The 72,089-nt window shown below is 44.7% G+C and overlaps 1 long non-coding RNA gene across 1 annotated transcript; it reads left to right on the top strand.

Moving 5' to 3' along the window:
- The first annotated feature begins 29,608 nt into the window (after window positions 1-29,608).
- On the top strand, window positions 29,609-34,311 carry LOC142559659 (uncharacterized). The gene is made up of 3 exons (XR_012823189.1): window positions 29,609-29,693; window positions 31,955-33,165; window positions 34,230-34,311. It is a non-coding gene; the product is annotated as an uncharacterized LOC142559659 (long non-coding RNA).
- The last annotated feature ends 37,778 nt before the right edge of the window (window positions 34,312-72,089 follow it).

Below are 72,089 nucleotides of genomic sequence, written 5' to 3'. Positions count from 1 at the left end.
ATGTCCCGTCCTTGTTCTGAACCTACACTACCGGTGACGCACATGGGCTTATAGAAGATTCAATTATGTTCTTGGCAAGAATTTTGTTAACCTCAGTTTTGATTACCGGCCGCTCCGATAGAGATACTCAATATCGTATACCTTGACTTTGAGCAGCATCACCAGTATAACAACGGTGCTTGACAGCAAGCAGCTGGCGTGAGGGACAATTGTCAAAGGCGAAAACATCCCTGTAGGAAAACAAAACACCCTAAAGGTCCCCGGCTTGTGCCAGTATGCCCATCGCAATCATTTTCTCTCAGTACAAGATGTACAATCAGTACAAGAGGCACACTTAAGAGACCTGGTAGGCTCAGACGAAATGTCGGCTGAGAAAGGCGCCACGTGATGGTAATCTGAGGGATCAAGCTGGCCGAAGCAAATTCCGTGTGACAAATTTGACTTTTTAGACCAAATTTTACGACAGGAATGCAAACGCCGTTGGCCGTGATAGTCTGAACTGTGTGAGGTACGGTGACCAGGTAGTTCAGTGGAATGTCTGGCAGATGACTGTCGAGATACTCCACATCAGGAACACACGGAGAAGTCGGCACTTCGACATATGATAAGTATTTGGGCAGTCATCGAACAAAGCTAGTGGGGCTTAAGCGGATGGGCATTGCACCACGAGTATCCGAAAGAATAGTGCTAGGCTCAGAGAGTTGCGGGAGCAGTCAGTAAAAGCCGAATACGAAGAAAGGAAAGCAAGACAGAGAATGAGGTCGTGTGGACCATGGAAAATCCTGCTAAAAAGGACAGCACTGTGGCGGCCGGCGATGCATGCGTAGTCTGTACGCATACCGATGACAGGAACAGTACTGCCATCAGCAACGCGGACGACGCGTGTTGTTGCAGGAGTAAGGATTTTTAATTCGTTGTCCGGAGGCGGCACTCATGTTGGAGAAGTGAGCATCTTTGTAGATCAGCGCAGTGTTTACAGTGCCTTCGACATCAAATTCAAAAAGGTTCTGGTTCATGTACAAAGTAAGAAATCTATTGTAGGACCAGATCGACATCGCATCTTCACTTCTTGAAGATGCATTTGCTAGTTTTCTGGGCGGATGTGGGGACAAATGGACGGCGACAAAGGGGCGGGGTCGAAGGAGACTGATGACGTCGGGATGACGCCGATCGGCCACCGTGATGATTCGGAGCAGAGACGTCAGAAGCAGTACGATTCTGGCAGGATGCATCGGGAGTATCAGGTGCAGAGTTACAGAAATTGGCTCTGTTCTATGTCGGACACGTAGTTAGAAAATAGTTGCAGCATCGACGAGCGATGTGGCCAATGCAGCAGCGGTGGAAGCAGATGGGCCTGTTGTCATAGATGCGCCATTGAGACGAATTGCGGGATTTGGTGGTAAAAGAGTGTCGGCGACGAGGAGGGCCATGAGTGAAGTACTGCATGAAGGGTACGTAGGTCGATGAGCACGTGGAGATAATACCCATGTTTTTTTCATTCTTGTCAGATAGGCCGCCTATTCGGCGGCCTAAAGCTCATGGCGAAAGACGCGAGCTACGTTGTCACGTGGGATTGGCTGGAAGGGATGTTCCTCACCAGTCGACGTGACAGCGTTACTTGGCAGGCACACGATGTGTGGCGTGATGTGTCGGTTCTTAGCTTGTTGGATGCGGAGACATTCTTTGATGATGGCGTCAGTAGTAGAACTTTGGCGGAAACCAGTAAGTTGGAGACGTGGTCTGCGATACCCTTCAATATGTTGGCCATTTTGTTCCAGACGTCTTTTCGTTAGCTTTGCGGTAAAAAGCTGACACGTCTTATATATTTATTTAAAATACTTTACAGGCCCCTTTAATGGCATTGGGTAAGCAGGGACACAAAGTAAGTGTTTCAACAGGATTACACAATGTAAATATAAATACAGGTGGTCACAAGATAAGTAAACAAAGTTCAAAAATATGTTTGTCTAGGCTAAGCTTTAGACAGCGTAAACACAGTAATATACTCATAGACACAAAAATTACAAAAATTCAAGTGGGAAAAACATGAAAGGAAAGCAGGTCAATAACTTCCTTATGCTATGTTTCTACAGGAAGCTTTGCAATTCTTCGTGAAAGGCATCACGATTTGTTAAGCACGCAACGTTATCAGGAATACTCTTCCATACGGTTATCGCACGTGGCAGTGCTGATGTGTTAAATGACAGTGTATCGCTGAATATGCGCTTGAAACTATGGCTATTGTTTAGGTGACATGACGCGTGCGCTGCCACTTCAAGCGGCAACACATGAGGTCGATTACCATGAACGTATCTGTGGAAAAGGCAAAGAAGACTTACAGGGCGACGAGTTTCGAGTGGCTGGAGCGAGATATCTGCTTTAATCTTAGTTACTCTGAAAGTTATGTCGTAGTTACTTGTGATGAAGCGCGATGCTCTGTTTTGAATTGATTCTAGTATATCAAATAAATAATGTTGATGTGGTGACTCTACTGATGCCGCAAATTCTAACTGTGGGCGAACAAATGTCTCATATGCTAATTTGCGAACTGTAGCAGGGGATTTACGCAAGTTCCGTCGAAGGTAACCCAGAGTTTTTGATGCTCTTGCGAAGATAGCTGTTATGTGAGTACTCCAGGAAAGATAATTTGTAAGTTCAATGCCAAGGTACTTGTAGGACGATGTCGGAGGTACGGCGGAGTTATTTAGGACGTAAGAAAAGCGAGAGTTTGATTGTTTTCGTGAGAAGGACATAACTTTACATTTGTCTGAGTTCAGGGTCATCTGCCATGTACTGCACCAGGAACTGATAAGGTTAAGGTCGTTCTGTAATACTAAATGGTCCTAGATGTTTTTATCGTATGGTATAAAATGGAGTCGTCTGCGAAAAGCCTTATGTGCGATGATATGTTTTGTGGATGGTCAATAATGAAAATTAGGAAAAGAAGAAGACCAAGGACACTGCCTTTCGTTACGCCAGAAGTAGCGTCAGAAATGAGCGACGAGCGGTTATTAACAACAGTGAACTGTTGCCGCAAGGAGAGAATGTTTCGGAACCAAGATAAAGTTAATGAATCCAGTTGAAGCGCGGATATTTTTAAAATGAGGCGACAATGGGCGACACGATCGAATGCTTTCGAAAAATCTAAGAATACACAGTCAGTCTATTGTTTGGTATTCATGCTGGAATCTTATTCTGTTGTAAATTCGAGCAACTCAGTTTCACAAGATAAGCCTTTTCTGAATCCCGGCTGCTTAAAATAAAAAAAAGTCATTTAATTATAAATGGCAGTAGATATGTGATGATAGGATATCTTCCAGTAGTTTACAGCAGATGCATGGTAATGAGATGGTACGGTAATTTCATGGAGAGTATTTGTTATCCCCTTTGAATACAGGAATAACATTTGCAATTTTCCAGTCCGGGGGTAGTTCGCCAGATGATAAGGATTTCCTAAAAATATGACACAAAATTTGGTTTGAGATTGTAACGGTATTTTTTAGTATTTTTGAGTTGATATTGTCGATACCGGAAGATGTGGATAATTTCAGATTATTTATTAAAGACGAAATGCCATCTTCTGTGATATCTATTGGTTCCATAAAAGGATAATCAAAGTCGGGAACTATGGTAACAGTGGAACCGTCTTGTGTAAAAACAGATGTAAAAAAATTGGTAAACGCTACTGGACAATCAGCGTCAGACAAAGGGCTTTCGCCGTCATCATGTAGCACAATATTCCGAACAGTGTTACCCGGTGATATGACTTGTCAGAATTATCTGGGTTTATTGATTAAAAGAGATGGCAGATCACGTGAGAAATATTTGTCTTTGGCTGGGCATAGCTCCTTGAAGTAAAAGTTTAGAAAATCACTGTATGCTGTCCAAGATGAGGCTTGATTGTCCCTTCTGGCCGCCCGATACTGACGCTTCTTCTTGTTTCTTAATGTTCGAAGGTGCTTAGTAAACCAAGGATTAGATCTGTCATTTGCTGTAATGATTTTTGGCACGTAATTTTCTACCAGAGCTGTTAATTTTTGCTTGAAAAATTCCAAGCTGTATTTACCGATATTGGATTAAAGAAAGGCAGAAACTTTTCACAAAGAAAGATAGCCAATTCAGCATTAATATCTTTAAAGTCGGCTATGTTGTAATGTCTAATACTTTCACTCTGAGCCCGATAGAAAGTTTGTGGAATAATAATGTCTAAATGAAGAATTTTGTGATCGCTCAAGTCATCAATGTAAGCAATAGGCCCGGCGGTATCAGGTGCGGTATTGAATACTAAATTAGGATGTTGGGGCCACGGGTGTGTTGATCGACTGTCTGGGTTAGGTTGTAATCTAGTGTTAAGCTAATAAATTCAGCAGAGGAGCGGCATGACGATGACAGATTTGGCCGATGAACAAGTTCAAGAAATGTACAAGAAATACGGCTCTGTGGTGCTCTGAACACGCGTCACAAGGGCCTCTTTCGCATTGACTGCGCGGCCAAATGGGTAAGTTAACAGTTTGCTTAGTTAAATTCGGGAATGTCCAAGGATGTTTATTTGTTTTCGCGCGCTCTCTATCACACGCGTAGGGTGCCACTGAGTTAAAAAACGACGTTAGTGAGCATGATGTTTGGATGAAATCTCTTATTAGTGGTAGCGCGTTATTAAAGCATTATCCACTTTTCGGCGTCAAAGTCGGAAGAGAGACCTTTGTCGTGAGCGTGGGAAAGCGTCAGGACTGGATAATTGTAACCAGCCGTAGCCGATGCTGACGGAGTCTCGTCTGTGGGGGGCATGGTAACGCGCTCGATGCAGCGACAGTTGCGGAGCTCCGTGGAGATAACAGGAATCGCAAACCTCCAACAAAATATTATGTCTGGACAGACACAGACAAAGGAAGCAATTAATATATATTTACTAGAGCAGTGCAGCCAGAGACAGAGATGGAAACCAGCTCGTGTGAAGCCCAGATGCCTGTCTTACTTTGCCCCATGTCTAGTAAGCGCCCGCTGCATAGCTACAATGTTTACTTGCGATACCTGGTGTATGCACTCGTGCATTTCATCTTGTGTCTGAAACCCTTTGGGCGCAACATGTCTAATCAGCAAATTTCAGCCATTGCTTGCGTTCTTTGATTTGCGCGATAAGAGCAACCTCTCACCGTGAACACCGTGATCTTCTCAAGAACAAAACGTGCTCTATGCTGCAAACAACATCGTTGCGATATCATCGTAGCCTCTTGTGCCCTGTGAAACAGGTGCGCAGTCGCTACCATTGCCAAAGTAATAGTCTCGAAAAGCCTGTAACAGGTTCCCAAGTGCGAAGATTGCGCGATATCTCAGTGGTTAGCGTTTACACATCCCAAATGTGTATTTGAGTTCTAGAGTGCCCTTAGGGTTATTTCGGCGTATAGATTAGCGGGTTACCGGCATCGTGCACTGAACTGGGGCAAGGTCACTGGAGTTTGCATGTACCACGCGACCAATTTCTCTTTGCATCTGAACTGCCAACTGTCTAATCGCCGTGATGTGATCGTAACCAAGCGGACGCTCAGGTGAAGCGATCAGTAGCATTCGGGCCCCGTGCCAACGCTTGACATAAATGTATTTTGTGTAGTTTAGGGCTTAGAAACACTTTTGCATTTAAAAAGGCAAGAAGAAATTGTCGGAGACCGTGCTTTCGCGTACGGCCAGAGCCAAAAAGTAAGATAGAAACACTTTTGGATAGCGTTAAGCCCCTCGTGTCACAGGAAATCCGGTGTCGGCGTAGTTGCATTTGTCCTTAGAGAAAAATCATTCTAAATATTTTTACGTATACTTCCTTTATGACATGCGCTACATGCTGGTTATATAACCATTCTATTCTATCACTAACGTTGCTCATACCTTGTTTTACGCTCTAGACAAAGTTATAATCCGGAATATTGAGAATGGCATCCCACAAAGAAATGTAATGCAACAAAATACCGACAACGCATGCCTTTTATGTAAAAACTTCTAAGACCTAATATTAAAAGTAAAAAGCAATAAAATTGTTTCATTCTCCTGGCGTGGCTGTTCTATTTTTCCGGGATCTGCCTACGCAACAAAGTCGCTCTTCTACCAAAAAGCCCGCCTTTGTGGCCAGCATTCGCCGCCAGCGTTTCCGGTAAACGTTGCGCTTGCATAGGTTGCCGTTGCCGGGAAGCGTGAGGAGCAGTCATGTATCTGTGAGTGCTATCGCTTTCCACTCTTAAAGGTGAAGCTAAAAGGTCCTCCAAGCCTTGGTATACAAATTAACCAAACTTTCCGTTTTGCTAAGCACTTTTTGAAAAGCGACCGTAGTACCAAACGGAAGCAAAGAAACGACAGCGAGGTATATGCTTCCACCGTAGTGAAATATCAAAAATTCACAGCTGTGATCGCCAACTAGGCTGATTTCAGAAGCTGAAATTCATGTGGAAGGTGAGGCACTAAGGCCACCAATAGGTAAGCATTTCCAAGTAACAAAGGAGTCAATAAAAAACAAAGGCATGGATACGAACTCTAGAGATCAGATTAGATGAGCTATAATTCAAGAGTTGAGGCGTTAGGGAGTTGTTCGCTTCCTCAAACAATCTTGGTAGTCCGTCAGAAAATGCCAATCTTAGGACCTACAATAAAAAAGGTTGCGAAGAAAAGCATAGACAGCAGTTTTTAGGTGCCGTTGTAGCGTCGTTTACCGGATTACTTTTTGATGAGGACATCTTTATGTCGAACAAGCGAGGCGTTGCGCGAATCACCGTATCCGCGAACACTCAAATAAGGCGATAAAGTTAGCCATTGGTCATTGCGATGCGTTGAATGTGCCTGTGAACCATCTTTCTTCTTTAATATTGCGTCATGTTGCCAAACTTATGACGAGCGCACACGGAATAATCTCTGAAGCCTTCAACATTCAGTTGAGTCAGTTTGTGTGCTTGAACTTTCCTTGCGATTTTACTCCTTCCGAAGGAAATATCATTACTATCGGAGTGTTTACATCCTTGTTTTCCTTCTACGCATGCTGCCATTCCGTGTTCCCGTGTTTTTCTTGCGAAGTGGTATAGCTATATGTGCTCTTCAAACAATGACCACTTCGTGTTTAGCCAGGGTGGTTGTCTATCCTTACCTCACGTGCTGTTGTTTAGCGCCCTTTTTTTGTCAACTCTACGTCTGCTGCGCGAATCGTCCACAGTGGAGAGCTACACGTACTATTGAAGACCTCTACATCCTGGTGGACGATAAGGTGGTCGACCTTCGTGAGGTATTCCAGACCCGCGGGGCAGCCTGGGATTGCCGGAACGGCCTGCGGCGGCAATTTCCCCGTCGGCATTTGAACTCGGGTTGTTTGCTGTTTGGCCATCCCGGTGCTCGGCGGCGGCACCTTGGGTGTCCTTGTCTGCGATGGTCCTGCTGCTGCTGGGTGTGCCGGGGCTGCTCCTGGCGTTGCTCGCCGTGTTACGGCCCTTGCGCCATCGCGCGTGTGACGCCTCTATCTTTCCAAGAAAGCCCGTGAGCGGGTGAGCACCTTCGGCAGCTCCTTCGCAGACTTGTCAGCCGGAACCTGCCTGTGGTGTAAAAGTGCGCCGCGAGGAGAAGACGTCGAGAAGCTACATGCCTACCCTAACCAGTGGTAATTTACGAGGTCATGAGAGTAGGTGTCTATGAGCGAGAAAGAGAGAAAGAAGTGCTCTCGCTTTAACATAATACAATATGTTTATTTAAATTCATAGGAAAGTTGGATGCAGTGGCAAAAACACCCTGAAAAGGCCGCGCGAGGCCGACACACACTACAGAGGCTTGGCATTGTCGCACGAGAACATACAAACAAAAACAGCGTGAAAGCACATTCAGGCAAAAAAAAAAATAGAACGTTGACAAAGCAAACACAAGATAACAAAGTTGACATTGTTTAGCCATAGACACTTTGGTTAAGATTCCATGTATAATATATGCGGAAGAGCATTGCGCAACATTTGATAACCATAATTTGAACAGGTCTCAGGTACAAACCATTTGAAGCTTCTTCGTGTAGAGTGCTTAGGCTGTTTGCGTTTGAATGAGGGCAGCTGTAAGATGAAACAGGTATTTTTCATAGCAGTTGCTTCATACTGTGTGAGGAGTAAAGTCTCGTACAACTGGTCAAGGGTGTAATACCAAATAGCCTAAAGATCGGATCAAGGTGTTCTAGCCGCGCAACCTTCACAATATTTCCAACAGTTATTGTTGAAAGAGATGCCAACACTTGATATTGGAAAGTATGGGGAACGCAAGACTAAAAAAGGAATGATTACCAACAGAAAGAAACAGTGTATTATACAACATTTGCTTAAAGGGCCCCTCACTAGGTCTGCGCGTTTGAGCTGACGATGCGGGAAAACGATCGTGTTTGCAAAGTATTAGAACGCTACGTGCCACGGAGAGATCTGAAATTTCAAAGTTAACGTTCTTCGCCCTTCTCCTCGTGGACGCCGTGCTCCACGATGGTGAGTGACGTACACGTGCTAGTGCACCCATGTACACGGGTTTGTGAAGTGACGTCGCTCATTGTCACACGTGACTTCGAGAATTATTCACGGCAATATATGTTATTTGTGTTATACGCTGCTTGAGTACAAACTAAAGCTTACACAAATAATAAAACACACAAACCGATTGGCTGCGTGTTTTGGCTTTACTTCGCCCCGCAGCTTCCGTTTCCTCTGTTTACACGTCGTGCGGTCGCGCGCCCAGACACTGCACTATGTCATTTTCTACCGTGTTCGAGTGCGCCATCATGCCCTTTGATACGCTTGTGCCTGCCGCCGATTTCTTGTAGCGCTGCCTTATACCACTAGTCAGCTGTCCTTGTGCACAGCGCGCAAAATAGTGCGTGGCGTGAAACGAGACAATCGCAACCGCTCGCACGCTGCGCCTGCATTCGCCGACGCATTTTGAAAGCGGGAATGCGTCGCGCCGCAAAAAATGAGGAGAAAATAGGAATGAAGGCGACGCCTGTGACGTATGCGTTACGCGAACCTCGAACTCCGGCATCTGAAAACGCAGGGAAGGAATTTCGCTTGCAGACGCTAGACGTGCCAGTGGAGCGAGCGTCAGTGTCTGCGGTAAAGCTCGCCTACTAAAATACTGGGTTTGCCGCACTGAAATATTCTCTCTCAGGTACTATTGAGCCAATATGAAAAAAAAATTGCGGCAGAAATATGAAAAAAATTGCGGCAGAATGCTCCCTAGAGCCTATAGACACTTCCAGCGTATAGCCAATGTTTGCTGCGTGGTGAGTGGCCCTTTAATACGCTTCGGCCTGAGTATTTCAGTGGACACAAAATAGCGATTTTTCATTGTCCACCCCTATTTAGACGTGATCATTCCATAATAAATTTTCATTGAAGATGACTCCTCGACTTCTCGACTGATGAAATTGTTTGGATGAGTGACGTACCCATCCTTAATGTGGCGGCACGTAAGGTAGCTTATTGCGAGGCCTGAGAAGCACGGCTGTGGTTTCTTCAGTGATTATTTTTAAACAATTGTAACTACACCACTTTTTACCTGTTGTACTCTTGAACTTATGTAAGGCTTATTTATTTGAAGGAACTTTCCTTGAAAACAAAGATGCTCGAGCATTGCTGATATGATTTTGTGATAGATGCGGTCAAACGCTCTTGGAAAGTCAATCAATATACCAAGAGAGACAAGTCTCCGCTCAATGGACGCTACCATAAGGTGTTCTATTGACAGCGGTAAATTTGTTGGCTCAGTATTTTTAGATTTACTGAAGCATTTCAAACTCTTAATCATACGATTTCATTTACCAAATTAGAATGTTTAGGTATAGCAGGACACGCTTTAACGTTTCTAAAAAATTACTTGCGTGACCGTGGGCAAACAGTCTGTGTAGGGGGCGCTTATTCAGAGTAGAAAGTTATTAATCAAGTGGTACCACAGTGCTCAATACAGGGACCTTTGTTGTTTTGCATTTACATTAATGACTTACCTGCTATTCTTATTCTTTTTAATCCAATAAATACTATATGCTGATGTTACCCCTATTTTCCATGTCAGATAAGTCTAACAACCTTACTCTTCAAACTGAACGTTGAACTAGCGAAAGTTGTAGAAGGGTGTCAGTTAAATCATTTGATTTTATTCACACTCCAAATTCTGTTAATGATATTTAAAACAAATAGAAGGATGGTGCCACGCATCCTCCTGGTAACTCTAGACAGAAACCCTATTCCTGAAGTGGACCGTGTGTCGTTCGTTGGCATAATATTAGGTCCTAACTTCAAGTTTACTAATCACATTGCCTTAGCCAAACAAAAAAAAACTGCTCTCGGCATAAGAACTCTCATTAAATCAATAGCATTTTTTTGCAGAACACACGCTATAATCTTTATACAATGTGTTCATTCGCAGTCATATCGCCTATGGTATTGCTTCCTGGGGAAACACATGTAATTCGTAATTCTCATCTATTCAACAGATACAGAACCAGGCGATTTGCCTAATCAACAACAGTTCCTTTTACTCGACTGCTATCCTGCTACTCCAGGCTCACTTATACTACCGGTACTGGCTTGCTCAAGTAACATTCAAGTGTATTTTTCTTTCTTTTTTCAAAATGCTTAAGAAACAGCTTCCTTACAAATTAGTGTTCTAGAAGTTACTAGTACCAACAACACTAGGCTTGCGCATAATTTCAACTATTTACTACCTAAACGCAACACCAACTATGGAACACCTCGTTCTCACGAACACCACACCTCGTTCTCAGCATTAAAAATATGGAATGATCTGCCACGTTCACTTAAACTAACGTCATATTTAATGTACTAAAACATTAATTACCATGAATAAATTTTTTAAAAATTTTTACCAATATTGTCAGGCGCTGTAACATGTTCTTATTGTGTATAATTATGCTGTTTGATATACGTACGTTTATTTCTCTTATCAATGTGTTATATTACGCGCGTTCATTTGTTTTCCTTGTGCTTTCTAGTTTCGGTGCTATAACCCATGTTTTGCATACGTTTTATTTTATTTTTAGAACCTCGGGTCCCGTTGCGGTCATTGACTTTGGGACCCTCATCTGCATACCATTTGTTACGTACACATTGTTATTTATTGGAGAATAAACTTAAACTAAAACTGAAAGCGCATCACTGTTCGCGTAGAAATGCGTGACGTTTAATTTGTACTTCCGCTTTATTTCTGCAAATGCAGACAACAGGAGCATAAGCGTATTAGAAGCACCAGCTGTGGCTCCCTTACCCATATTTGCCCACTTCAACATTGTATTATATTGACACTATAAACACTATGCACCAACACAATATATTTATATGTATGCACTGGACAAATTTCATAATGTTTTTCAAAGAGGCGGAGGCAGCGATTAACAATCACTTTTAAAGGTATGGATAGCCAATGACTAGAGAATGAATGCGTTGCTGTACATTCACCTCGCTTCCAATTGCCTTGCGTGCATTTTTGACCCTCAGAATACCTGTACACTTCCGGGACCTCATCGGCAGGTTCTTATCAACGGCGTCTGAAATTCACGTGAATGATATGTGTATCAGTATTGTTCTCTTTCATGAAAGCAAAGTTAGCGGCTCATGAAAAAAATACATTTCGATTGATTTTTACCATTTATTAGGATGGAAACATCTTCATTTCGATGCGGAAGTCATAAATATATACAGGATCTCCCACTGAACTATCATGCACCAAGATTTTAAAAAAGAGCAAAGCGTTATTCGACGAAAATCTAGTGCATATTGTTTCCAGTACAGTGGAGTAGCTGACAGTTCAGTATTTCGTTACTGAGATTTCATTAGCTCATTGCAAGTAATTACGTAACAAGAGACCCCATAGAAATGCGAAAGCACCCATGTACTTCAATTTAGGTGCAGGGTAAAGAACCCCAGGTGGTCCAAATTTTTGGAGTCCCTCACTACAGCGTGCCCCATAATCAGATAGTGGTTTTGGCAGGTAAAACCTCATAATTTACCTTTTTTAACTCGAGACGCACAGTCGTAATTATCAGTGTCAATAAGGCATTTGTACGCACAGCCAAGGGACATCTAACTGTGGTATTTTCAGCAAAGTACTAATTTTTTACGACTGATAAATAAACCCTCCGAAATGTGAAGAATACCACGTGACTAAGCTCCCACCCGAATCATAGAGCAGCGCCCTCAAACATGCTCCCATTTAGTTAGCTAGGACAAAATCTAGAAAATATAGAAAAACATCGTGATCGAGCTGGTGCTTTATCTGCCGCTCCGCGGCTAAGTGATACGTCCCGTTTGGTGTTAGTTGGAAAGAAGCCGTGATAGCTGTTGTCTTAGCGTAGATAAAGTGCACAGATATCTTTTTTTGCCACAAAACCTAATACCACAAAAGTGAATCGACAACGTCAGTGCCAAATGACTACATGTGCGTTTTCCTACATCCCAGTCTATCCCTAATACGTAGAAGGAAAACATGATCATTGCCTCGGGAGGTGCAAATGCCAACAAGAGGAAGGCCGCAAATATTTATCAGTCGCGGAAGTATGGCGGTAGACCTAACGCATCAACCATCATCAGAAATTATGAAAACCTGAGAAAAACCCGCAGCTTCAAGAAACAGCTGCGGAAGACTCCATCTTTGAGTCTTAGCCTACGCACGGATGTTCTACCAATTGTGGCCTCAAACCCTCATGCTAGCGTGCGGGACGTGACCATCCAGGTATTAATAAGTCATCAGTGTGGAGGATAATAAATGATATCCTTTCATCCATACCACCACAACCAGAACCAATACTTTGTACTGGTTATGATTCACCTACACTTCTCGAATCGGGTCCTCACAAAAGCCAATGCGTCACCGGACGTTTTGCGCAACAGCATGTGCACAGACAAGGCCCATTTTCTGAGAAACGCCCAGGTAAATTTGCATAACGCACACTATTGAAGTGATCCAATCCACAGTGGGCAAAACAAGATTTGCACCAGTACCAGTGATCAGTCAATGTGTGGTGTGTAGTTCACGCCGGCGCTATAATCGGCCCCATCTTCTTAAATCACACACTGAAAACTGGACATTGTTAGTGGATGAAATCCTTGAGGGAGTGGATGAGGAGTTTGTCAGCGAAGTCGAGCTGTCACGTCCTCCACTTCTGTGGCATCAGCAAGATGGTGCACCCGCACTCAGCAGCAGCCGAGCAGAAAACATGCTGGATGCGACTTTTGAGGCGCAATACATTGGAAGGCATGGGCTTGTAAATCGGCCGGCTAAGTCATCTGACCTATCTCCACTGGATTTCGTTCTTTCGTGCTTACATAATCAAGAAGGACGTCGGATAAGATCAAGGAAGGATAACGTATGCCTGGCGAAGAATTAGTGTCGGCCATCAAGGAAGCAACTGAAGATGTGATAAAGAGCACTCAGTACTGTAATTAGTACTCAGTACTCAGTAATTAGACTATGCCTCCACAGATGCTACACCGTTAGCTGTTACTCACATGCTTTCCAATCGCGGTGCTCAATTCGCCTCGGGTCAGCGTTGTGATGCACACTGCAACCGCTTTATCCGCCACCTGTGCGGAACTTTTCCTGCACTGACTGCCAGATTACGTCGACAACTGCGACTATATAAACTTGAAAACGATGAGCTTCACTGCTACATTTGCGACACCGACACACACTGCTCGATACCCTTTCTTCCACGTTCGCTGGGCGCACAAGTTCTTGAAGCTTTTCACGTCTACCTATCTTGTGGCCACTTCGATTTCCTAAAAAGATAAACCGGGTTAGAAGCCGTTTCTGTTCGCCACGCATGTCCAACTTTCTGGCCAAGCGCGTCGCCCCTTGCGTCCAATGTAAACGGCGGAAGCGACCGACTTCGCCTCCTGCTGGCCTTTTAGAGCCCATCCCATGTTCTGAGAGACCTCTTGCCATCGTCGAGATAGACCTGGTCGGGCGTCTGCCCATACCACCAGCTGGTCATCGAAAGCTCGTCACAGCGGTCGACCATCTCATATGGTGCGCAGACACTGCTGTAGTTCAGGCCTGAGACAAGGCCTCATTCTTTCTGGACGTCATTGTGCTGCGTCATGGTGCACCTCGTGTTTTCTTGAGCAATCGCAGCAAGACTTTCATGTCAACTATTATGAAAAAAGTACTCAGAGCTCGTCGCATAGTTCATAAGACGACACACACATACCAGCCTAAAACAAGTGGCTTAACAGAGTGATTTCATAGCATACTAAGGAATATTGTATCAATGTATATGGGGCTAAAGCACAACTACGACAATATCTTGCCTCTTGTGACGCTTGCTCACAGCACTGCAATTCATTTACCTCGTTTACGGCCGTTCGCCGACATTCACCATCAACACTGCTTTCTTAAATGCACCACCTGATAGCAGAGCCACTAGGTCCGAGCAGTTCGTCTTGAAGCGTCACGAATGTCGCCAGCGTGCTCCCTTCAACTCTGAAGTCAGTCAGCTAGATCGCATCCAACGCTACATCTCTCGTCGAGGCACCCCCTATCATCCTGGAGAGGAAGTGCTTCTTTGGACGCCTGTTTATACACCAGCATTGTGTGAAAGATTTTATTCATGCTTCCTTGGACCCTACATTACTGCTGAACAAACATGTCCAGTGAACTATCGTGTTTCTGCCATTGATGTTTCTTCTGACCGTTGTTACCATCCTTCGGAGATCGTTCACATTTCGCACCTTAGATGATCCGCTCGCCGTTCCCTTCCTGGCTAATTCGCGGTCTGGTTGGCGGCTTGCACCAGCGAGACAATTAGTGATAGCATTATTCATTTGCTTCATCTTCTCGTTTCAACATACTCATCATCACCGTTTTTGGCCTGTGCCGGGAGGCTCTCGCACGAGAGAATAAATAAGAGTCTTGTGACGTAAACGTTGTCTATAAGTGTAATGAGCTACATATCGTAATAAAGGCATTGGAAACATCATTTGGATAATTTCTGTTGCGCACAATATTGCAGTCGTCATTGGTAAGTGTTGCCCAAAAGTAATTCAAAGTGTCTTTAATAATGCACCGATGCTCTAGAGTAGGATGTATGTATTGTTTCTGAGAGTTTATAGACTCAAAAATAAAGTATATGGGAAGATGGTCACTTATGTGGGCGATTATTACTCTTGATATAGCACGATCTGCTTGGGAGCTGGTAAGAAAGGAACCGATTGCCGTCGCTGCCTTTATTCGCGTGGGTCATTTATGACAGAAATGAAACATTGCAATATGGGCTCAATTTCTGATTTATTCGTAGAATATGAAAGACAATCAACCTTGATGTCACCACCTAAAACTAGATAAAGGTTGTTTTCCGTGATCCATTGCAGATATTTGTCATGCAAGCAACCAAAGTTGGAAAACTTTATTTGAGGAGGTCGATAGATCACAGACGTTTCAACAACTGTGTAAGAAAGGCATTTCAAAGTCATCATGAGTTGGAGGAAAATCAGTGAAAAGGCAGCATGTAAAAGTTTTTCTGTCGCTATTTTAACACCCCCGACTTGTTTATCAGGGTGATTTTACGTGTTGTATTTTGGTAACCGAAATAGATCACAGCTTTTGGTAACACGTTTCAGTGACCATAATTACGTTAAAACGTAAGTCAAGCTTGAAAAAAAGATAGTTGAGTATAACTCTTGTTATTGTTAGGTGGCGTCGCCGGACCTATCATCATCTCGTCTAAACGATGTTTGAAGATAGAACGTTTAATAAAGTCATAAGAGGTATATTGCGCGAACAATAGGAGTGTAGGCATAAACAATCACACTGCAGCGTTCCACACAAAGTGCTGTTGATGAGAGGTTCGGAAGCGCAACCTAACGATAACACTCCACATTTATTGAGTTATTCTGCACGCTCTTTACCTTCTCCAACCATGGTGTCTTTTAAAGGCACTGACAAGCGACTTTTAAGGACCCAGTGTTTTATGGCGCAGCAAAAAGCTCACCCTTGGTATTATTTACACCTACAGTGATTGCTTCTAAACGCTCATGTATAGTTTGCAGGAAGAGCTTTTCGGTATGAGCAGCCTCTAAAGTAGATTCCTTCCTCCGGCAACGCTGAGAAGTGGGATCAATGCAGATAGTCCGCCTCGTAAATTGTGGAAGCCGACCATTGTTCTACTTTTACAGGAGTGAGTGCAACTGTGGTGAATCAACTGTATTTTGACCTTTTAAACCAATTTAGAAAAATAAAAGGCTGGTGCAATAAGCTTGCAATGTTCTACGGACCTTTCTGATATGTTTAAAGCGTTTTTGTTCAAGTAAACGCGTACGACATGGCTGGCTGGCACCCGTCATCATTGTCTGTCGATAGTCGAGCCAAACTACCTCAATAAATACGAAGTTGAAGGCAATGCTACTTTCCTACTCATTACAAACAAAAGGGCTAACTGCACATTGTAAATTAGAAAAAGCTTATAATACAAAAAAGGACCCTGCAATTCAGTGCTAATATATAGACAAGGAACTGCGTATGCTAGTAAGTCACACGATAGGTCACTTATGCAGCTTAATTTTCTTTTGCTCCCGTGAAGCGCCAAAGGTTATTTTTTGCAACATTTAGTGAATAACCAACATATAAATTCACGTTTAATGAGAAAAACAAGGTTCGTTCTGGCCAACACAATAGATGTTACAACTATTGCGCAAGCACGTCTTATACCGTGAACGTCGACAGCCGCTGGGCAGAAACGCGGCACGATCGAACGCATCTAGAGTTGCATATGGCCTTCATATTTGCTAACGAGCCTCGCTGCTTTCACAGTTCTGCAAACGACTTGCCAGATGGAGTATAGTTCGTTGCCGCCGCCAAACACTGGTCCATACTTACAATAAGAATTTGGCTGAAGCGTGGGCTTGAGAACAATTAGAAAAATGAGAAGAAAATGGTGGGAGCAGTAATAATAAATGAGTAAATAATCGCGGAGTAAAACACGCGCGCAGCACGGGACGCTTTCACAGAAAAGAAAAAGTCAATGTTTGATAATCTAATCAAAGTTAAACAAAAAAGAAAGCAGCATTATATGAAGATTGAATAAATCGTACTCAGCTTTTGCATGACAATTGAACAAAGCAACAAAGTAAGTATCGAAATACCTCAGCAGTCCTTTTTGGTGAGAGACGAAGCACTACATGGCAGGGTAAACACTCAAGGGTTTTACTGAAGCCTAAAGTCGAGGTCATGATAGAAAGAATAATTGTTGAACTGATCGCAAGAGACGGCATTAATGAGACGCTGAAATTTTGGCTCGCGTTTGCAGGCGCCTACACGATATTTATTATGCGCGGAGGAGTAATGCAGGAATATAAAGACCCTAGGTGAGAGAGTGCTGTAGAAGGATAAAAGGAAGTTACGCGTAAATTCTCCAGACCGCTGTACTTGGCTATTTTTATGTACCGAGATGTAAAAATTAACTTGTTCAGTCATTCTAACGTGTCTAAAGCATTTGGTAGAGCTTGTGAAAGAAGGTAAAGCCCTTAAAATAGGCACGTAAGTTTAAAGCTCCACGCTGACTAAAAAAAATCACGGTACTTAAAGTGATTCTTCGAGTTTCTTGTGCTTCACCATGATCAATACGCACTTTCGGCCTGAATGCCGAACGAGCTTGAACAATTGGATACGCAGGCTCGATGCGCATCGTGTCTCGGATGGACATCCAAGCTCTGCATCAGCGATACCGAGCTTCACTGGGGTGGCCGGTACAAAGCCATGTCATTAAATAAACGTCACTCACCCGAACAGCTCAGCAACGGGCCGCCTAGTACTGCAGCTGCTGGTCGAGGTGTGCGCCGGTCCGCCGCCGGCCGCATTCGGGGCGAGCTGCCGGTCCCGCTCAACGCGAGCGCGTTCCGTCGCGAGGTAGGATGATGATGACGGCAATGGCGATGATCCTTGACGAAGGAATCGGAGTTGGGAACACGCAGGTAGGTACAGGAACAAAACGGAAAGGCAGACAGAACAGGCCGATCCAAGACAAGCAGCAGTTGTAATGCCCACGAGCGTCTAGCAGTTAGGCTTTCTGCACTACGCGGATATAGGCCGTGTATGACAGAAACTTGTTAGATTGGCATGATACCTGTAGTGTGGGCAATGTTGATAAGCGTGTGGCATTCCCTAGCTTCTCAGTTTAATTTTCTTTAATTTTTTTGATGTACAGGTACTCATAAAATCGGTGATATCAGCTAATTACCATATGATTTGTGCTAAATGTTCGCCCTTAACGCTTATGGTATGTTGGTGGGCGTTCGTTTCATTCCACACAGTGTGGCCAATCCCCCTCGTGTGTACGTGCCATGATTTGAGGCAACAATAACTGATAGCAGCTCGGGAAGGAAGCGCGGAGGCCCCCGCGCTTGGCAGTTTCAATGCTATGGCACATACCCACAGCGAGGGATCAGCCCAGAGCCGCGAGCCAAAAATAAAACGAGGACAAATTAAAAAAATACCAGGCAACCTAGGTGTTTAGGAATTGAAACACAATATTTATAATACAGCACGATTGAAAATGAATGAACGAAAATTCGGCAGAGAAACTTAAGACCGCTTATGCATGGGAACGCGAAAGCGTTATAGTCGCTTTGCTGAAATGTTTCTCCCTGATATTTCCCACGCACAGTAAAGTTCCTTCGGCTGATACGGTGTGGGGGAGAATCGAGTTCGGCCCTCCGGGGTGCGAGACTCGAATGCTTCCCCGACGCCACGGGTGCTCCACGGTTCTGTTTTACTAAAGGTGTGCCTACTGCAACTGACACTCGTGACCTGGCGTCGAAAGTCCATCGCAGTAGTAAAAATGGCTGTGGCTTAGCTAAGGTTAAGCCCAGGATGCGAAGCATACTAGCCTTTATTTTAGTTGTTGAACCACTGTTTAGCCTGGTGAACTGCTGTTGCTTGGCTATATTTGGTTCGGCTAGACGAAGAAACAACTCATGCGTTACTCTGCTTCGCCTTCAAGAGTGGAACGCGACAGCGTTCCCGTCGACCCGCCAAGGGGTGTAAGACAATGGGCTACGGCGCAGCGACTACGCGCCCCGCATTGGACGCGGTGAGCGTCGAGCAACGCAGCGTTCGGCGCGGCAACGAAATGTGCGCCTGAGCAAGCGACGCACGCCTGAGCCTTAGAAACAGCTTGTTTCTAAGGCAACCCCGCATTCACTAGAGGCGCTTTTGTACCACTTTGAAGCATCGTACTCGTGGCTCAGTGGTAGCGTCTCCGCCTCACACTCCGGAGACCCTGGTTCGATTCCCACCCAGCCCATTTTGCAAGAGTTGAGCGAAAGCCACCTAGAAAAAATGGCTGTGGCTTAGCTAAGGTTAAGCCCAGGATGCGAAGCATACTACCCTTTATTTTAGCTGTTGAACCACTGTTTAGCATGGTGAACTGCTGTTGCTTGGCTTTATTTGGTTCGGCTAGACGAAGAAACAACTCATGCGTTACTCTGCTTCGCCTTCAAGAGTGGAACGCGACAGCGTTCCCGTCGACCCGCCAAGGGGTGTAAGACAATGGGCTACGGCGCAGCGACTACGCGCCCCGCATTGGACGCGGTGAGCGTCGAGCAACGCAGCGTTCGGCGCGGCAACGAAATGTGCGCCTGAGCAAGCGACGCACGCCTGAGCCTTAGAAACAGCTCGTTTCTAAGGCAACACCGCATTCACTAGAGGCGCTTTTGTACCGCTTTGAAGCATCGTACTCGTGGCTCAGTGGTAGCGTCTCCGTCTCACACTCCGGAGACCCTGGTTCGATTACCACCAAGCCCATCTTGCAAGAGTTGAGCCAAAGCCACCTAGAAACAAGCGCAGCTGCTTATATACCGCCGCGACGCCGCGAGCGACGGCGCGAGTTGGAGCCCCGTTTCTGCTCTGTCGTGACGTCATGGTGTCACGTGGTCAGCCTTGAAGGCGACGCCGCGAGCGACGGCTCGAGTTGGAGCCCCGTTTCTCCTCTGTCGTGACGTCACGGTGGCACGTGGTATTGAAGGCGACACCGCCGCGCCTGAGGAGCTGGGTTGAGCTCTAGTAATATGCTTCGCATAAAATCAGTCTGTGTAGCACGCCGCAACCTTCGCTTCTCATTCCAACGAGCAGCTCTGTCTCCAAGAGGCATCTCACCTCGTGAGTGTCTAGCAGAGGCAAGCGCAGCTGCTTATATACCGCCGCGACGCCGCGAGCGACGGCGCGAGTTGGAGCCCCGTTTCTCCTCTGTCGTGACGTCACGGTGTCACATGGTACTGAAGGCGACACCGCCGCGCCTGAGGAGCTGGGTTGAGCTCTCGTAATATGCTTCGCATAAAAACACCGATGAAATCCGAAGAGCAAGGGACGCGCGGGAGGCCACACGCTCGTTTTACGCCTTCATGACGTGGCGCCACCTCTTCGCCATGGACGGCGCCGTCACGTGCCCGTTGCACGCACTAGGCCACACCTTAGTCAATCAGATGGCTGCTATGGGACGCGTGCAACGACGCATACACTAGGCACGCATTTAGTTTGCCGCAAGCGTGGAGCCGCCGCGGCGTCTGGGAAGCGTTCTCGTCTCGCATCACGGAGGCCCGGACTCGGCGCCTACCAGACCGAAATGCGAGAAGCTTCAATTTCAAAGCGAAAAAATTGGAGGACGCTTAAGCTTCGCCTTCAAGAGTGGAACGCGACAGCGTTGCCGTCGACCCGCCAAGGGGTCTAAGACAATGGGTTACGGCGCAGCGACTGCGCGCCCTGCATCGGACGCGGTGAGCGTCGAGCAACGCAGCGTTCGGCGCGGCAACGAAATGTGCGCCTGAGCAAGCGACGCATGCCTGAGCCTTAGAAACAGCTCGTTTCTAAGGCAACGCCGCATTCACTAGAGGCGCTTTTGCACCGCTTTGAAGCATCGCATTGGCTGGCGAGGATTGAGCACCTCGACACATTAAAGGAATTTTAAACTTGACATGGCCAGCCACAATGTGACTGATCGCACAATATGCATGCGCACAAAGTTGAATGTGTGTTAGTGTATATTTATGTATCGCTTACCTTATTTCAAGAAACGATGCCCTTTGTGTTAGCTTGGTGAAACTTCCGGCAATAAAGAAAAAAAACTCGTGGCTCTGTGGTAGTGTCTCCGTCTCACACTCCGGAGACCCTGGTTCGATTCCCACCCAGCCCATCTTGCAAGTTGTTTTTTATTCATGAAGTGCCTGCTGGGATTTATCGCTCACGGCCAACGCCGCCGACACCGACGACACCGGCTTTTCTGCGACACGAGCTCCTTAACGCTGTCGCGTTAATAATTTGCTTTGTTCCCAGGAACATTGCTGACAAATTTGACGTCAATCGCAACATATTTTGGCGTATTTTTTTCCCCTTTGCGCCGTCAGCTATATTTTGTGACGTCGATCGGTAACGCCGCCATCATGACGCCGGATTTTCGCCTATTGAGGCCTATAATCCTTTCGCTTTAACTTAACTCGGAACTACGCCAAGAATGTGCTAGAGAAGATAAGGATCAATATCTATTTATAGCACCAGTATTTCTGTGTTGCCAGCGGCATTGTATATGGCGAGGCGAACCCTCCTGTAGCTGATGCCTAGAGCTGAAGCCCATATAAAAAGCATAACTGGAGAAGCGAAGTTGAGAGTATGACGGAAGCCCGTCTGGTCGGGATGATGCATACCTAAAACGAAGAGGTCTCAACACCGACCAAAATGGTTTAAAATAGTTATTTACGTTTCGGTTCCCCCGCGGGAGCCTTGTTCACAGTGAAAGAAGCGGCAGAGCTGGCGCGCCTTTTTATGTGTGCCTCAACACTTGACTAAGGCACCTGGCACTGGCATATTGCCGGTGCCAGTTGACTAAGGCACCGGCATATTGCCTTCGTTGCGATTAAGAGTGTGCGCCATGGTTTGGATGATTACGGACTCAAGATAAAGACGCGAATAATGATTTCGTTCCTTGGCAATCACGCGAGATTTCTCCCAGTTAATAGTATGTGATGTGGTTGCGCAGTGTTCCGCCAAGGCATTCGATGCAACCTGTCGTTTGTGGACGTCATTCATGTGCTGCTTAAGTCTTATCTTGAAGTTGCCGGTTTCACCGACGTGGACATACCGACAGTCCGCATCCGAAATGACACAAACCACGACTGGGAACTTGTCCTTTGCCAAAGGGTATTTCACATGCACGAGCTCCTGTTTAAGATTCCGGAAGCCTGCACGTCATATGACCGCAGGACGCGTGCAAGAGTTTCACTTATGCCGGGAACGTAGGGAATCGAAGCCGGTCTTTTGGGGGGTCCAGGCTAGGGGGGTACTGTGCGAGCCATCTGGCGTCCTACAGAGTCAACGAAGTACTCAGGGTATCAACAAGCCATTAATTCCCTCCGCTCAAGTGCGTTGTCCGCCATGCGATCTTCCGCTGTTGCGCACACGTTTGTCGCCCGACGAAGAGAGCCAACGACAGACCTTTTTTGCGAAGCAGGGTGCACCGATGGGTAGTTTAGGTAGCGGCCAGTATGAGTGTGCTTCCTAAACACCTTGAATAACAGGTTTGGCCCTTCTCGCTGCACAAGTGTGTCAAAGAACGGCAGTTGGCCTTCAGATTCCACTTCAACGGTGAACTTGATTGCTGCTTGTATATTCTTTAGGTGAACCGTGAAAGGGTCAAGGTTTTTTCGTTGCAAAATACTGAAATAGTCTTCGACATATGTGAGGAAGACTTTAGGTGCCGGTGTAAATGACGACAGCGCTTGAGATTCGATGGCCTCCATTGTTACGTTAGCTACTGTGACCGAAATCGACGCACCCATTGCTGCTCCGTGTACTTGCGATAAAATTTCTTCTGGAACGTGGTCTCAATTCCCCGACAATCCATGAAGACACAAAAAGAAATGATTGAGTGTCTCCGTTTTATTTCCGAAGTGACCGAGAGGGCACCGCGTAAGACCAGCCTTGTGCAAATAAAAGTTTAACTTCGGAATGCGGCATGCCCATCTCGCAAATGCAACAGCATATATTACTCTGATGGACACCAGTGAGCATCGCAGGGGGAACTGCAGCTGCTGCGCTTCGGAATTTGATAGTAGTGCTTGTTTCGTATAGATTGATCAAGGTGTATTTTGTTGAAGAGACGTACTGCGTAACTGGCAAAAGCGGAACTACTGGACCGCCCAAGGAAGCTTAAGCAAGCGAGTATGCTATTTCAACTTGATGTAACCGAAATTGGGAGACACATACCGTTCGCAGACACAGGACTCTTCACCGATCGCCAACTCAGGCCAGGGAGACAAGTCAGTGAGATCCAATAGATACCAGAGTGCGAGTGACTAGACGTGGTCTCGAAAACACACAGGGAACAAAACTTATCGTGACTGATGGGCAGAGCCGATCGCGAACAGACTTCGATAGACGCACTCGTCCCCAACAGTTTCGTGATGCATCAAAGTCGGCTGCATGCAGAACACAAAGTTACCATCAAGTGCGACTGCGTCGACCTGATTAGCCGTCGCGGTCATTCCCGCACAAGTGCGCTAGCCCACCGTGCCCTCGTTTTGACGTTTTCATGTCTTCGGCGCAGCTCCCTGCCCCGGTGCCCCGCATCGAAGAAGACACAACAATCCCCCCCCCCAAAAAAAAAGAAACAGGCCCGCGGCATGCATGCTTGGCGACAATGTGAATGAAAAATAAATAGGCGCTGATAAATGAAATGCAAGAAGGGCACATTAGTTAATATCTAAGGACATAAATGAAGTCAATCTCGCCATTAGCCAACTGAACTTAACTATGTAGAATTTCATAGAGGGAATGCATGTCCCTCGCAGACCCGGAGACTGCACCGTCATCTGCGTAGAAATGAACATGAGCCCCTGGGTGCACTTCAGAGCGCGTCAAAATAGTCATCAAAACAGGGGAGAAAATGTTTTTCCCTTGGGGGACTCCTCGCTGCTGCTTATAATTTGACGTTTAAACACCGTTTCTAAAGCAGGAAAAGTCCCGAGCTCTCGGGTATTCAGCAATCAAGTCATTAATGTTATTCAGGAATCTGTTACGTGTTATCGCATAAAGCATGATAGTGTAGTCAATACTATCAGATACCGTCGCATTGTGTCCGACATATTAAGGCATACTGCAGTTTTAGTCAAGCACGTAGAATACGGCTATGTGTATCTTATACCTACGTGAATACGTCGAATGGAGCAGCCAGAACAAAAACAACCTACATCACTGGATTTAGCCCGTTTTCTTTTTTCTTTAGGCGATTACAGGTTAGATTACTCCATTGCTATTTGGGATTCATTATAAAAACGAATATTGAAAAGATGGAAATGAGTGACAAAAATCAGTTCTCTCTATTTACAATCGTTATGACCGCACATCTGCAACAAACTTGCTAACGAGAGCTAACCTAAAACCTTTAGCCACGAAAAACCACCATTCACTTTTAAAATTTCAATATCAAATACTAACGCGACATGTTAAGTTTGTTGCATCTAGGTATTCTATACCTATACGACGTACATTAATAGCATTTTGCCGAGCGTAGGGTCGAAGCGTTCTGTGTGGCCATTGATTTGAGGGTGGTATGCCTGCGATGAACAATGTGATGATGCCTGCGAGTTCTGCGATGAACAATGTGGCACATAATTTCAGTTTGGGTCGCCGACCCACTTGGGACTCAGCCCTTCGCAAGTCATCATTTCAGCCATTCTAGTGACAAATTTCGCTATCCCCTTTCTGGCCGCCATTCGCGCACGTACTCTATCAGGACCTCACGTGAGCTCGTAATTGCTTTCTTGTCCAAGTTATGAGCGTGTGCGAGTGTGCTTCCCTGAATTTTGCTCCTATCTCGACGTGTTTTGTCATCAGTGTGTGCTCACGATTTGTTTCTCTAGACAAACAACGTTACTTAAACGATTCACACGTGCCTACACTAATGCGCACCCTCCTCCTAGGTTGTTTACAGTATAGTTGCGGGCAACTATCCTAAGTGGCGGGTACTTAAGATTGTGTCGTGTGGTCGTGACAACACAAATTAATTGACCAGATAGCTTGGAGTGATGGGGATTGTGTGGCAACAATAAGAGGTGAATTAATGATGGTAATTACGGAAGAAGACCTCGTGCCATTAACAAGGAAGAGCGTGAGAGCGAGGGCGAGGCTCGAACAGCAGCTCGCTGACCGGCGGTCGAGGCTGGGGCACTGGCGACCGGGTCTCGTGCTACCGTGCGGACCTGCGCTCAGGTCTCGCTCGTGGCTGGGCTTTCCTGCGCACCAGCGGCCTGTTGTTAAAAGGGCCTGCGGCAGTGCATCGTTCTGGGAACCGACACGTTCCAGGAGTGTCCGGCGAGCGGCTAGCCAGTTAGGGTAGGGGCCTGGTGCTCTATCGGCATGCTGTCTCCCCTGTCCCCACGTAGCGATGAGCGGCGGGGTGGTGCTCACCTGTAGGACGTCACTGTCTGCAGCAACCTGCCAGCTGTGCTGAAGATTCGGAATGCGCAGCGACGCAGCGGCACCGACAACCGTCCCGGGCACCGCAAGGACGGCGCACACTAGCGAGTCCTGCTGCATGAGTGCTAGGCGCATCACTATATAGACGGACAGACGTCGTCACAACTTTTGCTCTAGTCTACAGGCGTGTAAACCGTTGTGTACCGTGTTAACGTGCCTGTGTATTGTTTTGCTATATGTAAAAGGCTCCCGACTGCGGTGTCATTATTAGAAGGATGCTTAGCACAAAGGAAACAGCAAGATTTCTTCAATGTACATTGCATTTAGTTTTATAGAATTGAATTGACCATTGCATAAAACCTTTGCCTCAGGTTTATTCGAACAAGTGCATTAGATCTTCGTCATATGTCTCTGCCGATGCTGGATAGCTTAATTGGCTATTTCTGGGTGGCCATATTTTGTTCAGTTGGACACAAAGTTGAAATGATAACTGTGGTGCAATATAATACTAAAAAGGCATACATCACTGCTAGTACGAATCTCGAGTACATAATACACATACATGCGCATAATGAGATGCACATGAATGATAAATACATGTCAAGATGGAATGGAGCTGCGACCGTGTTACCCGCCATTTCTTGCAAAAAAGCGCAACCCAACACTGCAAGAAGACCACGCATGATCATGCCGCTTGCCGGGTCCATGGGGCATATAGAAACATACGTGAAACATATAAGTTTTTTCAACGTACCAGCTATGGACACTGTCGCATTCCGCAGCCTGCCACTGAACCATTGGAGTATGTTAAGCTTGTAGTTATAGGTGGACAACAGTTTTATTGCCTATATCTTAAAAATTTAATGCTGTATCCACAAATGTTTTACAATGCTTCGATTCTGAAATTTCCAAAGTTTAAAAGTTTTATACTATTGTTGTTCATAAAGAAAGCTGATACAAAACCCAAGAGATAAAGTCATTCTTTAATACTTCCTGCAAAACAATATGTAGTATGCTATTGAAATTCGAGGAGCTTTTCAACAGCTCGAAAAGGAATAAGTTTCCCCTGTTGTGAGAGCTAGCTTAAAGCAGTCAATTCACGCGGGCACAAAATTTGGCGAATACCATCCCTTCAGGAATACAATATTATATTGTACGTTGACGCTTTCCTTGCGCCTTCCTATTTTTTGTAGAATAATGTATGGAATTGCTCCTATCAATGTGATCTAACATTAGTCTAATACTGGCTAAGTGCAGGACTAGCTTAACATATTTGGAGACTTACTTTAATTATAGCAACGGAACCATAACGTATGTTGCAGTCGCATAGGTTCTTGGTCATCTGGGCTTTAAGCTTCACTTAAATATAATGTCCTAAAACAAGTCAAACGCATGTCAACGAGGTTGGCCGAGAGTTACGGTTGCATTCCAACTTTACTCCTGGCATTACGAATACAAAATTATAAGGATCGATCTTGTTATTAAATAAACAAATGTACTCCTAACCACGTATTTGAACTTTGCCACGGGGCTACACCACCTTCTTGATAGGGATTCACAATACACTAAAAATGCGAGGCACATGAGCAGAAAGTAGGCGGCGCCCATGTCTGTTAGAATTGTTTGATGATACGTACACAAGTGACTCAAGTTCCTAGAAAAAATTATTGTGTCGGCTTTTACGCCTGCCTAAATACTGAGAGTGAACTTGTACACATAATTGCAGCCCACGCACTCTCATATTGGAACCAGGCTGGCGCATATATGAAAGTTAGAAAGCGAATTTCAACGAATGACTACCTTCGAACAGCTGTTTAGGTCATTCAAGTGTCCTCACACTGACCTTCAGGAACTACCGTTGCGCACACGAAAACCAACTGAAACGTTGAAGCCCTCTTAATTTACAAAGCACGCGTATTATTTGCTCATATGGTCGATGATATTTTGAATCATGTTTTTTTTTATGCGCGAGAAATTATGCGGTGTATACCACAGAATATGGTAGCAAGCAACCTTGGGTGTCGCGCCAGCCGCTATGTTGAATGAGCATCGTGTGGAATAAATCCTCTAAAAATCGCATTGCAACGCCTGCAGATGCAGATTTTTTTTTTTTTTTTTGCTCCAATCGCAGGATTTGAAAAAGCCTTGACCCGTTTTTCAGCTTTTGCTACGCACCGGCGCGCCTTGTCGCGAGGACTGACACCTTTCGGTACTCTCTTTTTCCACAAACAATAGCTGACTGGAATAAACAAACTGAAGCGTGCCCCCAGCGTCCGTGAGCTGTATATCATTTGTGTATATAATCTTTTTATTGCGTGTATTAATAAAAGTTGCACTGTAATCAAGTTTAAATTTTTCTTAATCGTCTACCTTAAGACCAAACAATTTGTGTTAAATACTTGATAAACCCTTGATTCATCTTGTTCTTCTGTGTATACAATCTTTTGTATTTCGTTCACCCTGCTTGGACTTTTTGTCCGCTCTATTGTATAAATAAAAACATAGAAATATTAGAGAGAGAGAATCAAGAGTATGGAAACAAAATATAACCGTGCACTGTCTTGTAAATTTATAGAGGTGTTACATATGTGGAAAAAAATCAAACGAAATGTGAAGGTAATAACCTTACTTACTGAAAGCTCAACATTTGCCACTTTTCTTTTGTTAACACATAAATTATAACAAGACAAAGCCAGTGCGAGCGAAGCAAGTTTATCAGGAATGCCTGCAGAACGATTAGCCTTCCCCTCTAAGGGAGGCGTCCCCGTGACGCGGCCATGACTAGAATTAACAAACTGAAGCATACGCCCAGCGTCCGTGAGCTGTATACCATTTTTGTATATTGTAATGAAGAAGAAGAGCACAAAGACAAGGCCAGCCCGATCGTCTTTTCCATGCCTGGAGTGCAACCAGTGGGCAGCCGGATCGCCAGTGCTTAGCACATGTGTGAGCCGTTCGGGCAACTAGCTGTTCCTGCTTTGCGTCACCTGCCTTCTCGGTTACGAACAGACGCTACCATCTGAACTGTTCAATACACTCTAAAAACTAGGAAGGGTATCGCAGGAGTGAAGCGGCCGGTTCACTCTTCAAAGCGTCGTTTTACTCTCGCAAAATGTCGAGGAGAGTGAAATGCATTGTTCACTCTCTCACCAAGGAGAGAGTGAAATGTGCTTTTCACTCTCCCCTTTAGAGAGAGAGTAGAATGCCCGTTCTACTCTTGCGGCAATATTTATTTATTTATTTATTAGTTACCTGCATCGCCCCGTAGGGCATTACAGCAGGGAGGTTACAAACTTGAAGGAATACATCAACAAATTATTTCAGCGCGTGGTAAAAAGCATCATTTTCTGTAATACATACAATGGTCGATGGCAAACTGTTCCAATCTCGAACAGTTCTAACAAAAAAAGAATAACGGAAGGCGTCACCCCTACAAGAAAATTCCCTGACCTTCAAACAGTGGTCAAGTCGCCTAGATATATAGTGTGGTGCCTGGATATATTTTTCGCGGTTTATGCCTGTTTTAGAATAATAAATATCGTGGAAAAATTTTAATCTAATATGCCTTCTACGATCCTTCAGCTCTTGCCATTTAAGTTTAAGTTTGCTTTCTGTCATGCTAAGCTGCCGGCTATAATTACCAAGAACAAATCTAACTGCCCTATTCTGGATTTTTTCTAATTTGTTTATAAGCTCAGATGTGTGTGGGTCCCAACAAACACATCCATATTCAAGTATTGAGCGTACATGACTGAAGTAGAACTGCGTCTTCAAGTTACTCGGTAAATGACTAAAATTGCGCCGCAAGAATCCCAAAACTGATGCTGCCTTATTTCCAATATTTCCATGCTTGTTCTATCGTAAATCAGAAGTAAAAAATAGAGAACAAAACGCAGCGTAATCTTCTGCTTCAACTGTAGCTGGCTGGCCCCGAACATGGCAATGTATCATTCATGCACACTGAGCAAAGAACACATCGCTTTGCTTCTAAGAGAACCGGCCGCCGCAGTTCAAAGGAACGCGTAGTGAGCGCTCTACTTTTTCACTCGGAGTTGCTCCACCGCGCGCGCGCGCGCGCGCTCAAGATCGCGGAACAACACAGCAGCGGAGAAAGGCGATCCGTCCACCGAGCAACGAAGGCCAGTCAAGGGAGATCGTGTGTCAGCAGCCATCTCGCGTCGCCACGAAAACACGACAGTCGTTCGCCATGCCTTGGATATAACAACAAATCCTCCACGGTAAGTGAATTCTCACTTAGGTGCACATTCTCCGTATATGTTATGCTATCGCCAGGAAGTCCTCGTTGCGCTTAGCCGACGCGATTGACAAAGGACTAGGCATACGCGCTGTGTCTCTCGATGTCAATCGAAAAAGCCAGTCGTCGCGATAACTGCAGGTGATTTTATCACTTTGCCGTTGTCCGTAAGAGCTTTAAAAATCGCAAACGCTGCCAGAACTATGGTATGTTCAATAAGACGCCAGGCGAGAGGATGCTTAAAATGGTTCGTTCACCAGCCCGTGATTTCGAGCCTATGCGGAGCGTGATTAGCCTGCGTTTTTTGTGCTTTAATTTATTCAGTTTGGCAGTCTACTGTGTACGGAACGCTGTTGAACTAAGGAATCACGTAACAGAAGGCGTCATTTTGCTGGCAGCATGCTTTCTTTATAAATAAACCGCGCGCTTGACGGTGTCTCGCGCAGGGGGAATCTGCGACCACTGAAGTTACGTGCAGCACCAGTGCTAGTTAGAAACATTGCCGCAGGCATTCAGCTGCATGCTGCAAGAGGTCAGTTGGGCGCGTTATCTTGAACTTACTGAAAACGCATGAGGAATCCATGTTTTATGCTGAAAAAAGTATAAACCCCATATAAGCGATCTTGCGCGCGGCAGCTACAAGCGACGCGATGGAGATTGCTATCGCGTTCGCTCGTCGCCTACAAGTCGTACTCCGTGCGAGCGACGATCTTGAGCGACGCCTCCCCGGTGTTGCCGGCATGAGGGCTGCAATCACGCGTGACGCGTGCTTTAGTAATTTACGTTGATGTATTTTACTATAAAAAGTAGCATAAAATATTTCCGGAGGTCTTGCAGTAGGTTCTTATCCTTGCACGTATAAAAATTGAATCATTCGCTCGTTCCGCGCGACAATCGGTAGTATTTGAGCCATGTACATCCAGTTCCGGCTTCGCGTTATTGGCTAGTCGCTCATAGCACTTCCTTGCGACGAGCGACGATTTCTAGATTTCCAGAACCGAGCCATCTGTTCAAGCGACGGCCCGTTTTGTCGCTCGAAGCCGTTGCTCGTCGCCGTCGCGCACTAAATCGCTCTCACAGTGTTTATCCCTAAGACTGAACTGTTATTGCTCATGTATTGAAATGGTGTGATTATAGGTCTGGTTTTGTCTCCTGTTGCGGTTTTCGTGCATGGTGCGAAACAAAGAATGCTTATGTCTACGAACTCGGTGAATTGTCGAGCAGCTAGTTATGCATCGGCATCGAATATAACGGCTGCTGGGTGGAATTACAATTGCAGGGGCGCTTTGCATACGCTTATTGTTTTGGACATGCCTGTGCGTTTGCTAATATGAGTTGGCGTGTGAGAGTTATGTCATATGAACAGCTAAATCAGCCTTACTCTGGCGGTTACAAGTGTAATGTGTGCATTTTGCTATTGCATGGCAGACCGAATCTGTTTATCGCTTGAATATTTTTAGTAGTGAAATAAAATATCAAAATAAAATGTTGCTTTAATTCCGTGTTACCAGTCTGTCGTACACAGAACAATAGGTTGGTGTAATAAACTAATAACTGCGGTTTAACTGCAACTTATACATGCCTTCAAGAATCTAAAATGCTAGATTTCAAACTGCAGCAGTAGTCGGGTCTGTCAAAAATGAACTCCATTGCGCACCTCATACGTGAAAATAACTTCATGCCTTTTAGTAAGCTTAGATGCAGGCCGCAGTCAACTTTCTTGTTAGTATTGAAATGTGGGTAAGCTTGCTATAACAAGCCTTGTTGCCCTTTTTTATAGGCACATCCATATATCCATTGAACTGAAGGACAATATTTTCATCCCTACTGAGCATCATGTTTGCAGCTATAATCCTCAAATTATGGCTTCAGCAGTGGCACAACCAGAGATGGTGCGGGGGGCACACTGAGCACGTGCTTAGGATGCGTCACAAGTGGTGCTTGCGATGGACCAGATTCATGACAGACCTATGACGTCTGAAAATGACCAATATTCTATTCATTAGCAGGAGTATTCTAACATTCGTGACAATCAAGGATGAACTGTTGGTTATTTGTTTTTTGCTTAAATCTAAAGATTTAAGTTAGTTTAGCAGCTGACTGTTGCAGTCATTTGGATGTTTTGCATGCATTTCACTAGGAAGACTAAGAGCTAAGACTATCGTTTATTGCCATGGCCTTGAATGTCTTGATGTGGTTTTGCACCATGCCCTTGTGTTGACTTTTGCATATGATATTTTTCAGGCACCCGCTTTATATAACGCAAGAAGGCAGCTGCAAGGACACGAGGATGTGAAAGAGCCAATGCAGCGCAACTTCACGTAGTGCAGAGGAGCCAATGCCAAAAAATCAAAATACATTGGCATGCAATTTGGACAAGAAAACTAGTATGTGGGTATATTGGGTGTACCATTTGACCAAATGTCAACAAAATCAAGATACAGTACGTTACACCAAGATGAAAATTCTCATGTGCTCCAGGCAGTCATGTTAACATGGTATATTTATGTAATGTCTCTGATAGGAAAGTCAAATCAAGTATGCTCTCTGGAGACAAACGCATAGCAGCAAGAGTCATTGAAAAGTTAGAAATGTGTTTTAGAAAAGCTAATTAGTTCTGAGAAGTGACTGCTTTTTGTCTTGCCTCTCAACAGATACATCCATGTGATAAAAAAATAGTGGTACAATGAACTTGCATATTTGCTTAGTGACATGATACATACTTGCAATGAGCACGGTGCCTGTGTTTACTATAAAAAGCAACAGCCCATGCTTGGTTAGATTAGGCGCACTACAACATGCAGATGCTTGGTTAGGTTAGGCCCACTACAACCTGCAGGCATGGGTGATTGGCGCTTTTTTTATGTCTGTGTCATGAGGTGTATTGACATACGTATAGGTGCAGTGGCACGCAGTATGGCTAGTACAAAAAAAGGGGGGGGGCAGATATATGTAGCTCACTGTACACGACACAGGGCAAAGGAAATCCGTGTTCAGCAACTATGTTAAATGCCATGTACGTAAATTTTACAACGCTACTCATTCGAAGCGTGCACAGGTGCATATTGAAGAAAAGTTTTCCAGGGTACATAATTTAGTGTGTAATTTACACTAATTTTGCTCTAACCACGAGACATAATAATTTGAATATACTGCACGGAAAAACCTAGAGCGAATTAAATTGTGTGTAAGCTTCGTGTGTATACATATAGTCTTTCCTATGCATTAGGTTTTTCGCGTAATGCATTACCAGTTGACAGCCTATCTTATCATGTGTACTCTGTTTACATTACAGTTGTTTATTAGTTTACTCATTTGTTTTGCAATTATGAAATGCCGGTGTATATATATTTTCAACATTTGACATAACCCTGTATGTTTTGTAGGTACAACCCAGGACGTGCATTTCTCAGTACCCAGTCAACTGCCAGAAGTGACTCAAACACGGGCCACCAGTAAGTGGACATCAGTTGCAATTTCACATTATGCAGTTGGCTGCTGCCTTGTACCGAGGCTTTTTTGTTTAATGAGATGGTGGTGTCGTTCTAATGTACATTTTGACCACAAAGGTGCGATCATGTCTCACAGAGGCATATATGGTTGCTATTCTCTGCGAGGGACGTGTTCTCGTGTTCGTGAAGCATTTGTGTTTGGCAGTATTGTCGCCCAATGAGTCGGATATAAACACTGTAACTCGCCACTGCCAGCAAGTAGTTGCGAGAAACACAATATATTATGACGCTGCAAAGTTATTTCGTTAATTCGAAGGAAAGTTTTGCAGCAGGAAAAAAGGTTGCTATTCCAGGTAAACATGTCTTTTTCTCACAAGTTATTTAACCAAACTGTGGATGCGTGAAATTCTTCCCTTATGAATCGATTTTAATTCATCCTTTAGTAATGCTTCTAAAAGAGACTAGAAATAGCATGTGACTACCTCTCCAATCACCAGATCATATACTTACAGTCATAAGTGGTAGTTCCATGCTGTCTCGCACTCTATATAACCTTTCCTTTCAGCAGCATTGGAACTGGTGGCTGCGTTTTCAGAAGGAGGAGTGCACTTGGCACTGCATATGTATGTGTGAATTCGGTTTTCTTTGTATGTGTCGGCTCACTGACACAAACAGTGCAAAAATCAGTTGTACCATGAGGCTGACGACGCCTTCTGCTGCTAGAAATGCGGCACTTCATATTTTATAGTACTGCATGACATTTAAATCAAAGCTAGCACATACAATGATCAAGAAAACTAACCGCTGTTATAGCTGTTTTCCTCAAAGAAAGCTTGTCCTTTATGGGCTGTGTTAATCTGAGCTCTCCACCGATGTTTCAGTAGTATTATCCCTTAGTGAGTGAGAGATTGGGGGCAATTAATCGTGTTAGTGTTTAAATGGTGTCCTAATTATGTGTATTTGTTCCAACAAAGTTGTCTAGATTACTTTATTGTGTAGTGTAAAGCTTATGAAGCCATCAGCAACTACTGAGTTGCTAACATGCATATACGTTTGTCACTATACAGGTGGCACTCGGCTGTACCACTGCAGTGTTGCGGAAATTGCCAGCGCCAGCGGCTTTGCAACAGCTGTTTCACAGCATGTCGGTATGTGCTAATTTATAGTTATGTTGGGATGGGCTAGTATCATGGGTCACTGCTACTCTGTATTGTGACAGATCCATATGATAAGTGATGTAATGGGCACAGCGAAAACCTGTGAATGTTTTACTATGGTACATAAAAAGGCTCTCCTTTTCGTCACTGGAGCAGGGGAGAAGAGCATGCAGGCACTCCTGAATGTACATATAGTTCAAAACATGAGAGAGACATAATATATATATATATATACACACATACAATTAAACTAAAGGCAGGGACATTCCATCTTTCATCTTGAATTGACTTGTACAGCGCAAAAATACAACACAGACCACAGAGAAGCCCGCATGTTAACAGGTTTGATACACACAATAATTCAACAGATTTGATACTTCAGGTGTGCTATTTTACGCAAGGGGGAAGGGAAAGGGGAGAAAACCAGAAAAAATAGTGGAGTGGAAAAGAAAGGAATCATGCCAAAAAAAAAGCATGAGAAACATCGTGCAGCCAGGATCGCCAGCAGGACATGTAAAAAGCACTCTGATAAAATTACATACAGGGCAACCTTACGTATTGTTTGTTTCAATCAACTCGGATCACATGCAGCCATTACTGCAATCAAGTTGTTTCCTTATGTCATATGAGGGAATGATGTGGGCCCAAAAAACTGTTTAGAGCTGAAGGATTATGTTCCATGCTAACCTCATTGCCTGCTTTTTTATCATTGTTATCAGCTGCTTATGTTAGGGACAAAAAGTAAGAGTACGAGCTTTTCCTGATTTGCCATTCCACACATGTCTTTGTGACTATATGTACATGCAGATGATCCATAGATGAAAAATATTCAGTACAGTAGAATCTCATTACAAAATACACTTCGTTGTAAGAGACATCTGAAAATGGTTTGGTTGGTTTTCCAATGTTTGTCACGTTAACAACACTGTACACAAGAGACACCTTTGTTACTAACGACTTTTTAAGTATTCACTACTTCGAAGGGACACAACCCACACACATTCACTTCATGCACCTTGTGTGCTCCGAAGGGCGTAAAGATCACGCAATCCTCACACAAGTCAATTGCGCATGTCTCTTTAAGCATGAACTAGAAAAGGAGGGCAATGAGGACAGTGCAGAGCAGAAAGTGTCGGCAGTTGAAGCTGACGAGCGTCTAAGAGCACCTCAAAGGTACTGCGAGCAACAAGGCTTGCAAAGTGAAGTGTTTAACTTCCAGAAGTTAGGAAGGAAGCTAACACAATCTACAGTCACTAAAAAGCTGTGAATGTCTTCTTTAAAGGGCCCCTTAACCACCGAGGTTGAAATTTAGTTGCGGTGTTGCAGTTGTACATGTTAAGGCAACGAACACGTAGCCACGAGAATTTTTCGAAACAGTGCATTAATAGTGGAGCTACATGTGTTTGATTATCGAAAAGTAGTCACCGCTCACTTTACTCTTTCATCTGGTACACGCCATCTGGACAGTATCATCTTTTCCTCACCTAGTACACCTCCAAATGTTACGGGACAGGCCATCACCAACGAGCTCTGTTGCTGCCGTGCAGGCCCGTCGTCCTGCGAGGGGTGGCGCTAATGGCCTCACCAATACAATGGAACTGTATGGTGACTCTAGTTGAAGAGCCTCATAGGACGACCCTTCCGTTGGCGTTTCTGTTCTTTGCCCCGATTGGCTGCCCACAATGGCATCGCGAGCAACGCGACGAGGAAGAGGGAGTGCGTATTTGCTTGCAGGCCTTGCTGGCAGTCGTACGCTTTCGTTCGACCAATCGACAGCACCTGAAATTGGTGCCATCATCAGAGACAGCCTGGTGATGTCAGGACAAACTGGGGGGTGCAGGATAGGTCCAGAGAGGTGCACGGGGTCGTTTTCTTCATATTGTGGTGCTCCCACAGTGCATAGCACTGTGGCGTTTGGCATCGTCAATTGTGACGGCATTCTGATTTTGATGCACGTGTTTACTTGAAATGTTCAAAAGATGTCAAGAAGTGGTTTAGGGGCCCTTTAAGCCACCCTGAGCAATTATTCCTTCAGATATATCTAAACATACCTTAGTGATGATGCATAATAAAGTGATCTAGTCTGGCTCCTCAGTGTTTTAAAATTTTTGCTTTCGAGAGACATGTTTCCCATGCCTCTTGAGTATCTCTTCTAAGGAGACTTAACTGTAATGTACACACACAATTGTGTAACTCCTCCTGCAAGTATTGTTCATTAAGCCTGGTCACTGATGTGCAAAGCTTGTGGTTAAGTTTTCATGTCCGTACTTTTTAGAGCTATGTTTATTAATTCAGGCTGTTCTTATTGTTTCTTTGATGCAGGAGACAGTGCCTACGAAATTAGTGGCCCTGATGACGAGAGCCCTCAAGGGGCAAACGACATCTCTGTTGCAGAAGTGAGACCGATACCACCTGAAGTTACCATGACAGGTGACACGGCAGCAATAGATACAGAGACGGCCATGTCTACTGCAGCTGCAACAGTGTACCAGGCAAGCAGCGGTGTGTCAGCATCAGCAGCACTGTCAGAAGGAACCGCACCAGGCCTGGTAGAGCAACATGTGTGCTATCACTGTGACTTTTTTTGTAGTGCATACAACTCATTTGCTCAACATACAAAAGCTTTTCACCACGACTGTGAGCCAGTGTTCTTGTGCAGCAAGTGCAAGACTAAGTTAGATGTTATAACACAGTACAAGCATCACTTTAAGATATGCAAACATATTACAGTTGTTGCCTCACAGTTGTTGCCTCCCCAGCCAGCCCACATAGCGACAACAATGTGGAACACATGGTGGGACACACCTCTTCCCCATTAGAAGATAGTAGAGACTGTCAGTGTTGTTGCTAGATTAACTGGTCTTTGTAGGCAACCAGAAGGACAACACAGGTGTCATAAGATTGTTGTTTATGTTGTTGTTGAAGAGGTAAAAAAGAAGTTTGATGCAGCTGAAGTGGCAACCGATATTGAGCAAATCAAAAACAACCACCTGAGAAAGCAACACTATCGAAATTTGTGTATCTATGTGCCGCCAACTCTGGTAAGGATGGCATAGGACAGAAGTGTGATGAAAATCACACAGACACTGCTGTTCCATCACTGGTCACAGTGAGCAGTGACGTGTAGGGCAAGAGAGTCAACTGAAATGAACATTATGGCATAGTGTCATGCTCCATACTGTCACTTTCCATGTTATTTTGCATGATACAGCTCAACCTCCAGAAACGAGACTGCAACTTGTCTGTAAAAAGCTTTCACAAATAATTATTCATAATACTATTAACACAGCAGTACCTTCTTTTTTTGTGGGTTCGAGGTTCCCGGGTGTCCATTAATGCAAAAATTGCGGAAAAAAAAATATGTGTCGTACTTACACCTTTTTAACCAGTACGAAAGGGACAGAACTTTTCTAGTCATGCATCTTCATCATACTATCAAGTTTTTAAATGCCTTTTATAATTATTATTACCAGTTATATCTGAGTGCATTGTATGCATTTAGCAGGTGTAAAATCATGTCAGTTGGATCAGGTGCCTTATCTGCAAGAGAGCCCTATATTCAAGAAATTTGAAATAAAATAGGTACGTTAGAGACGCAGTCTTTTAGCACTTTATTGTGTGTGGTTTAAGCATTGCTCAATACTTTTGTGGATGGCAGTTTCAACCGGCACAGCCCTGCACTTTGTCACGGTCACGTGTCTTCAAAGCGGTGTTTACCATTTGTGTTGATCTGTTTGTGTATTCATAGAGCAAGTTTTCAATTTTTTTCCGCATTCTTGTGCTTGCACTAAGCTTGTATAAGGAAGTTACAAAATTTGCGTCACTATAACGAACTGTACTGTTGAGCTTACACTTGCAAATAATAGTGTTCAGATGGCCGCACTTCTATGTAGGTGCGCCGATAGCTTTGTGTATGTTCTCATGTTTGTATAAAGCTTATATAAGCTAGTTACAATATGTATGTCACTAAGCATTGTGATATTCTTTAAAGAACTGCTTGGTTGGTTTTACACTTGTGAATTAGTATTGAGGCAGTGGCAGTTCCATGTAGGCCCACTGCTAGCTTTCTGTGTGCTCACGTGGTTGTATTAAGCTTTTACAAGGGACTTACAGCATGTACGTCACTAAGCGCTGTGATATTTTTAAAGAACTGCTTTGTTGGTTTTACACCTGTGAGTAATAGTACTCGGGTGGCACTAGTCATGTGTAGGTACACAGGGACCATTTGTATACATTATGCTCATGTAAAGCAGTTACAAAGTGTATGTCACTAATCATTGTGATATTTGTTGAAGAATTGCTGTGATGGTTTTACACATGTGAATAATAGTGGTCAGGACACAGTACTTGCGATGTATAGTTGAATTTATACAGTGGCAAGACATGGGCTGTATACGTACCAAAAGAAATGTATGTCATTATATTGTTGTGATTATTACTGTTTGGATTTTATTAAACTCTAATAAAATTGTTTCTTGTATCTATTGAGGTATGGCAATTTGTCATGCAACCAAACTGAGGACCTGAACTCGTGCATGCAAATAAACAGCTAATTTAAGAGTATACTGCTCATATTCTGCGGAACCAGTTTAACAAATCTTGTACTACAATGCTGGAAAAATGACAGAGCTGACAGGGATGTACAGAAAGAGTTCTGCACTGGCTGAAGGACTGCCCCACACTGGAGTTGGTAATGTTGCGTTTATTGGAGTACAACAGGAAGTACACTTCTATCAAAACGTGACAGTCGATGCAGAAACATCAGGCAGACGAGCAGATGCACATTCTTTTCAGGGCTCTCCATGCCTACTACTGCATTTCTAGCTTTCCTGTGCTCTTTGTATAAGCCACTGTTCAGCCAAGGTTTTTACTCCATGACAGTTGTTCTATTGGGTTCGTAGCAATATTGAAGAAAAAAATTCAATGGTTTTCAAGAACTTTCGAGGCCCCGACACAGTAACTTCAAGGACCTCATGCGATTTTTTTAGTAGTTTGGTCAGGCAATAACTCGTTGAACAACATCGTTAACTTTAATGCAAACAAAAGAAAACAAAACAAATCGCATTTCACTGATTTCAAACATTTGAAGGACTGCTAGTTTGCCTTTCACTAAACGCACACAAGGAAGCATTTCAAGAAAGCGCTCAAAGTTTTTCTGCAATAGCACAATTAACTACTTGGACCTGCAACATTTGCAGTTTTTGAATACTGTTTGGCTTGACAGTGTATGTGATGTCATCTGTTGCCTCAGCTTTTCACCATCAAATAAGCAATAGTCATTTGTAATTTCCTTTTATTGTGTCTGTAGCTCTCGATTTACTCATCACGGCTTTTCTTTGAATGCCTCAACTGTTGATCTTCCGGCTTCTGCTCCTCGAAGTACATTTGTCGCCGGTTCCATGTGTCTAAAACTGGTATCTGCAGCTCCTTTGTAATTTCAACTTTAAGGATGTCGCTTTCCTCCTATTACCTCCACAGACAGTTCTCTGTGACATGCGAAGAGTGTCACAGAAGGGAAAAAAAGAACGCTTGGCAATGTCTGCTAAGTCTAGCCAAGTGTACAAATTTAAGGACTTTCGAGTACTTCTAAAAATTCCAGGGTTTTCAATGCCTTGAAAATGGCATTTTAGAAATAAAGGGTTTTCAAGCATCGCTACAAACCCCGGATTCTAGCAGCTAAATAATTTTACATGCTTATTTTGGCATGGAGTTCGGAAATTCATGCTTTTTAGCTAACGCTGCACTGTCTCTGTGCATTGAAGCCACGAGAGCGCAACCATTTTGGAGTAAAGAAAAATACTGAAAGCTTTTAATACCACTCTTTTTCTATGGAGCTTCGTATTGCGTGGTTAAGTTTACGAATGTGCCTGGTTTTGGTGGGCGTTTGTTCGACATTTTCTGTGAGAAGTAGATGACTAACCCCCGTATTCAGAAATGTATCTTAATACGAAGCTTATGCTTGACTTTATATACACGACGCCTGGTGCGAACGTCTCCCACACGCTCACTGCCTTTCTTTTGGTGCGTTCACGACTTGCGTCATTTAGATCAAGTCAAGCATAGGCTTCAAGTTATGATGCATTTCTGGATATGGGGGTAAGCGTGCGCAATTCCGGGCAACGCATTGTGCCATTGACACTGAGAGGAAACGGGGAAAATAAAGTTAACGCCCTATGCTCTTAACTTTAGCGTACCTGTGGTGTGCGTGTATCGTGGAAGAAGAAACAGCGCAAACACCAGGACGAAAAAAAGCATCAACCACACCAGCGCTTCGTGGTGTGGTCCATGTTTTTGCGTCGTCCTTGTGTTGCGCTGTTTCTTCTAAAATGCTCAACCAACTAGCCGGCAAGTCCATCCTGTGCATATATATTGAACACACGTATGAGTGTAGATGGTCTTCGAAGCTTTTAGAACAAGCATTGCCACAGGATACGAGCAGTGCACGCGTAACAGGTGGACACATTAGTCATTTAAACATGCGTGCCAATGCATGTGACGCGGCTATCGGCATAAGCAGTCTCCAAATGCTGGAATGCATGCTCTTCAAAACGCTAACGATCCGCTGCTAATGCAGGACAACAGCTCACAGCGGACTGAACCAAACTCTAAACTAATGCACTAGAAAAGAACGCCTACATGGCAGCGTGAGGCACGTCGAAATGCCTGGTACTGGCGTCGCAGTTGACCACATACGAATGGAACTGGTGGAAAAAATAAACAGAAATGCTCACCAGTATACGCGCAAATTAAATTCACATACGTGGATGGTTGGCACGATACTTTGTATCCGCGTATTTTAGAGAACATATAATGCATGGACTGGAAAAGCACTCGATCGTGAGCTGAACGGCACATTTGTTATTTTTCTGGGGGGACGACAAGCCGTGAATAGTTCTCACGTTGTCGTCTACGTTGTATTCCTTCGTTAGTCGTAGCAAGGAATGGAAATGATGCAAACGCAAACGTATTCCAGTACACAACAGCACAGCACACTGCAGAGAAACTCCACCCACCGCAGCAGATTCCTCAAATACATTTGTTGTATATATAACCTCTAAAAGAACACGACTGGGCGTGGTGGCTCTGTGGTGTAATGGTTAGGATGTGTGCTTTGAATTGTATAGATGCGAGTGTACGCGGGTTCGAATCCACGTGAAGTATAGAGCAATGTGGTTCTTCGTAAGTATGTGATTCCCTTGACTATTGTGTTCTAATTAGATTATATGACTCCTGATTGCGAAGGTAATTGCGGATTAAGTGTTTAATTAGCTTTTTTTCTCCACAGTGGCGTTCGGGACGCATACGCATAGGCCGATTCCGAGCAGTCACGCCTCATGGTAGGCAGCAAATAGCCAAGAAAAATGACTTTAAAATCCTGCATAACTTTGCTCACGCCTATTCTGAAGGCCGCTTGGAATTGGGCCACTGACTCTGAGGAGCCGCCTAGGGAACGGTATATCAGCGGCCCTAATTTGATCTGATTTCCTGCCTGCATGCGTGGCCAGGACTTCGCTAAGAGGGTATTGGGAAGAGTACTAGCACTCTGTTTGAGGGAGTAGAAGTATTCGTTCTGGTGGAGTGCCATTACCCCTGCGGTGAGAGTATTAGCACTCTGCGGAAGAGTACTAGCACTCCCTCTGGGAAGAGTATTGTCACTCTGCGGAAGAGTACTAGTAATCCCTTGCGGTGGAGTAACAAAACTCTGTCAACAGGAGTTGACGTACTCTCTCTCAAAGAGGGTCGATCTACTCTCGAAAAGAGAGTGAAATATGGGACAAGCCGCTACTCCCTCAAAGAGAGTGCCCGGCACTCTCTTTGTTTTTAGAGTGTACACCCCATTACAAATGGTGGAGGAGCGGGCTTTTCAAGAACATCTACACCCTGGAACTCCGGTCATAGGACTCTGCCTCCCGTCATGCCTGACTCTCCCCAGCCGACGTCGCCGCCAGCCTACGCTGCCTGCTCTGGCGCTGTCCCGCAACGCCATACAGCGGTTTTCAGTGGTACGGATGAGCAGGACGTCAATGACTGGTCGTCGACCTACGAGCGGGTGAGCTTGCATAATCGATGAGACGATACCACCAAGTTAAATGCCGTCATCTTCTACCTTGCAGGAGGGGCTCACCTGTGGTTTAAAAATCACGAAGCCGACTTTCAGTCCTGGTCCGCGTTCAAGACCACTTTCGCTGAAGTTTTCGGTCGCCTCGCCGTCCACAAGTTGCGCGCCGAGCAGCGGTTGCGAGCGCGAGCGCAACAACCCTGTGAAACATTTACCTGTTATATCGAAGGGGTTCTTGACCTATGCAAACGTGTGGATGCTTCTATGCTCGAAAATGACGAATTGAAGCAGATTTTGAAGGGCATCGCCGATGACATTTTCCAAATGTTGATCGCCAAGAGTCCGCGCACCACACGTTCATGCGCATACCGTAGCAGAGCTCATAAACTTGTGCCAAAGCTACGACGAGTTGAGGAGGCAGCGCGATTTGACGAGGCTCCCCTCAGTGGCTGACGAGGCCCTCTCTTCCACGACAGTTTTCTCTGATCGTTCCCCGGGAAGTATTTGCACGTCAGCTTTCTCTACCGCCCTTCGCTGAGCCACCCCAACAGCTCGCCCCTACGCTCCGGCGGATTACTGAAGACCAAGTTGCTGAGGCTCTATCAATGCAGCATCAGCCCTACCCTGTCGCCGCGCCACTTACTTACGCATCCGTGGCCGCACAGCCCCTTCTTGTCAACCATTGTTGCGCTACATCCACGGCCGCTACCACCCGTTCATCATCCTGTTCATCGACCTGCTCCTGCCTTCGCTAATCCTTGGCACACGCAAGACAACAGGCCCATATGTTATGCCTGCGGTATTCCCGGCCATGTTGCACGACTCTGCCGCCGCCCCATGCTGCACTCTGATGGGTTTGTGCAGTAGCCTCCCTACGCCGACGTGCAGCCTTTCCACGACACTTATTTTAGTCGGCAGTCGAACAGGTCACCAGCCGAGCGTCCTGTGCTTACATGTCGTTCACCTTCCCAGCGTCGCCACTCGTTGTCCCCCATGCGTCGGCGCCATTCACCCACGCAAGAGGAAAACCAAGTGCAGCAGTTCAGGAGGCAGGAACTGCGCCTCCATCGATCTGTACAAGTCCTCCATTGTTGCTTTCGAACGTTGTCGACCTTACTGTTGACGGCTTCCCTACCGTTGCTTTAATTGGAACTGGAGCAGCCGTGTCTGTTCTAAACGAACGCCTCTCTCGCGCTTTACAAAAAGTTATTAGTCGTTTTTTTGGGTTTTATCTTGGCACAGCAACCGCCCAGCCAATTCAGCCTTCAGCAGCATGCACAGCTAGACTAGTTATTCAGGACGTTCTCTATATTGTGCAGTTTGTGGTTCTGCAGTCCTGCTCTCACGGCGTGATTCTTGGGTGGGACTTTCTTTCGCGAAATAACGCCGTCATCAATTTTGCACGTGCTGAAGTCGAATTATCGCCTCTGTGTGACGTGCCCCTCATCAGCACCACTTCTGTTCCCACTAAGCTAGTCCTTCTGGAAGACATCACCACACCGTCGTACTCGTCTGCCTTTGTTCGTGTCTTCTGTGGTGCTGTCTCTGAAGGCGCTGTCCTCTTCACTCCTTTGAACTCTTCATAACCCGGAAAGATCTGGCTCGCCCTTTCGCCACGCTTGACATACCGGCCGGTTTCAGCTCCATCGTTGTCTGCAATCCGATTCTTACAGCCCTGAAGGATCTTTGCAGCGAAGCAATTGGCCGTGTTCAGCCTCTTTAGGACTTGTTTATAACTCCCATGCCGGATGCTTTGTATGCAGGGCTCACTGACTTCTGTGCACTTTCCACTTCTGCTCCGCCATCACCTGACTTATTCACACATTTCATTGCCGATGATCTTACTTCCGAGCAGCGCTCCCACCTTCTTCACCTGCTTGCCCAGTTCCGTACTTCTTTTGACGTCGCTCAGCCTACTCTGGATCGGACGTCAACCGTCCGCCACCACATCGACACTGGCTCCAAAGCGCCATTGCGGCAGCGCCCGTACAGCGTCTCCGCCAAGAAGCGTCAGGTGATCAGTGAGCACGTGGACGACATGCTTCAGGGCGGCCTCATCCGACCTTCCAATAGCCCGTGGGCATCACCGGTGGTTCTCGTCACAAAAAAAGATGGTTCCATTCGGTTCTGCGTCGATTATCGCTGTCTTAATTAGATAATGGGAAAAGACGTCTACCCTCTACCGCGCAATGACGATGCTCTGCACAGCTTACATGGTGCTGAATTCTTCTCTTCGTTGGATTTGCACTCGAGCTACTGGCAGATCCTGATGTCAGCAGTTGATCGCCCTAAATCTGCATTCATTACTCCAGATGGATTACACGAATTTAATGTGATGCCATTTGGCCTATGCAATGCACCTGCTACGTTTGAACGAATTATGGACAATATCTTGCGCGGCCTAAAATAGAGCATGCTCATTTAAATGTGTGTGCTTAAGTAGCAGTGATAGTGAAAAACGAAGTCACAGTTTCGCCCAGCAGGCGAAGCATTTCAAAGTGATAGCAAAGTGTTAGACTACTATACATAGTAAGGTTGGCAGTATTATGGGCAGCATAGGTCGCGGTTAACATTCGCTTACTAATTGCATTAGCAAGCATGATATAGCAATCGAACAGCAAGTACCAAGGTAAACATGACATACGCTGTCACGATAAATTGTTTAATTGAATTGAATTTTATTTCTCGTCCGTTCAACGTATCTCGAAGCACATTCAGGAATGTCGCCACCAGGAATCAAGCGCTCGATGCTGCCTCTCGCTTCAGCGCCGGTCAAACACGTGCGATTGCGCGATCTCGAACACCAGTCACGCGGGAACAGAGTTCATGTGGAGTGATAAAATATTGCTCTTTTTCGGTCGCTAACACAGTAAAATATTTACGCTTCGTGTTCGTTTGAAGCTGTTGCTATATGCATAGTAGGTATTGTACTCCCGTTTCCTAAGTATAAAACTAGCGCCTCATGTCCACCGCCCACAAGCGCCTTGCGCTTACGCAGGCTGGAAAAGTGTAATATGTTGTGATGAGCGCAAATAAACATGTATGTATGTATGTATGTATTTATGTGTGTGTGTGTATGTATGTATGTATGTATGTATGTATGTATGTATGTATGTATGTATGTATGTATGTATGTATGTATGTATGTAATAATAATATTTGGGGTTTTACGTGCCAAAACCACTTTCTGATTATGAGGCACGCCGTAGTGGAGGACTCCGGAAATTTTGACCACCTGGGGTTCTTTAACGTGCACCTAAATCTAAGCACACGGGTGTTTTCGCATTTCGCCCCCATCGAAATGCGGCCGCCGTGGCCGGGATTCGATCCCGCGACCTCGTGCTCAGCAGCCCAACACCATAGCCACTGAGCAACCACGGCGGGTATGTATGTATGTATGTATGTATGTACGTACGTACGTACGTACGTACGTATGTATGTATGTATGTATGTATGTATGTATGTATGTATGTATGTATGTATGTATGTATGTATGTATGTATGTATGTATGTATGTATGTATGTATGTATGTATGTATGTATGTATGTATGTATGTATGTATGTATGTATGTATGTATGTATGTACAATGGTGATGGTTACGAGTGTGGAGGCGGGACTCCATGGCGGCGCATGGCTCTTTGTGCAGTTGAGCGTATACACTGGACGCGCACTACATCTTGGAGCAAATCTGCGGCGAGTGCATAGGTCAGGCGAGCCGCCGATAGCTTGTCGGTTCACGTTCGCTGTTTCCCCTTGTGTCTAGTGTGGCATATCGCGCAATATCACCTGTTGGACAAGCGTTGAAGCGAGAGCCAGCCCCAAGCGTTTGATTCCTAAAAGCGACGTTCTTCATCATGCCAGCGTTGTTCATGTTTGCCTTGGCGGGCGTGACATCGTGTTTGCCAGTTTTCATAATAAGCGAATGTTTACTGCGACTTATGCTGCCGATATAACTACGAACTTTCTTATGTGTAGTTGTTCAATACTTCGCTATCACAATGACGTTCTTCGGCGTTTCGGCGAAAGTGCGACGTTGTTGTTTTACAAAAACTTCCATTCAAGCGCAGCCACTTAAGTTCGCTTGCACAAGGGCTGCGGTATTCACCACATTAAAAGCAAAATTTTTGCCGGTGGTGCCATATTTAACAATGGAAATAATCTATGTTACGCCAGGTCACACAGATTCTCAGGGGTGATAATTGATCGAGGTCTAGCTGGACTCCCATGTGGCCTGCCTGAAGTAACGCCCAATGGCCATTTCACACCTTTTCAAATTTCTTGGAGAGAAAACGTGGGGCGCGCCAGTACACGCGATGTTACAACTCCACAGGACGCTGTTTCTCGGGTATCTGAGGAACAGCTTACCTGTACTTAGCAATACCTGCAGAAGTAATGTCCGCGCAATCTACTGTGCACAGGCGGAGTCTCTCATGATTTGTCTTGGATTGCCGCGCTGCACATTAACAGCGGAGACAATTATGTTAGCTCAGGATTCCCCAGTAACAACTTATATGACATTTAAAGTGCTCAGAGCAGACATCAGGCACGTTTCCCGCACCCCTTTTCACCCTCTCGCGGCACTTCCGAAAGACAGGCCCTGTGTATCCTTTCGCCAGGAGGGATCGGCTTATCGTGACTGCTTCCCTAGAGATTATACACCTGCCGAGAGGCTCTTTGCATGTCCTTGGTGTTTGGCTCACCCACAAGTTCAGCTCTCAGTACAGGGAATTCGAACGAAAGCAGGACTTTTGTCGCCTAATCTCAAGCGGCTATCTCTACTGATGCTACATGAGCCATACTGCAAGGACCATCTCCATATTTACACTGATGGCTCGGCAACTGTGGACGGATCTACAGGAGCTGTAACATTTCCCGGAAAATCCGTGACAATTCAGTTTAAAACATCTCACCGGACAAAGCCGACTACTGCGCAGCTTGCTGCACTTCGCAGTGCACTTTGCGTGATCCAATGAAGACCTAGCTCGAAGATGGAGGATATTCAACGACTTGAAGGCAGCCCTGAATTGTTTGCTATTTGCGCTTCATCGTGGACGAAAGGACAAACTTTTGCTACAAATTAGGCAGTTAAATCACCAAGTAGCAGAAAAAGGACATGAAATGACTTTTCAGTGGCTACCGGGACACTGCGGCATCAAGGGCAACGAAAACGCCGATGAGGCTGCTTGGAGAGCTCACGTAGGTGCCATGAAGGAACCCATACCCGTATCAATAATTGACACAGCAGTAAAGCTTCGCATACTAGCGTGTGATGCCACACTATCCATGCGGAACACGTCAGCTTTTTGACATACTCGACTTCACCGCCTCGAGCCACCCCTCCGACTACGCATTCCATCTGGATTATCCCGAATCGAGACAGCTGTTCTCTGCCGATTATGGCTCAGAGTCTCTTTCACGAATATATTTGCTTGCCGCATCAGAATGACTGACAGTGCTACCAATGATAGTTGCGGCAGTGAGGAAACAATCGAACATATCCTCTCTTATTGTCCTCGCTCTACACCTCCCAGGGACTGTTGCTGGTGACGTCCTTAGCGCGCCTCGATGACCGGCCGTTTTCTGAGCAGACAATCTTAGAGTGCCGGCTGATTCGACCTCCACAACAGGGGATCGTGAATGCGCTACTGAGGGTTCTCCGGTCAAGCGACCAGCTTGAACGACTGTTTCACTCTTGCGTTCGTTTGTGTGTGTGTTTTTAATTTTTTTCTTTACCCTCTCCCACTCCTTTCATGTGTGTGCACGTTTTTTTAAGATCCTTCTTTCCCCCCTTACTCCTTCACCAGTGCCGGGTAGCAAACTAGATATTTATCTTCCGGTTAATTTCCCTGCCTTTCTCATCTCTTTTCTCTCTCTCTCTCGCTCTCTGTGTCGGTGACAGCAATAGTTGTCCCAGCAGAGGTAATAATTTCTGCAGCCCTCCATTCGGGAAGCATACTTGAAATGCGCCGCCGCTGCTGGAATACACAATTTACTAAAAAGGCTATAATTCACTCAGACGCTTTTCACTTGGCCAACGCATTACCCACATTTTCAAGCAATATAATTAAAGTATCTTGTTTAGTTCAGCAATGAATATTTGTGATTGTACGAACCGCGCATAAAAATAAAAAGTGGGAGTGTGCCTGGGCTCAGCTTCATGTAATGTAATCATGGCTACAAACGTTATAAGATTCGAGATTCAATAAAGATAAGATGAGCCCCATTATTTTTTTTACGCGCAAACTCGGAGCGACATACCAATTTCGCAAGACACTGGGAAACGTGGCCAATAAATACCGTATAACGAGTTCGAGCATTCGCTCACGCAATTTTTCTTGTAACTAAATCTGACGCTTTTGAAACTTCACTCGCTAATTACGATAGAAATATCATTATGGGGTTTTACGTGCGGAAATACCGCTTTAATTACTATGTACGCTACAACAAGGGATTTTGGAGCAACTTTATGAATTTCGGTTTCTTTAACACGGACCTAAATCCAAGTACACGAGCGTCTTTTTTATTTCCCTCCCAATTAAATTCGGCTGCCGCGGCCCTGTTTTCATGGATGACACTGAGGCAATAATAGTAGTACCAGGATTGAGTACTAAATTCTGGTGCCCCCCGTTCGTGCAGGACACTTAAAAGGCTCCTGCGGTTCTTGAATATGCTATGTACGCCAAAGCCTGTTATTAAAACGAGCGCTTTTGACATCGACGCCCATTACCCCCAACATGCCCCTTATATTCAAGAAATAAGTATTTATGTTTTTATTCATTCATGTATCTATTCACATAACCTCACAGGCCCATTGAAGGACATTTAGTAAAGGGGGCAACAGTAATTACATGACAAAAATAACAAAGTGCCAGATCGTTATACAATATTACTACGGAACGAATTCAGGGTGTCACGGAATGCTTCGCGATAGGAGATGGATGAAATGTGATCCGGGAGACTGTTCCAGTGTGCAATAGCTCTTGGTAGTGGTGATGAGGTAAATGGTTGCGTTTGACCATGAATGAGCATGAAACTAAGTGCGTCGCGAATGCGACGAGATGTGCACACAGGAGCACGAAGCGGCAAAAAAATTTTTTTTCAGAAAGATCGGATCGCCTTTGTATAAAACACCTACGTAATTTTCATAGTACGTCAAAATATGCGATTGCAGACGCCTGAACTAGATCGCACCACTGTACTGGGGAAAGACTCCGTGCAACCTTCATGGCGCGTCTCGTCTGAATAGCATCTCTTCATTGGCGCCTGCTCACCGGCGCAAAGTGGCAACTTGGCGGCGCCTTCGCAGTTGCCACTCTTTTTCGCACAGATTTACTGTAACGCGCTTAGTGGTAAAATAATTACGATGGCGTACCTTAGTGCGCTATCAAGCTGCGTAGTGTACAGGGTAGTATACTTTGCAAAAGAAAGAGAGGACTAGCAGTCTTCACGGATATTTCACGTCCATATTATTTCATCATCGTTTCCATTTGCCCAGTACCCTTGGGGAACCGAAGAGAAACCTATGTAAAAATTACAGGACACCCACGACGTTTTTTTTTTTAACATAGCAAGAGTGCGCTTTCCATTACCATTCACGCTTCAGTGAGAATAAAGAGAAATCAGTGCGATGGGATGCCACATTCATCTGCGATTTATGCGAAAAACACGAGCGAAAATTTACCAAACAGGGGACGCAAGGAGGCTATAAAAGAAATACAACCTCCTTCAGGGGACGTAATCGCTTTCCGCAATACCACTCTTAGTGCGCGCTTATTGTCTGTTTAAGCTATACCGAATGAACTGATTGGCTAATTTAGCATTGCATCTTGCACACGTGATAGTATCGCCGTAAGTAATCGTCCGAGAATACGTTCCCAGTGCGGGAAGCCGGATGCTTCTGCTTATATTCTTTGAGTTGCACCACTTATAAAAGACAGTTACTCAATTACCTAGCGGGCGTCGCAAAGATATCGATAACGAACAAGACGTGGACTATCTATGCTATGGCTGTCTCCGAGCAACGAAGCCAGTCTGATTGCTTGTTTCGCACTTAAGACAAAAAATGCGTTAGGGCGCATAAAGCGTTGCGACGAAAACGAGGACCGAGTTGCCATGATACAATATAATCTTCAAAAATCATTTGTTAGGGTTATCCATGGTGTCATATATTTGCTATTATAACATTTTAACGCCGGTGCAGTGATATCAGATGGAGTAAGAACATTGTGCAAAGATTGCAGTGCGTACTTTATATATAATAGGAAATTAGGCGCCAGTATAAAAGTTGAGTCAAGGCGACAACTAAGAGGGTGTTTGTCGCCACTTTTTTCAAACTTTGCTCAAACGCAGTGAAAAGTCAATCTGTACGCGGGTTTACCTAATTAGTAAACGAGACTAGGGTTGTGGCTCATGCTAATGCTGCAGCATTTTTTTACATGGATTCAGAGACTGTGCATACAACGCTGGAAGCCGTTGTTCTTCTTGCACCGAAATTGGATGTGCTGTCAGCTGTACCGTCAGCATTGTGTGGTGACAGCACTGTATCATGTCATCCCTTAGTGCGCCATCAAGTTATGCAGCGGATAGGGAAACACACTTTAGAAATAAAAAAAATAGGATCAGCATTTTTTTCAATAGAAGAAAAGAAAATTTGGATATAAAGACATACGTTGCTGATATTTTAGGCAAAAATTATTTGATCAACGTTTACATTTGCCCAGTACACTTCAGAATCTACAGAGGAACTTATGTAAAGATTCCAGGGCACTAATGCAGTGTGTGTGACACCTCAAGAGTGCGCTTTTCATCAGACTGCGGCTCCACTAGAAGTTCAAGTCAGTGTTCGCAATGCACCAAATAGGAGACGTAATCGCATTTGCCAATATGTGAGCGCTTGCTGACTGTGTGACCAAATCCGGATGATCTTATTAGCTGGTTCAGCACTGCTGCACGCAAATGCGATAGTACCGCCGCAAGTAATTGTCCAAGAATACGTCCGCAGGACGGGAAGCCCGAGGCTTTTGCCTCTGCTCTTTGACTTGCACTACTTACAAAACCAGATCATTCAATCCCAGAGTGGGTGCCGCAAAGCTATTGATAAATGAACTCGACGGGCACTATCTATGCTATCGCTGTCTCCTAACAGCCAGTCTGCCCTGATTCGTAGTTTTTTTTAGAAGAAAAAGGCGTTAGGCCGCACAGCGAATTATTTGTTCCGACATATAGTCCAGGGAAGAAAAGCTTGCGCAAAGATATCCATGTTTGTACACCCACTGAAATTGACCTAAACGAACACACTCTTCAGTTGCCTAGCAATGATATTTCGCAAACAATGTCGCAAAACAATGTAATGAGGTCTATTCTTTCACTCTCACAAAGGACCACGGTCTCTGAAATCTGCAAATTGATCAATCTACTGGTTTTCTTTCTTGGCAGAATAACAGCTTTTCTAGTATAAATGTGCTATTAATAATTTCTTATTAGCTAGATACATACTCAATTTGTAGTAATTAGTATTTTTTTACGCGCTCTTTGGCTCGTCCCTCAATTGCATAAGTTTATTGCGGTAAGCGGCTCTGCAGGCCCTTTTAGCAGGAATTGTGTGACTAGCAATACTTTTGGTGCATTCGTCCTCGAAATCTCTTACAAACTACTCAGGTGGTTCACTTGACTTTGGCCCTGCTTTTCTCGATGCAGGCTTCATGGTACACTGTTAAGTGCAACCCAGAATATTTCCCAGCCAACGTTGGTGTGGGACAACAGGTACGTACGCCTAGTCGACTGTTGAACTTTATTGTTTCTACACGTGCCCTTATTGTATGACGAAGTTATTTGACAGGTATAGATAACATATTATTCGGTATTAGCCATACATTCATTGATATTGACTATACGAGAGGTCAGCATGTCCTTATGAAAATGTGATATAAAAAAACATCATATGCTATGTTTTAGGCCCTTTTCTTTTCCCACATCGAACTGTGTACGTTCTGTATCTTGAGTCAATTTTGGAATCGCTGATGCAAGGCATTAACGAAGGAAATGAAAAGGAAGTTATCCTTATATTATAGTTGCTATATCGTGTAGATACCAGCACCGCTGAATATTGAACTTCACTGATTCGTCTGTGCTCAACGGCTATTTTTCGATTCAATGGATGTCAGCAAAATTTGCTGAAGTTCCTCGGCCATTCACGCCAGCCATACGTTAAAAACGGCGGGGTTGAGAGTCGGGCATATTTGTTACAAATTAATTTCTTCAGTTGTCTGAAACCACGTAACCGTGCGTTCGCCTCAGTCACTGGCCACATCTTGTTATGGCATAAATAACTGTGTAGGCAGAGCATGCTCGGAAGTAATGGCAGACGACAGCGTCGACAATGGGCAATCGCGAGGTAGGGTTAGCGGGAGCTGTTGCTGTCGCGAGAAGCTACGTTTGCTGTGAGCGGCGGAGTCATGGTTCGAAGGTGGTGATGCACTGTCGGAGTCACAAGCTTTAGCCTATACGAGGCGAAACACAGTTTAAGTCAGTGTCGATCGCATTCATCCGATGAGGTTAAAGGTCGTGTATAGTCCCCTAGTTTGTGCGCCTGCTCCTGGCACGCCTAAACTGAAACATAAGCACTTAGGGTGAAAAACAATTGCTTTCATATTGTTTCTTTGGCAATACGCACTCGAAATCAAACATTCGTGATTTCATGGAGCGCACACCTAAAATGGGCGAAGCACTTATACGACATGCTATAAACACATCTACATTGCAGTTCTCGAAGGCTGTCGGTCTCCTCGTCGGGACTTCCCTTAAGAAGTGTAATAATACGTACATGCTTGGACATACGCGTATTGTTAAGATGACTTCAGACATGCACTATTTGCCACTTGTGCCAAATGAACAACGTTTAATACAGCAGCGTCCAACAACCGCCTCGTTCAGCAGGTAACGGCTTCGGTATATTTATCCACGCGCGTTAGTGCGGGCAAACTATGCGTTCCCTAAATGAGAGGCCATGCGGAGGTAGTCCTTATGTACGTCTACTCTATGGTAACGGTGGACTGTGCTCATTAGTGTGCACGAAAATTGATAAATAGGCAGTAGTATTTATGGTCTCCTGCTCACCGCTTGCGAAGGTGTCCGGTGGCCAGACTAGGACACGTTACAAAAATAATGTAACCGATCCGAATGGCTAGTTTAAAAAATTGGTTTTGATTACAGGCGTCAATAACTGTCCTACAAAAATAATGATGCAATTGCTAAACAAGGATATGTATTGCTTTAACATTCCTTTCTACCCTATTTTCTCCTCCCTCATACCACAAATACAGTATATAGAACGAGCTGGACTGCCTTTCTTAATGAGGCCTCTAAAACCCTTAACACGTTGTTTATCTTTTCTAGAAGCTGCTGTCGAATTTTCTTCGATAATCATTTCTCTCTTTTTTTTTTTTATGATGAACACGTCTGCAGCGACACTGAAAACTGCCTAATGTGCGCGCTGGCGCAAAAGGCCGTGTTGTAAAGCACGAACACCTTGCTTATAAAATGGTGATCATTCAAAGCACCCGTGCTGAGATATGGTTAGTGTATGAAACGAAGTAATTCATTCCTATTGAGGCTAACACATGGTGCACCCGATAGGGCCATTGAGAAACTGAGAAATGGCACATGCGCGATTCCCTTCCATGAACGTGAGAAGTGGTCATCGCTATGTAGATGCGCCGCCTGAATTGATCGACCAACATCTGATGGACCTCGTCCCGGTGCCCTTTACTCGTAGAGCCATTTAGACTGAAGCGACAAGTTGTAAGAGATGCCAGAAAACTTTCCCTTTGCGTGAAAAGGTGGGCACATCTCTAATGTAATATATTTTAAAACTGCATAGTATCCAGCCCTAATGCATTATTTGTGCTTAACAGTCGCCAAAATCGGCGTATAGGTGCCACGTATATATCGAACAGATATAAACAAAACTTTTAAAAATCTAAGGACTTCTCTCTGTGTCAGAATATTCACAGAGTGCACCAGTCGAAAAATTGAGTAGGTGCTCTTACCCACCATGAAGTCATCTTGGAAGCGCTTCCAGGAAAGAGTATGAGAAATTTTTGTAGGAGAGTAGCTGTGGTCGGACTTCCAAGAGAGGTTGGAAAATGGGCAACCCCGTCATGCTCCGGTGACCGAGCCGTATCCGAAGGCAGAGAAGGACAAAATGAAAGGAAATTGGAAAGCTGCAGGATGCTCATTCTGGGAATGCTCGTGGGTTCATCCCTTTGGACACTGAAGCTCCCGCCAAAACTAAATACTCGAAGCAGCGTCCACTGTTAAGCTTTTATCTTCAGAAACTGTCACTTGGTTCAACTAGGTGTAATTGACTCAGATAAAAGTAAATGAATTATAGTGAGCGTTGCCTAGTAAAAAATCATAACTGTTAAATTACAGAATTACCAAAAAGCGTAATTGATTGTAAGTCATTTATGACGTGTAATTCCTTAGTTACAAGCCCACCTTATGCTACCTATATCAGCGATGAACGCACGACAGCATTTACAAACACAAACATTCCATATGGAAAGTGAGGCTGACTCGCCAAAACAGCCTTTCTCCTTAAAAAATGCTGGTAGGTCAAATATCAACTGCGTGATTAGTTGAATTCTAACTGAATTTGCACATTGCCTTAATTTACAAGTGGCCTAGTGCATAGAGATAAACATTGCATTGCATTGCGACACGTAGTTTGTCAATCAAATAAATAAATTGGACATATCGCATTTTGTTACAGTGCATTTTATAAACCGTGTCCCACATATTTTATGAATTGTGGTGGAACTAGAACATTCCTTTAGGTCTTAGTTTTATTTTTGTAAAAACGTGGCATTAATTTACAACGCAAGACTGCTTTGCACAGCAAAGCTACCAAGCTTCTACGAGCATTTGAAGAAGTCCCAGAGGAACGAATCCAGTTATGCAGCCTCCTATACTTTGCAAAGCGCGGCGGAGTTTTTCAGAAGCATGCTAGAAATGAAATGCCGAAGAAGGAAGTATCAAAAACACTTGCGCACATTCTATTAATAAGGAAAATTACTCTACTTCACTTAGTGTTCTAGTTAAGGATTGCTGTTAAATGTCGTGTTTCCTCTTGAACGGTTGAAAATTGTTCGAATCCTAGTTTCATATTTTCAAAAATATCCTTGAATAGGATTGTACCGCAGTTCCGGCTCAAAAGGAAGACAGTGTATGGGATAAACATTGTGAACGGCTTTGTGAGCATCCTCTGACGCCATTGTTTGTAAGTTATAATTTTTTGAAGGAGCGAATCTTTCAAGAATTTGCAATAGAGAAATAAATAACAGTGGACACTCGGCGAAAACTGGCATTAGGAAACCCGTTGCATTATAGTACTGATACCAGCTACTAGCTGACGAAACTGGCCACCCTGTATACACAATGCCTCATGACATCGAGCGTACGGGAATCTTGGAAGAACGCTAACATAATTCTGGTCCATAAGAAAGAGGACGCCAAACACTTGAAAAATTATAGATCGATCAACTTACAGTGCGTTGCCTACAAAGTATTTACTAAGGTAACTGCAAATAGAATCAGGAGCACCTTAGACTTCCGTCAACCAAAGGACCAGGCAGGATTCCGTAAAGTCTACTCAACAATAGATCATATTCACACTATCAATCAGGTGATAGAGAAATGTGCGGAATATAACCAACCCTTATATGTAGCTTTCATTGATTACGAGAAAGCTTTTGGTTCAGTGGAAACCTCAGCAGTCATGGAGGCATTGCGGAATCAGGGTGTGGACGAGCCGTATGTAAAAATACTGAAAGATATCTATAGCGCCTCCACAGCCACCGTAGTCCTCCATAAAGAAAGCAACAAAATCCCAATAAATAAGGGCGTTAGGACAGCAGATACGATCTCGCCAATGCTATTCGCAGCGTGTTTACAGGAGGTATAAAGAGACCTGGATTAGGAAGACTTGGGGATAAGAGTAAATGGAGAATACCTTAGTAACTTGCGCTTGCTGATGATATTGCCTTGCTTAGTAACTCAGGGGACCAACTGCAATGCATGCTCACTGACCTGGAGAGGCAAAGCAGAAGAGTGGGACTAAAAGTTAATCTGCACAAAACTAAAGTAATGTTTAACAGTCTCTGAAGGGAACAGCAGTTTACGATAGGTAGCAAGGCACTGGAAGTGGTAAGGGAATACATCTACTTAGGACAGGTAATGACTGCTGATCCGGATCATGAGAGTGAAATAATCACAAGAATAAGAATGGGCTGGGGTGCGTTTGGCAGGCATTCTCGGATCATGAACAGCAGGTTGCCATTATTCCTCAAGAGAAAAGTGTATAACAGCTGTGTCTTACCAGTACTCATGTACGGGGCAGAAACCTGGAGGCTTACGCAAAGGGTTCTACTGAAATTGAGGACGACGCAACGAGTTATGGAAAATAGAATGATGGGTGTAACTTTAAGGGTTAACAAAAGAGCAGATTGGGTGAGGGAACAAACGCGCGTTAATGACATCTTAGTTGAAATCAAGAAAAAGAAATGGGCATGGGCAGGACATGTAATGAGGAGGGAAGGTAACTGATGGTCATTAAGGGTTACGGACTGGATTCCAAGGGAAGGGAAGCGTAGCAGGGGGCGACAGAAAGTTAGGGGGGTAGATGAGATTAGGAAGTTTGCAGGGACACCACAGCCACAATTAGTACTTGACCGGGGTAGCTGGAGAAGTATGGAAGAGGCCTTTGCCCTGCAGTGGGCCTAAACAGGATTATGATGATGTTGTTGATGATGATGATGATGATGATGATGATGGTGATGATGATGATGATGATGATGAAACGAAATCATCCCCTTACCTCCTTGAGTTGACAGATATACCATCAATGATTTTCCATCTATCATTCAAGTATATATCCCTTTAATCTTTATCTACCTTGTACAACGGCCTATGCCGGTGATGTACCCGGTCATATCGGTCTTTTCTCTGCTTTTTTTTCTCCAATGCTCTATACGCCTCTTGCGTATCTCTACTGTTGACTGGTTGATACGTCCGTCTACTCGAAGTTGAGCGCTGTGCACTGGTCTCGCTGGGTGAATTACTTCTCATTCAATTAGGATTTGCTTAGTGGTGTCGGTTTTTTTTCTCCAGCATACACGTGCCTCATCTAATAGCGAATATTTGCCGCGGTATGTTTTTGTCCTTAGGCAGCCAGCTTGAACGTTGTATAGCAAGCGTCGTATTCATGTTATCGTCCACATTTTCTCTTCTAATTCCTTTCTGCTCATTCTTGTAGCGCTCCACGGCATTTTTCGTTTGCCTTCTTTGCATCCAATTCGCTGTCTCTGTGTCTCTCACTTTCTTTCTGATTACCCCTCGTTGTCTATCTACACTTTCAATTAACCTGTACTTGGTTGCCAACTTTCTCAACCTGTTCTTTCACTATGTGTCCATGCTTTTTAGATACAGATACTTGTGCATTTTATCCGCCCATTTATTTAGATCCATGTTCCTCAATCTATTTTTAAAATTATTCTGCTCTGTGCTTCCCTGACTTCAAACGAAGCCTAAACCATGTCCCCTTGCACTGCGTCCTTCGTGATTTTTGCTTGGGCTCCAAAGGCCTACCGCCACACCGATCTTTTGTTAACTTCAAACACTTCAAACTCCTATGACATATGGAATTTTAGGCACAGAGTGGCGTCTACGAACGTTGGCACAATGACTCCATTCCAGATTTGAAGCACCATCTCATATTTATTGTGACCCCAAAGTGCCGTGTGTTCCAGCATTTCTTCATTCTGCTTCCCTTTTACTTTCATATTGTCTTCGCGCTTGCTTTGGTAAGTACCTCCTTCGTTTATGTATACGCCGATGTATTTATATTGCTTGACGATTAGTATGGCTTGGCATTAATTTTGCATCGACAACAGCGGATGCGTGGACGTGAGCGCCATTTGGTTGTGCTTCAAGGTGGCTTCCACCGCTTTCCTCGTCGTGCTCTCTTCGCTATCGAATTCTGATTTTCTCCTCACCCTTTCCCCATACTCTCCGCCTCCGTCTTCCGCCGCATGCTTTCGCTGCAGCCTCCTCTTTCCTCCCCGCGCTCTCTTCACTGTCGCCTTCTTTCATTCCCCGTTACGCTCCACTCGACCATAGCTCCGCGTTTGCTCGGTTACGCCGAGGGAGGATGAGGCACGCCGACGTTAAACGCAGGAACGGGCGCCTATAAGTCGCGCTCTAAAACGATGCGAAATTAAGTCAACAGGCAACGTTCATCTTTTCTCATCTTGACCGCTAAAGCTCAAAGAGGTTTTGGGCTTTAATGGACTTATTTTTCTTCCGTAACCTAGCGACAAGCCAATGACACGCCACACATGCCGGATACATGCGCCATGCACCAGACTCGCCACTGAAGTGAGCGAGGCTAGATGCGCATGTGAGGCTTCGGCGGCACGTCTGATTCTTTAATGCTAAAGCATTGTATGGGTTATTATGCGGAACATCCCCCGGTGTTGCCGGAGATGCTGCAATAAGTCCCATGGTCACTGAGACCGATCACCCAATGGCCGGTCAATTAGAGTTGCGCGCTTCGCGGCATTGCCAGTTGGTGCGGTCATTCGCGTGAATTCTTTCGCGGACAACTCATGGACCGATCACAAAATTACATTACGTTGGAATAAAGTGGATTAAGGGGGAAAAAGGTAGACTGAAGTTCACTACGGTGGATTATGATGGATTAAAATTGGTTACTGTGGAGTAAAACTTATTAAGGTGAGCTGAAGTGCATCAGTGTTTTGATAAAGTGGATGAAGGTGGAATAATTTGGTACAGATTTGAGCAAGAGTGATTAAGTTTGAATAGCAAAAGTTTCAATTTACAGTGATAACTTGGAGAAGTCGTCATGCTTTCACATTCGATTCACGTAAGGATACTTAAGTGACTGACATTCATTTTCTAAAGGTGCAAGGCTTACATGTACCATGAAGCTAAAAATCCTACGCATGGAGTTGACATCGAACGGCAAGGAAACTCACGTGACCAAGTCATGACGTCATGTTCCCGGCACCGGACCTGCTGCAGCTCGCATTGCGAAATCGCAATGTAAACGGTCATCGCGTCGGCCGGACGTCGTGGGACATATACAGAGACAGAGAAAACTTAAATGATACGAAATGCAGAGAGGTCGGGCCATATCCAAAAACCGACCTGCCCATTCCGAAAAATACATTAAGGATGATTAAGGTGTAATAAACTACATTAGGGTGAACTATGGTGAATTAACGTGAATTAAGCGGAATTATGGGGGAATTAGGTGGATTACCTTGCAGTATTATTTCAAGGCAATAATTTAAACAAGTCCTCATGCATTCACATTCATATGAGGTAAGAATACTAAAGTGACAACTGTTATGGATATAGCTCTGGTTTCTTGGCCTCTCGGCATATTCTTGCGTTCCTTCTGGACTTCGACATAGCACCACCATGCTATTGCACTACTGCAAGGCGAGAATTCTGACAGTCTACGCTGCATTTCAAACAATTCAGGCTTACGGAACTGCACCCGACGATGCGACGCAGTTAAAGAAAAGAAGCTAGGCCGTAGTGACGCAGTTAGTTTCGCGTGTATTTAATATTACAGGGACAAATTCGTGATGCCTTGTCTAAGCAGCAACAATATTATAATTGTTTCGGTACTATGTGGAGTACTTTTGGTGCACGTTGGTCACACGTGGTATTTTGACTCAGTTAGTGAAGAGCAGCTCGGCCGATGTGACGCAGTTAGTTTGTCCTCGATTGAGTCTTACGGCGTCAAGCTCGTAATATTTTTATGCCACCCCCCCTCCCCAGACATATTCCGTCTTTCGATACTCACGCTTGTAGAAAACACAACGAGCCATTTTTGAAAGTGATAACACAGGAGTGCGCTGCTTGGCCGGGCAGAACGCGCAAGAATTAAGGCTCAGGAGCTCAAGAAGCAGGAACTTGTATGTTGAGAATTCTGCTTTGTGAACGACTGGAAACAGGTTTTGCGTCCACGAATTTGTCTTCAGTGCGAGCGGACGGCATTCTACCAGCGCCTAGCAACGTCCGGCTTGGAGCCCGTGTTGTGGCCATATCTGTGTCGGTGGCGAACCATTGCGTCGGCTGAGGCCAGATTGTGTGGAAAACGTGCAGAACGCCGTGTATTCGTTGATTTACACTCGCATTAAGCAAGGACCGGGATTGTGGGATTGCTTGGAAATCAGATGTTTTCGTCAAATCCTATGTATGGTATGCTTCGGAATGAGTGATATATTTTCAACGTCCTGTTTTAAAAGCAAACTGCTTTTATTTGTAATGTCGCCCATCCACCACATTCGCAAGGTTTCCTTTCCACATGCAGTTTTCTTTGAAGTTCTAAACAGGAAAATGACATGCTTGTGATTTACTTTTTGACGCTGATGCCGCCCGGTGGAGCTCCGAACAGGTACTGCGGCTACTTACCTGGTGCCTAATATTTGATGAACGCGTAAAAAGCCTGGAACGCGCACTTCGATAGAGCAAAATTAGAGAAGGCGTCTTGCGTCTGTCCTATGAAATCGCACGTTGGACACGGGACACATTCAACAGACGCTTGTAAATATATTTATTTTATTTATTTATCTACAGTCATATTTATTTTACTAAATATAAAGGAATTCCTCGCCAAGACACTACGCGGTTATGCAGGAGAAGAAAAAAGTTGACATTCACTTAAATAACCTTAAATGATCTGAGTGCGAAAGTATTAGGACTTCTATGAGTTAATTATCCCCATAGATTATTATTCCACTTTAAAGCACCATGATATAATTTTTACCGACGTGAGTCCACGTTAGCTCGCTTTTATCCAGCTTATTCCGGGTCGGTTCGTTGGTTCTATGATTTCCCAATGCACGCCGCAGCAGTTTCAGCGCCTCGAACGTGACGTTCTCTCAAGGTCACGGGCACCATTCTGGACATTCCGCCATTTTATTCGAGCCGTGACGCTTACAAAAAGGCGCCTGATGGCCCCGATTCCCTTTCGTAACGTGAGGGAACTTTGACGTTTCGCCTAGGAGACTGTAATGCTGCAACTGAACCTAACGCTCTTGATAAAGTAAACAGTTTTACCCCTCGCCAGAAACAAAGCACCTAGCTGAAAACGTACGATTATTCCGTCAAAAACGCTTCTCGCCTCCGTCGCCTGCTGCTCCGTACAAGCTGTGGTCTGCTTCATAAGCTAAGATGCGGATGCTCGGTAAACGAAATGAGTCATCGTACATTCTTGCCAGCACCCTTGCTTTCCACAGCGATAGACACGCACTTTGCCGAAATCAAGAGCGGTAATTGGGCGGCTGAGTTAAAAAATTACTTATTGACAGCACTCGTATGGTAAATCAAAGGCTCAAGAAGACGATCAGGTTAGATGGATGGCAGCTCTGGCAGAGTTAATATGTGGTGGCGCAACGACGCAGAATATAGTACATGTCAATCCTAATGAACCAGCGTGGTCAGACTTGAACGACACGCCATGGTGGCCTGCCACCAGGATATTGAGGTGTTGCGCGATGATGGTTAACATTGGGTGCTTGAGAATAAAAACTACCTCATCAAATATCTCCTAGTGAGTTTCTATTGTACCAGATCGCATCCTCAAAAAACAAGCTTGCGGATAGGCGCCGCAGAATATTGAGTAGTACGACCCTTGGATATCTTGTTCAGGATGACGTCAGTGTTTTATTCAGCTTTATTTGTCAGAAAATCAGCTCAAGTTATGTTTATTTGCACGATGATGGCGGCAGTGCTCAAGAAAAAAGTGAAAGCATTTCATTTCAGGCTGTCTAGTACTCTGTGTGGATTACGTAGCGCAATGATAGCAAGAATTCTAATTGTACAAGTATGTTGCTTAGCAGCTCAAGAAAAAAATTATAAGCAAACTGCTTTTCACGGCTCACATAATATCCCATTTAGTGGCGCACGAATGTCACGCCACGAGGGCTCAGTGGTTGTAACATTTAATTTAGGAGTAGTCAAATTGTCTACTTCCATATATTTCTCGAAGCTATTTCTAAAGTCATAGTGGGCATATTTTTTTTCGGCATAGTACCTCATTTGGGACTGTTATTTAGCTGGAAATGTGATAATTCCCCATATGACATTCAGATGCACGTACAGTATTCATCGATAAGAACAAAGAAGACTCATTGAATCCGTGAGTCCAACCTGCTCGCCAGTTGAAAAAGAAACTAAAGATCGCTTCGAGGACCCTTACCTGCGATCATCAAGGACACAGCGCGAAATGCGACATGAAGCAGAAGGTCCCAGCCCCTCTGATACGCCTATTTTTATTTGGTACAGTAACATTTTCTTGTTTGAACATCACAAGAGCCAACATAACGTTCGATGGAAATAAAATCAAATTTTGTGGCCCTTTCAATATAAAACATGTGAGCTCTGTGTTTTGTCAAAGCTTTTGCGAAATTTTCTTTTTTGTATCATGGCTCTGAGAGCTTTTTCATACTACATATGTCAAGCAGAAATACTTTGCCTGAATGGAAAACATTGAAGGCTGAAGGGCTAATGTATGTTTGGATGGCGCCTATACAAGATGCTAGGAAGACGACCTTCTGCATTTTATTTGAGCGACCATGCCAAAACGCTGCGCTGGCTCCTGGAGAAACGATTGCGCGCTGTTTAAGAATTCGTCCACCTTCCTTCGTCTCTTTTCAAGCCTCTACCAGTAAGCCATGCACGCGCCTTCATACTACGACGGCAGGCCAACGGCAGTGGCTTTGGCGCCAACGCGCCTGGAATGTTTCTGTTGGCCCTTTTCGCGAAGCAGTCTGCTGTAGAGAACCGAGATGGCGCTTTCGGCGGTGCGCCCCACGTTGCCTTGGGGAAAGCGCACAGGTACGAAACCATTACCTTTTATTCCCTGCTTCTGTACGATCAGCTTTCCGAAATGTGACTGCAGTTTCACTAACGCAATGTGCTCCATTCATTCTGCAAAAGATGGAGCGGCCGAATGAGGAAGTGTGCAGTAGTTGGCTGTAAAGCTTATTACTGGAAAATTAAGGAATGGGATGAATGTGTGTGTCAAGGTTCACGGACTGCTGCAACACAAGGACCGCGTGTGTTGCCGGCTCTTCGCGATTCCCGACTTCCCTCGAAGATATAAGAATTCACTCGTCCGCCGGCTTTGCAGTGCTAACCTCCAAGCAAAGTGCTTCAACCCCGGAACGCCTGCACGAGGGAGTACAGCTCGTTATGCGGTTACAAAGGCAGTAGCGCCGCTTGTTGATATATGGAAATTTTCTCGCACGTTACCTTCACACATCCACCCCAACCCGCATGCAAACTTTCGCCGACGCTTATGTCAAGGTGTCAATAATTAGCTAACAGAAGCACAACTTAATCAATGCGCGGAAGCATGCTTGACGGCATCTACACCGACAGAATACTGATGTTTGAAGCGAACCGTTTCGTAACGATCCACATAGCGAGTGACTAGGGAAAATACATATTTGCTACAAGCTGCTACAGCGTACAAAATATTTACGTTAAAGCCTTGTTCCATGCAAAAACAAAGCCATTGCAGCTGTGCGAACGCGCGAGCGATGACCAAAAAATAAACAATCACATAGTGGCCCCATGGAGAACTTATTGATTCAGAAAAGGAACATCCAGCTCCTTACATGTAGACGATAGCAGTAAGCGTTCGTGAACGCCAATCCCAGTAACAAGCGCCAGAGCAAGGTTGTTTCGCAGCGGGAATGGCTAGATGGCAGTTGTAGCCGTCGGAAGGGGTCCAGTTTATGCAGTCTGCCACTCGAAGCACTTGGTGAACGGCAGAAAGCTTGTGCCTTTTAGCGCGCAAGCAGGCAACATTCCTTGGTAGTGTCCGTCCCCGCCAAAGGCATTGGACGCATTCGTGTGTCTTCGTGGGCACACCGGGCAGCCCTGTCAGCAAAGTCGGTGCCGAGGATTCCACAGTGAGCAGGAATCCACTGATACATTATGCTGTCCCCTGTTTCCAGATCATGGCGGTGTACTTCCCTGATGTCGCATATCATGTGCTTTTAAGTTGTGTGATCTAAGGTAGATTTGATACTGGGAAGATTCAGAAAATGAAGAGTCACAAAATATGACCCGTTTCTATGCCAGTTCTTCGAGGACGTAGGCCATAGCGGCATGTAGGGCTGCAGGTTCTGCTGACATATAGTCATGTGTGACAATTTGAACTTAAATGTAACATGATAAGCTGCAACGACGAATGCGGCAATTGAGTGGGTAGTTCAGGTCGAACCGTTGATATATACATATATGTATACGGCCATTATATGTCTGGTGCAGTAATAGAACCGTCCGTTGCTTCAGAGCCGGCGACGGGCGATTAACAATGTACAGAATATCTAGGTTAGAAGCATTGTGCCCAGCAAGAACAAATCTATCGCAACTGAACGCATCCACGAGTGATAAGCAAAAAAAAAGAACAATCAGATATTGACTGCACGGGGAATGTTACTGAATCATAAAAGGAACAGACAGCTGCCTAAAAGTATCTGCTAAATGAAAACTCAGAGCTAGACACACTGACATTGATTCAATTCATAAGTGGAAAGGTAGCCTAGATTGTAATACATTTTAGCCCCACTTTTTGTACAAGCGCCGTATACGCTGGTCGCGCCGTTTGGACAAATCGTAATGAGCTCCCAAAGCGTTTACATATTCATTGAAGCTGTAGCCAAGGCTTTGCCTGTCTTCCAACCCGTGACATTCAGGATACCCGCTAAAACCTATGTTTGCAGGGCCGTACTGGCGTCCTCTAGTACACCCATTGTAGACACAGATGCATCGGAGGCAGCTGAAGCAAGCAATGGACGGGTCGCCACATTACCAAACACAGCTGCGCCCGCGCGATCGCCGTGAAAATGGATACTACTAGTTCTTCAAATAAAGAAAACACAAGAGTGCTTTCTACAGCCTTCCACGACCTCTGTGGAGATGTGAAAATGACTGCAAACAGAGTTGCAGCCAGGCTAGCACATATAAATATGCATAATGCTATAACAAAATGTTTGATAACGCCTTGTATAAGCTCCGGACGCGTATATGTTGGACAGTTGAGGCGGAGGGGGCTAGCGTTGGTAAAAACAAAATCATTATAGCGGTCATGAAGCGAAAAATCAGCCAAACCCCATGTGACCAAGAGTTAAAAACCGTGATTACGTCATCACCTCAAACGTCGCGTGATGAGGTCCCCACACCAAAGATAGCGTGGTGTCACTAACTGAAAATTTACGTGATAACAGCATCGTCACGTGACGATATCCCCTGATGGGGTCTTCTCATGACGTCATCAGGTATAACGGGACGTCACAGGATGTCATCATGATGTCATCTGATGACATAGTGTGATGCCTCTCGAAAAAGCCGCACACTTTGCTCTTCCCGCTTATTATCACTACTTTCGGGATCAGGCCGCATTTTTGCGTGAGCAAAAGTCACACACGCGAACACGAAAAATCCCGACCAAATAGACGCTATCAGTTTCGCTGTAAAATGAATAAGTGTGACCAATGGTGAAATCGAACCTTTGCCGTCGGGCCCTATTGCCTGGTGCGCCATTCATTAGGTTCCAATCGCATACAAACTTTCCTTCGTTCTAAACGTGTCGCGCATACTACGCGTACGAGCCTTCCTTCCGCGTGACAATTCGCAATTTTAGGCGCTCTGTTAGACTGCACTGTGTTCGGTGTCGACCAACTTTCCGTAGTACTTGCCTCGTAGGAGTATACACTCCATATAAACTGAGCAACGTTTTACCACCTTCACGATCGGCCTAGGTTGACCAAGATTTCACATTTCGTTACCGCAGTACAAACGCCATCATCGCTCTACCATATACCACATGGCAAAGACTAGGCGCTTGTACAACACTCACTCGCACATAAGGTCGTAAAGCGTGTGCGTTTCGCTTACGCTCGTTAAATAAACATGTTGAACACACCAATTACATGCATGTATATATTCGCGTCAACCGCACCAGTAGAAATTTTGCCATTCCTGTCGTACGGTCGTCATGTTCATGGTCGTCGTCTCGTTGCTGTCCTCACACACACGCGTGCTAGCGTCATGCACAAAAACACGTTGCTCCACTTTGTAATGCTTTGAGGGAGCCGAGCCAATGCTGCATAGCTAGCTACTTGCAAAGTGCTTCGCAGAGAAAAAAAGAGAAAGAAATAGTAGACAGGAATGAAGAGAGGAAAGGCAGGGAGGTTAACAAGATGCACTTGTTTCTTTAAGGATTGATCAAGCCTATGAAGCTTACACTTCAGGAGGTTGGGATACTAGTATTTGTGTGTCATAGCTTTAGCCACTATATGAAGCTTTCTTGTAGCATCAGTTCTCGATAGGGGATTGGAACTGGTCGCGCTTGTAGATGGGCAGACCAGGCGGCTTCATCGGCGAGGTCCTTACCAGTAATGCAAGTATGTCCAGGTAGCCACTGGAATATGATTTCATGCCCTTTAGCTATAGCTTGATCGTTGTCTTTCCTTATCTGATATGTCAGCTGCTCAAGGGTCCTATGATAGAGGGCAAAATAGAGACTCTGAAGTGCGGCCTTAGAGTTGCAAGAATTGACCCATTTCTGAGGTGTCTCTTGCAGCAGGTATTAGACAGCAGCACGGAGAGCAGCTAGCACTGCCGCCGTTGATATTGTCATGTGTGACAATTTGAATTTCATTGTTGCTTTCGTTGTTGGAATCGCAACAGCACCTAATGAGCTGGTAGGTGAGACCGAACCTACGGTATATATGTGTGTTGGGTCCCCGTATGTCTCACTTATTATTAACAGCTTCATGTTTCAGAGATATTCTTGAGTGACTGGCCTTCTTCTTTACACCTGGAATATTTAGGCGCACTTGACGCTGTTGGAGACACCACAAGTACAATAAAGACCTTGTTGCCGTTATGTATCCTCATGGTATACAATCTTTATGGGTGATTATAACTTCATAAAACGGTGCACGAGGTCTCTATGATGGAGAAGAACGCCAAGTGATGATCGGGGACGCGGGAAAGATGACGGTTGGCGTCCTGAGACAATCCCCATAACGTATGATTGGATAGGACGCTCTTCGGCGAGCGCGATTGTTGCTGCTGTTGACGCACAGCGAGAAAGTTCTACACACGTGCGCAATGCCTGGCCCTCTAAGCTCTCCAATGAGCGAATATATTATTACACGTACTGAAAAACACTGGAAGGCTGTAACGTAGATACTCTATGAATAGAGGTTTGTACAACTGAATCATTGAGCGTACAGATGTGCCTTATGTTTTCCCGCACATGAATATCAGCACTTGGGCAATCGATAACTTTTTTTCTTCAAGTAGCTGCAATGAGGGCTCCAGGAAAGATTTCGGTAGAATATTACACCCAAGAATCGACGTCTTTCCATATGTGATAGTGTGTCTAATAATGGAGATTGGGTGTTGTGTCATAGTTTTACGTGCGAATGCAATACTTGCACATTTCTCGGTCGATACAGTCAAGCCCTGTGATTGAAGATATGTTGATGCCAAAGTTGCTGCCAAAGTTGCTGCCCGGTGCAATTGCGTGCCAACCTGAAGACGAGTGACCGCCGAATTCTAAAGGCAGATGTCATCTGCGTATATTGAGAGGCCGTTCATTTTAGATAAAATTTCAGCTAGTCCAATAACAGCGATTCCCACAGTGCGAGAGACCTACACAATCATTCCTATATCAAATAAGCAAGCACTCCTAGCAAATTTCCGTCATCACTGTCGACATCGGCGTCTTCGTGGGGTTCCGCATATAATTAGGTATATCTAGTTTTAATTCTTTATTAATTCTTACGCTTCTTAATTTCTTATTAACATTTTATTAACTTCACACGTACGCACATACAAAGCAGGTCACCTTGTAATAAGCAATATTAGTAAATCCTTTGACTAGACTAGTAGTTTATACGGTGTCATATACGTCATCAGAGAAACAAAACCGCCAAGCTCCTGGGACCATTCAGATGGTTGAAACATTGTGCTTTAGGGCATCGCGCGGGTTTTGTCTCACAGGCCATAGATCTACGTGGGCATTCCTAACATCCTTGCGCGTTTTTCTTGCACTACTCATACACAAAAACCCATGCATGTGCGCTTGGTAAAAAACAAATGCGAAAGGACTATCGGCGGTACGTTTTTCAGAGTTCGCTTGAGAAGGTCCCCGAAAACAGGGGTCAGTTGGAATCTAAGATGTGGTTATTAGTTTCAGGTTTGTTACACATGGTGCAGTTAACACACTACGGAGCAAAGAAGCCCGTAGTTTGTAGCCAAGGCTTCACTTATGAAGTTATAATTTGTGCGATATACACGCAGCGGCCAAAAACATCAGTATCGAGATATAGTTTCTTTCTCGTCGCAAAAGACAATTACTTGATGTGGATGTTTGCTGATTTTTTATAAGACCTGCCCACTCCCTCTGAAAAGGAAGAGCTTACTGTCACTTGAATAACAGTACGCAAAAATACATCACATTGATCCAGTAAAAAAAAAGATCCTACTAACAGTTTGCCTCAAAAAAATTGTGTATTAGTCCCAGCCCCCCCATTTTTCACAGAATTAAATAGGTTAACCAGGCTAGTTCTCCTCCAGTTGGATCCGCACATATATACCAAAACCAATCTATGAAATTTATGCATGGAAATCTATGTCATGCATGGTGCTTGTAGTAAATGATACAATTCTGTGACTAAAAGGTACTGTAAGCACTAGCTCTTAAAAACATCGAAAAATGATGCCCGCCCCCATTCTCCGTCTGATTTTAGCTTTACAAAAATACTCGGGTGTCTGTGGGCAGCTGCCTTGTCATAAGCCTAAACAGTTAGTCCACCTGACAACACTTCCAGGTGTCGCACAAGAACAAACCACGCCTAGCTTTCATAGCTTTATGCACACCTTCATTGGCTGTGAGGAATGACCACGTCATGTGCATAAGCCGAAACCCTAGATTCGATTCTAAAATAGATGACTCCACGAATAGATGGACTTTTAATTGCTTTCGAGCAAAGTGGCCCTAAATATAGGGGTAACCAAAGAGGCGACAAACAGTATCTTTGTTTTACTAAGGGCTCCACTTTTTCACTTGCGCTTCATTTCATACTAAATATAAATTATGCAGCGTAATCCCTGTACATTCTTACTTTACCTGTTATCACTGCTCCCGCATCAACGTCTTCTCACAGCAAGAATATGACATTATGGACAACTTTATCACAAGCCTTTTCATGGTCGATTTGTATCATGGCAATTCGGCCGTCTTTTTCGTCACAAAGGTTTAAGCGCATTAGCACATTTTCTCTCTTAAAAGAAACAAAGAAAAATGTGATGTACTATCGCGCTTATGGGAAGTAGTGCTAAACCAGCCAGTCGGTTCACCCAGTTTTGCTCAGTCACTAAGCACGCACCGAAAGTTTTATTGACGAAAGCGATTATGTCCGCTGCTTCCTCAATTCTTACGGAAGTTTTCACCTGAGATCAATGTGGTATGGAAGGTTCTGTAAGAAGGCATGTAGCTAACGGAGCCGAAGCATAGTGATAACTGCATTAGTGCTACATTAAATAAATTTCATCGATGCCCTGGAATATTTACGCAAGTTTTTTTTTCAGTACAGTAAGGGTACTGTGTGAACCCAAATGGTGATCAAATTATGTTTACGCAAAATATCCACAACGTATATTTTTATATAGACATTTTATTTTCTGCGTTAAGAATGCTAGTCCTGTTTTTTTCTTTGGAAAAATATATTTCCCTGTCCATGACGTAGCCTTATATCGCAGTAATGTAATGCATAGTAATGATTTTACCACTCAACGCATTACAGTAATTCTGTGCGAAAAAAAAGTCGCAGCTTCAAATCTGCCGCCGATTCACACTTCTCATTTCCATCATGGTAAAATATTAAAAACATTATTCAAAAACAATAACTCACAAGTAGCACGTACGTGTAGACAATGTGGATAGCGCATTCCGTATATTTTTTCAGAAAAATTGGATGGCCTTTTTATAAGACACATAGGTAACATTTATAGTGCGTCAAAAGATGCGCTTGCAGGCACCTGAACTAGATTGCACCACCATAATAGTGAAGACTCCGTACAGCGTTGATTGCGCGTCTCGTCTGAACTGCATCTTGTCATCGGCGCGCAGGCGCCGACGCAGAGTTGCAACATGGCGACGTCATTGCAGTTGCCGATTTCACTGCACGGTGATATGGGAAGCTTTTCTTCGAGAGTTTGGTTATATTAGGTTTATGACTATATGTTGCAGTGTTCTTAGTGCGATACCCGCCGCGGTAACTTAGTGTCCAAGGCGTTCCATTTCTGAACTCAAGGTTGAAGCACGGCCACGGCAGCCCTAATTTAGATGGTAGCGAAATAAAGAAAAAATATTCGTGTACTGGGATCTACGTCCACCTAAACTAACCCCAAATTGAAAAGTTACTCCAAAATCCCCCGTTGTAGATAGAGAGAGGGGGGGAATATAGGAAGGCATGGATGTTAACCAGTCAAGAGTCTTGAGGGCTACCCTACGCTGGGAGAAGAGAGAAGGGGAAAACAGAGAAGCGAGAGAGAAGGTGTAGAGACGTGTACAGACAGTACTTGAGTTAAAGCCGCTCGCGCAAACCAGACGTTCGGAGAAAGGATAAAAGTGCCTTCACTGCCTTCTGTGCCGATTATCGGTGGGGACTGTGCTCTAGAACTCTCTGTTCGCTCAGAGGACGATAATCTATTTTCCTCAATGTGTTGGACAATGATTGTGTTTGTGCGTGAAATTGAGGACAATTCCACAATAAGTGGTCAATGATCTCCTCGCATCTGAAAACATCACATGCAGGACTATCAGCCCTTCCAATTAGTGCTGAGTAGGCATTCGTGAAGGCAACTCCAACCTACAGCCGACAAAGAAAAGACGCTTCGCGTCGTTGCCGACCGGCCGTAGGTCTGAGATGCAGTGACCGGTTTAGTCTGTGCAGTCTTGAGCGTCTTGTATGTGCGGTATTCCACTCTGCTAAGGAGATTGTGCGTGCTAGAATGCGAAGTTGTCTCGCAGTGTTGGTCCTGGAGCGAGGAATGGGGACGCAGTTTGACGTCCTTGGTTTGACGTCCGAACCGCCTTATTTGTATCATCATTTCCTGTGATACCGCAATAACCTGGTATCCATTGAAAAGAGATATCACGGCCTTTTTGTCTTGAGTGATGGACAAGTTCCACGATTTCGCACGTGCGCTGATCGTGAGTTAAAGGTAGGAGAAATGACTGCGCACTTTGCAAGGCACGCCTTGAATCGCAGAAGGCTGCCCATTTCCTAGAACTTTCAGCATTTATCACATAAAGCCGCGAGCTCTGCAGCTGTAGATGTAGTAGCAATGGAGGTCTTGAACCGCTGGGTTATTTTAATTGATGGTATAAATACAGCACCACCGGAACTGTTTGATGTAGTTGATCCATCACTATAGGCGTGTGTAGTCGCCATATTTCTCGTACAAGAGAAGTAAAGTTAGTTGCTTGAGTGCTCAGGACGGCAAGCCCGACTTTTTCTGAAGTCCTGGAATTTTAAGCTTTACTTGAGTACGGCGCACAGACCATGGAGGAATGGAAGGTCT

This window comes from Dermacentor variabilis, chromosome 10 (assembly GCF_050947875.1).
Source record: "Dermacentor variabilis isolate Ectoservices chromosome 10, ASM5094787v1, whole genome shotgun sequence".
NCBI classification, from domain to species: Eukaryota; Metazoa; Arthropoda; class Arachnida; order Ixodida; family Ixodidae; genus Dermacentor; species Dermacentor variabilis.
This window is presented reverse-complemented; position numbering and strand designations above follow the sequence as displayed.